This window comes from Ascaphus truei, chromosome 1, assembly GCF_040206685.1.
Source record: "Ascaphus truei isolate aAscTru1 chromosome 1, aAscTru1.hap1, whole genome shotgun sequence".
Taxonomy (NCBI): domain Eukaryota; kingdom Metazoa; phylum Chordata; class Amphibia; order Anura; family Ascaphidae; genus Ascaphus; species Ascaphus truei.
In genome coordinates this window covers 8,663,103-8,735,191 of record NC_134483.1, presented here as the reverse complement: position 1 = coordinate 8,735,191, position 72,089 = coordinate 8,663,103, and the positions used below count along the sequence as shown (strand labels likewise).

The following is a 72,089-nucleotide window of genomic DNA, read 5'->3' as shown; positions in this document are numbered from 1 at the left end:
TCTGGAAGCTGCCCTCTCTTATGGTGGCCTCTCTTTCTCCCACACTCCGCGCACTGATGGCAGGGGTGGAGGCGTGGGGCTCCTCCTCTCCTCTCTCTGCCGTTACCGTACCCTTCCTATTCCTCCCTCTCTTGCTTTTCCCTCCTTTGAGGCTCACTCTGTCCAGATCGTCTCTCCTTTCCCTCTCCACGTGGCGGTCATTTAATCGCCCACCTACCTCTACTCATCCCCCTTCTGCCTTTCTCTCTCACTTTGAACCCTGGCTCTTTCTTTCTCTCCTCAGACTCCCGTTCTTCTCCTTGGGGACTTCAACTGCCACATTGATGACCCCCTCTCTCCCTTGGGCTTCCCGCTTCTCTCTCTAACCTCTTCATTTGGCCTTCAACAGTGGACTGCAGCCAGCACCCACAAGGATGGCCACTACCTAGACCTGGTTTTCACTAAAAATGTTTCTCTCTCGGATTTCTCCATTTCCCCCTTTTCTCTCTCTGACCATCACCTCATCTCATTTTCTCTCTCTCGCTTCTCCCCTTCTCCATCTCCATCTACCCCTCATTTCTGCAGAAACCTGCGCTCTATTAACCTACCATCTTTTGATTCCACTTTACACTCCTCCCTCTCCCCTCTGCTCCAGACCCTGACAACCTGGTCAGGAACTACAACTCTGCCCTGTCCTCCTCTCTTGATCTAAATGCCCCACTTTCTCTCTGCTGTTCTCACCCATCTAACCCCAGACCCTGGCTAAATTCCCATACACGCATGCTACGTTCCTGCACTCATTCCTCTGAATGCCTCTGGAGGAAATCTCACTCTCGAAGACTTCCTTCACTACAAATTTATGCTGTCCTGTTTCAATTCTGCCCTCTCTGAAGCTAAACAAACCTACTTTTCTTCACTAATCAACACGCACAAGTGTAACCCACGCCGACTTTTCTCTGTCTTTGACACCCAACTCAGACCACCCCCAGCTGCCTCTTCTTCTTCCTCCATCTCACCTCAGGACTTTGCCGACTATTTCAAGGAAAAGGTGGAATCCATACGTCAGAACATCCCCTCTGTTTCCTCCTCCCACCCTACACTGCTTCCTAACTCTCCTCCTGCCTTCCTTGAATATTTTTCTGCTGTCACAGAGGAGGATGTGTCGCTGTTGATCTCCTCTTCTCCCTCTATCATTTGCCCTCTTGACCCCATTCCCTCCCATCTCCTAAAACCTCTTGCTCCTACTATAATCCCTATGCTCAAACAGATTTTTAACTCCTCCCTCTACTCTGGTACCTTTCCCTCCTTCAAACATGCAACAGTCATACTAAAAAACAGCCAGCTTGACCCTACCTGTCTTTCTAACTATCGACCTGTCTCCCTCCTGCCTTTTGCCTCTAAACTCCTTGAACATCTTGTATTCTCTCGTCTGCTCCATTTTCTCACCACCTATTCTCTCCTAGACCCTCTACAATCTGGCTTCCGCACTGCTCACTCCACTGAAACAGTCCTCACTAAAATAACTAATGACCTCCATGCTGCCAAAGAAGAGGTCATTACATTCTGCTCATATTACTCGACCTTTCTGCAGCATTTGATACCGTGGATCACCCTCTCCTCCTTCACATTCTCCATACTCTTGGTATTCGTAACAAAGCTCTATTCTGGATCTCCTCTTACCTCTCCCATCGTACTTTCAGTGTCTCTTCTGCTAACACCTCCTCCTCCTCTATCGATCTCTCTGTGGGGGTACCCCAGAGCTCTGTCCTGGGACCTCTTCTCTTTTCTCTGTACACACTCTCTCTAGGTGACGTAATCACATCTCTTGGGTTCAAATATCACCTCTATGCTGATGACACATAAATTTACTTTTCAACCCCGACCTTTCACCTGCTGCACAGACCATAGTTTCTGAATGTCTCTCTGCTATATCATCCTGGATGGCCCTCCGCCGCCTTAAACTCAACATGGCTAAAACAGAGCTCCTCATACTTCCTCCCAAACCTGGCCCTACTACCTCCTTCCACATTACTGTTGGAACTACGATCATTCACCCGGTAGCCCAAGCACGCTGCCTAGGGGTCACACTCGACTCCTCTCTCACATTCGCCCCTCACATTCAAAACATTTCTAAAACTTGTCGCTTTTTCCTCCGCAATATAACAAAGATACGCCCTTTCCTCTGCTGCTCGACTGCTAAAACTCTGACTCAGGCCCTCCTTCTCTCCCGTCTTGATTACTGTAACCTCCTGCTGTCCGGCCTTCCTGCCTCTCACCTGTCTCCCCTACAATCTATCCTAAATGTTGCTGCCATAATCACTCTACTCTTTCCTAGATCTGTCTCAGCATCTCCCCTCATGAAATCCCTCTCCTGGCTTCCGATCAAATCCCGCATCTCACACTCCATTCTTCTCCTCACTTTTAAAGCTTTACACTCTTCTGCCCCTCCTTACATCTCTGCCCTAATTTCTCGTTATGCACCATCCAGACTCTTGCGTTCTTCTCAAGGATGTCTTCTTTTTACCCCCTTTGTATCTAAAGCCCTCTCCCGCCTTAAACCTTTTTCACTGACTGCCCCACACCTCTGGAATACCCTTCCCCTCAGTACCCGACTTGCACCCTCTCTATCCACCTTTAAGACCCACCTTAAGACACACTTGCTTAAAGAAGCATATGAGTAGCACTGTGGATATTCTGAACACATGATACATAAAGCTTGGCCCCCTGCAGACGCACTTACCAGAACTCCCTCCTACTGTCTCTGTACGTTCTCCCTACCTACCAATTAGACTGTAAGCTCCTCGGGGCAGGGACTCCTCTTCCTTAATGTTACTTTTATGTCTAAAGCACTTATTCCCATGATCTGTTATTTATATTATCTGTTATTTATTTGATTACCACATGTATTACTACTGTGAAGCGCTATGTACATTAATAGCGCTATATAAATAAACCAGTTAATAGAGAGAAGTGCTGCACACCTCAAAATAGAAAAAATTGATACAGTTACCGGTGCTCCAGTGTTAGAACGAAAGCCTGCAGTATAAATAAAGACATACAATACAAAAACAATGTTATGTATACTGTATACGGCTCATACAGAATCTCTGTGCTATAGGGTGCACATGTAATGTATTGTATGTCTTTATTTATATAGCGCCAAAAGTGTACTCAGCGGTTCACAAAGAATACAGTACGGGAAATTATAATAATACAATAAGAGCAGCAAAATCAGACAATAGGAAAGGAAATTCCTGCCCCGAAGAGCTTACAATCTAAGTGGTATGATGGGGAACTTACAGAGACAGTAGGTGAGGGAATAAGTGCTGCAGATGGCAGTGCTTGGTCACAATGGGTGGTAGGAGTGACTGAGTGTGGGACAGTAACCATGAGTGCAGGATATTGGGATGCTTGATTTGTGGGGCAAGTTTTAAGGTTAGTCAAATAACTTAAGGGTTAACACACTTTACAGGGGAAGAGATGGCAGGGAGGCGTGGGTGAGATCAGGTGTGTGTCTGGATTCAGGCCTAGGGGAGAACCCCAGCAGCAGGAAGGAGTAGATAGAGGGTGTGAATAGAGGATTTGTGTGGGTGTTTTTTATTGAGGGGTAAAGAAGTTGTTGGGAGAGAGGTGTATAAATAATGGTGCAGTGTGGAGTGGAGAAGTTGGAGAGAACAGAGACATTCACAAAGGAGTGAGGAAACAGTAAACAGAAAAGGCAATAGGGAGGGCATAATGAGATGCAGGAGGAGAGACTGGCCAGTTATTGGAGGATAGGAAGAGTACAAAGAATCACAGCTTTTCGAATGTTAAGTTCTCACAGTTGCAAAACTGTTGTGCAGAGTCCCGATCTTCCTCCAATCTTCACCTCCAATTTCAACTCCAAAATTAACTCTGCCACACACTTTAACTGGGACACTAAAGATGGGACACACAGCCAAGACAGTCTGTCTTAAGTACTGTGGTCACATGCAATTGAATAACAATTAAGGGAGGGGGTTTGTCTATTCTGCAAAAGGAAACATACCCCAATAGTCAATTAAATCTTGTGTAGCCCTGATTTCCCCTGAACACAGGACCTACGCGTACTGCCTTTATACCTCTTGGCTCACAGGAGCCTAAGCCTCAGCCACGGAGAGCCTGGGGTGATACACTTCCTAATTTGGTGCAGCGCCTCCACCTGGGAGGGATCCCAGCAGAGTGGGAGGAGCCCCTCACAGGACACAATCACAGTGATCACACACTTGCATAAAACAGAAAGGTCTTTACTGAACATATATTTATCTCTTACCACTCTATAATGAATAAGAACATCATACCCACGCCCCGCCAAGGCGTACCCCACAACGTGTCCCCACACCGTGTCCACAGTAAGATATAAGTCCCTTTGGTCACTTATTCCAATAGTGTCCCTGTAGGAGGACATGTGCAGAGGTACACAATGGAGACTGTTTTAAGGTGAAATTAAAACAAGGCTTTATTGTGCCTGTCGCTTTAAACACAGCAAAAATCAACATAGGAGACATAGTGAGCCAAATAAAACCTGCTCCACTTTGGCAAATATGTATCCTTATATTCCAGCCCCTTTTAACTGGGTGGGTACCCAAGCTATTCATCAGCCCAAGTCATATATATATATATATATATATATATATATATATATATATATATATATATATATATATATATATATATATATATATATATATATATATATATATATATATACAACAGTTATTTGGAAAATAACTGCTTATCTGGTTGCTGCCTTTTCTCCGGATAATCAGCATCCAGGTTTAGAAGTCTTATCCCCTTTGTCTTGTGGTCAGCTTGCCGCTCAAGACATCTGTCCTTCCTTGGTTCAGCCCAGTTGTGGACTAAGGAATCTCTGCTCTGTCTCCTAGTTCAGCTCAGGTGTGAGCTAAGGAGTCTCTCTTCCTGTCTCAGAGGTAGGCTTTTTCTACCACCTGTAATCAGCCAGGTGGTGTTAGTTAATTGCCTACCAGCAGTTAACCACCACACTGCTGGATTAAAGGCACATTTGTGAACAGGGATAAGTCCCCTGTTACATACCTCCCCTGTTTGTGGGAAGCTCGGGCTTACCACGGCCAAAGCCCATCCTTCCACTCTTATTCGAGATCTTTCTGTGACTTGAATGAGAGTGGATGGAGGAAGAGAACCCTCTGTCCCGCTGGGATTGGAGCCCTTTCTCCAGTTTATTTTTGTCTCCTCCCAAAGGTGCTTGAGATCAGCACTCCTCAGTCGCTCGAGGAGGACTTTTTCCAAGTAAAGTCTTTTTACCGAGTGCGCGGTCATGAGATTTCCGTTGCGTCGGGCACTTCTCTTTTTGTAGACAAACTGTATGGCAACAGTTGTAGAGCAGTTAGGACTAGCCCTTAGAGTTTTCTGCTCTTGAAGCGGTCTTTCTGCACCTCCTCAACACAACGGAGTCGCCAGTTCAGCTTCTTTGGGACTGAGTTGCACCTCCACCTCCCTTTCCAGAGAACGTCCTATCTTTTCAGCTTCCTCAGCTAAGGATTCTTCTGGCTTTGATTCTGCACTCCTACCTCTGTTTGTTGCCTGTTGGGCAGCTGCAGGTTTGGCTAGTGCTTTCTTAGGTGGCTCAAACGTCGTAATCTTGTTTTGAAGGTGCGTTTAGTCCCCAACTCTCACTGTACCCTTGTCCTCACAGGCATTAGTTACTGTGGGATACCGGTGCTTGGGCAGAGCCAATACCTTTTCCCGTATTGGAGGAATCTGTAAGTTACTGGTCTGCAGGGTCTCACTCTGTTTGAGTGCGTCTTGCAAGTCTCTTCTCAGGGAATTTATCTGCGCACTTTGCTTTCTCTGAGTCTGTATCAGTGTCTCCATATTCTGTAGCTCTGTAATTTTTGTCGTCAAGGTTGCCGCTGCGTCTGTTTTCTCCTTGGTGTACTGACTCAAGGGAATGGAACAGTCTCTCTGTCTCTCCAGTTCTTGCTCCAGTTTCTGGGCCTTCTCCTGCTCCCTCTCATACAGAGTCACCTGGTATCGAAGCTCCGCCTCCAATGATGCTCTGGTGACATGCAGCGTGGCCTTTAGCTCCTCATACTGCTCTGTGGGGACGTACTGGTTATTCAGACGTTCCTGCAGCGCTTGTACCTTTTTAGCAGCCTGCAGCTTTTCTTCCTGCTTCTCCTCTGCATACTGGAGGTGTGTACGCAGACCTTGCAGTTGGTTCTGCAGTCGGTGCTCTGCTTCAAACTTTTCATCTTCCAAAAGTTTATTTATTTCTTTAAGCTCGTGCAGCTTTTCATTCTTTCCCTTGACGTATTCTGTCAACTCAGAATTTTCTTTTTTTAATCTTAAATGTTCTCTTTTTTCAGTCTCTGTACTATTCAGGGCCTCCTTGCAGTCCACCTTCCATTTTTGCACATTTGCATGGAGGCGGGCTGTCTCCTGGCGTGAGACTTCCATCTCCAGGTTGAGGGTCTGAAGCTCTTTCTTAGAGCCTTTGAGATTTAAATTAAGATGTAGGATAGTTTTCTTTGAACTGTCCAGCTCCTCCGCGAGACTGTGAAGTTCCTTTCTGGAGACTTCCAGTTTTGTGTGGGCCGCTGTTGATCTCATGCTGTGAGGCATCCAGTGCTGCACGAAAATTGTGAACATCTTGCTGAAAGACTGTAATCTCCATCAGTGCCTCCTCATAATTCCGCTTCAGCTTAGCCATCATTTTATCAGATTGGCTAAGATTTCCGCCATGGTGGCATTATTAGTGTTTGCAGCATTTAGCTCGGACTTGAGATTGTCCAATTCTGTTCCTGATTCAGAGTACATTGCGAGCACCGTCTTCTGTAACTCAGCATTATCTTCCCTCTCAAGTTTCAATTGTTCCCGGAGCAGATCACAGTCACGCCTGGCAATTTCCAGGGCATCTTCAGGGCTGGTCAAGGGATCGTCACTCACTGGTTCCGGCTCCGCTTCCCTGGGATGGTTGGTTGAGGGTTCCTCACTGTTGGCACCAGACAGACACTTCTTTGGGTTACCCGATTTCTGCCTTGGGCCCTCTGGATATTCGGTCATCTGCATGACGCATCCTCCATTTTCCCTAGGATGCAGGACCTCTCGGTCCCCCTTTTTCTCTGCAGGATCTGCGGACGTGTCTGTTCCTTCCACGGTATGTGAAGAACCGCTTTTCTTTTTCTTTTTTCGCCTTTTTGTTTTGGACGACGCCGTCCCCTCAGGGATACTGGGGTCTCTGTCTTCATTTGAAATGTTAGCAGCTTCACTGGATCCACCCGGCTTTTCTTGCAACTGTATTAGCTGATGGAAATATTCGGTGATCCGCTGCTCCCGCTCTTTCTCCTGCCGATCATATTCGTCATCACAGGGAGCGGTCTTTTCGGTTCGTACCGAGTTCAGGCACCCCCACCATTCTTGGGGTGTTTTGTGGGTGTGACTCGGTTCGGTTCCCCGTAAGAGATGTCTTCCTCTTTATTGGACTGGAAGGGCCACTCTTCCGTTGGGTAGGGTTCATTCCAGGAACGCTGCATCTTTTCCTCCATTTTGGGGCTATCAGGAGTATTTTTCTTCCTGATCTCTGGAGGCGCTATTGCAGCTTTTGCCAGTGTATTTGCTAGAACCCCAAATGGTTGTAGTCCTACAGGTGGGCATATTTTGCTTGTAGAGGTCTTGGGTAAGTTTTACAACATTAGCATTACTGTGCATGCATTCACTCTCATCGTCTGAATAAGGCCTGAAGGGACACTGCTCCGTGTGGTGGGGTTCTTTATACCAGGAACAAATTTTCTTCCTTATTTTTACAGTGTCTGTATTTGACTTCAGCTGGGTGGCCATTTTAAATTCCCAGGGTTCTATTTCTTTAAATACAATGCTTGCTAGCTGCCCATTTTCTGGCTTCAGCAAAGGCATTTGCTTTACACCATTTACTTGCTATGTACAATCCCTCCGCTTCAGCAACAGAATTTGGTTTTCTGCTTGAGTTCAGTAATTTTCAGTCTCATCTTTGGGTATTATGGCATTCACTCTTCACACTTTGGGTGCCTGTTTTACTCCCAAGATACATAGGCAGACTTTACTTGCAGAAAAAAAATATTCTTTCCTATGGAATATTTCTTTCACTCCCGGCAGGGTGACTTAACACTCAGCAATTGGCTTTGGGGTACCTTTTACACAGTTCAGCAATCCCTTTTCCCCCAGTAGGGCAATTTTACACTCAGCATTTGTTTGCTGAAAATTCCCCTGCTTCAGCACAGTCTTGCATCAATGTTCACACTTTTCTGCATATACTCCATTCACAGCTGGTAGTCCTATGCGGTGTGGCAGTCTTTACTTCCAGAATCAGTACCACTCGTGGGTCACTGTCTGTATTCACTGCTTCAGCGCAATTTTTTTTTTTAAACGAAAACAATAAAGCCTAGCTCCTCTGGAGCGCTAACTCACTTCTTGCACCCTGACTACTGCTGGAAGGCAAAGCCCCTTCATCAACAACCATAATGTATTACACATCATTGTGATAGGCAAGTAAGGTTTACCTGCTTCAGCAGTCTCTCTCTCTCCTCTTGGGATTGGGGAAAAGAGTCCATCTGTGGTGTTGTGGCTTTCTTCAGTGCAGTGTAGATTTCCTGCCTGGATGTGTATCCCTTTAATTCTGATCTCTGCTGCAGGTGAATCTTTGTTTTTGTTGCTCAGGTTTGTTTGCTAGACTGTATGCAGGCAAAAAGCACAAAAAAAAATTCACAGGCACTCTCCGGGTCCTTCTAACTTCAAAGACCACCTCTCATCCCAAACTTCTGACACCATATGTAGGAGGACATGTGCAGAGGTACACAATGGAGACTGTTTTAAGGTGAAATTAAAACAAGGCTTTATTGTGCCTGTCGCTTTAAACACAGCAAAAAATCAACATAGGAGAAATAGTGAGCCAAATAAAACCTGCTTCACTTTGGCATATATGTATCCTTATATTCCAGCCCCTTTTAACTGGGTGGCTACCCAAGCTATTCATCAGCCCAAGTCATATAGAGATATATATATATATAGACAACAGTCATTTGGAAAATAAAGTCTTATCTGTTTGCTGGGTTGCTGCCTTTTCTCCGGATAATCAGCATCCAGGTTTAGAAGTCTTATCCCCTTTGTCTTGTGGTCAGCTTGCCGCTCAAGACATCTGTCCTTCCTTGGTTCAGCCCAGTTGTGGACTAAGGAATCTCTGCTCTATCTCCTAGTTCAGCTCAGGTGTGAGCTAAGGAGTCTCTCTTCCTGTCTCAGAGGTAGGCTTTTTCTACCACCTGTAATCAGCCAAGTGGTGTTAGTTAATTGCCTACCAGCAGTTAACCCCCACACTGCTGGATTAAAGGCACATTTGTGAACAGGGATAAGTCCCCTGTTACAGTCCCCAAAGAACCCACCCCTATAGGCATGATCAGCACCTTCTATGAACCGGTATGTTGGTGCACTTAGTAACAATACCTGCCGGGCGCTCCAGCACCCGGGCCCGCAGATACTTCGAAAAGGATCCGCCGATCCACGATGTCCTCAGCGACGTCCCTCAAGGGTGGATCAACCCAGGTAATGTCTCTCTCTCTCTGGTAAGGCCTGGTCCCAGACCTCTCTTTAGGGAATGCTGCATCTGCTGTGTCCCTCACTCTCACTATGGTGCTAAAGGGGTATGGTCATTACCCTAGGGCCAGTCCCTAAAGCAGCCACAAACTGATAGTGTCTCAGGGCCTATCTGGGGCCTTGGGGGTTCTCTGGCCTAGTGCAGAGGCTCCTTGCCTCTCTGCACAGACACCTCTGTTCCCTATCCCTTCCTGTCACACACTGACTAAACGTGCCCTCAGTGAATGACTATATCCTGTCATGCCAGAGAATCCTAGAAGCCCTATTGGCTAATGAGCACAGGTGACCGCTCCTGAGGCCCCATGGGACTTGTAGTCCCCGCCAAGAGCCTTATCTGATAGGTCGGGCTTCGCGAGCTTTGCCACAGCGCATGCGTAACATGTATTGGCCGCCGTTGCTCACCTGCGCAGGTGCGAGCTGCCCAAAGATGGTGCCGTCCTTTCCAAGAGCTGCCAGGGCCCCCGGCGACCCACTCGCCATCCCGACCACCAACGGATCCTCTCCTGCCTCCCCTCCGCCGGCACCAATGCTCCCCGCGCTCCCGCCAGCCACAGAGCAGCCATACCCCCCACCCCCTCCCCCCTTCCCGCAGCAAGGTAAGGCACCCAGGGGGCTTGGCTACATCTGTAATGTTATATATACTGTATACGGCTCATACAGAATCTCTGTGCTATAGGGTGCACATGTTATATTAATGTAGCCCTCTTTCCCCCTAGGGTAAAGAGTCTACGGGTGCTGGCTTTACCTGTTGGCTCATGGAGATCCCAAACATCCGCCACGGGGAGCCCAGGGTGATACAACAATACAACTCTATACAGCGCCTCCACCTGGGAGGGATCCCAACGTAGTGGGAGTAGCCCCTCACAGGAACCACAACACTGATACACACACAGTATGTGATAAGAAGAACCTTTACTTAAGAACATGCAGATAGACAATGAGAACCGGATACTGGTTACAGCTACCCCTTCGCCTCGCAGGGCCTTATCCCACCACCGTGTAACCCACACCATGTCCACTGTACCTGAGGGGCCCTCGAGCACCCAACCACCCTGGTGTCCACGAGAATGCCAACCCCACCCTTGTGTGTGGTCAGCGCTGCCACTATGGTGTGTGTACTTGTTGGTGCACTTAAAGATATGGGTACATGCCGGGTGCTCCGACTGAGGAACAATGGAATCCGCCGAGCCAGCGATGTCCTCCGCGACGAGTCCGCCTCCGCGTGGGGTGGTATCCCGCTGTATGGTCCCACACGACGATAGTCTCTTACTCCAGTTCGGGTGATCTGGTCCCAGGCCACCGCTCTCCAGTGCTGTGCAACGTCGCAACTGTGTCCCTGGCATAAACAGCTAATGGGGCAGTGTCCCTACCTAAGGGCCTGTCCCTGTCGCTGCCACACTCTTACTAGGGGAGTCGGGGCCTAGTTGGGGCCTAGGGGGATGTCTGGCCTAGTGCAGGAGTCACAGACCCCTGTACACCTACACACTCCCTCTTCTGTGTCCCAGCTCCGACTGCATAACGTGGCTGCAGCGCGCGAAAATGTATCTAATCCCTCTAGGGAGCATACTGCAGCCCTATTGGCTCTCGCGCGACATGTGGCCTGCAGTCCCAATGGCTGTTGGGGTTTGTAGTCCCCACAGAGCACTCTCCTACCTCTTTGCCTCGCGCGCCTAACACACTGCGCACGCAACTCCCGGCACTAACCTGCGCATACGCAACTATGCGCAAGATGCCGGCGCCCTGCCGAGAGAGCCACCGGAGCCTCTGGCTATCCCGTCGCCAGCTGATACCTTCCTGCACTACCCCAGCTGTTACGGAGGGTAAGGGGAAAGCAGCAGAACCGGGGGGACCTGGCTACATCATATATACTGTATACAGCTCATACAGAATCTCTGTGCTATAGGGTGCACGTGTAATATTATATATACTGTATACGGCTCATACAGAATCTCTGTGCTATAGGGTGCACGTGTAATATTATATATACTGTATACGGCTCATACAGAATCTCTGTGCTATTTCTCACCCCTGAAAATCCCAGCCCGCAGGGTGATTGCAGAAATAATGCCGGTGATTACCTAAAAAAGAACCACAGAGCCCAAACCCTAAGAAAGGTTTAGTAACTTCTTCATTCTTGTCCAATGTTGGAAAAGAAACGCTATTGACACTTGGGGAACCCTAGCCCCCAATGCATTTCACAACGGGGTGCAGAATGAAGCCCCCGCTGAGACTGGGGAGATTAACTCCTCAGCTGCCAGAGATGTCAGCCCCTGTGGGCTCATCTCCTGCCACAGCTCTAGGCCATGTTACATCCTCTCCCTCTCATCCAATCAGGCAAGAGGATGTTGGCGTTTTGTTCCTATATAACGGACGAGGTCGGTGGCCGTTCTGTATTCTGATTGGAAGACCTTTGTGTCAGTGTGTAGTGAACACGTTGTGACTGTGCCTGTCATTCTGGTTAAAGACACAATGGGCTCACATGGTGCCACGATTACGGACACGTGTGGCTTCAAGGGAGTCAATATGTTACAGGAACAAAAGGTTAACCCCTTGGCGTCCAGGGCAGACAGCAATGTTTCCCTGCAATGCGTTGACGTCTCTCTATGCTAGCAGCTGATTCTCTTCCGTGTCACTTTGCACATTCACTAACACACACTGATATACACACAGTACACAAGCACACACAGTCACTGATACACACGCAACACACTGATATACACACAGTATACAAGCACACACAGTCACTGATACACACGCAACACACTGATATACACACAGTATACAAGCACACACAGTCACTGATACACACGCAACACACTGATATACACACAGTATACAAGCACACACAGTCACTGATACACACGCAACACACTGATATACACACAGTACACAAGCACACACAGTCACTGATACACACGCAACACACTGATATACACACAGTATACAAGCACACACAGTCACTGATACACACGCAACACACTGATATACACACAGTATACAAGCACACACAGTCACTGATACACACACAACACACTGATATACACACAGTATACAAGCACACACAGTCACTGATACACACGCAACACACTGATATACACACAGTATACAAGCACACACAGTCACTGATACACACGCAACACACTGATATACACACAGTATACAAGCACACACAGTCACTGATACACACGCAACACACTGATATACACACAGTATACAAGCACACACAGTCACTGATACACACGCAACACACTGATATACACACAGTATACAAGCACACACAGTCACTGATACACACACAACACACTGATGCACAAATTAGCACACTGATACACACAATCACTGATTAACACACTGACACACATGGATGCACACACACATTAGCCCACTGATACACACAATCACTGATACACAGAGAGCCCACACTCGTTAACACACAAAGACACATGGAGGCACACAGACATATTAGCACATTGATACACACAATCACTGCTACATACACAGCCTACACTCATTAACACACAGACACACTAAGACACACGGATGAACACACTGTCCACACACATTAGGACATTCATACACAAAGGCACTGATACACACACACAGTAATGCCGGGTGCAGTACTAGTACAGAGGAGGCAAACCTGGCTGGGAGCTGGAGCCAGAATTTACCTGTGTCTGTCAAAGGGCCACAATAAAACATAAAAGGAATCAAATGAACAGTGACTAATAGTTATATATGATCATTAACATACAGTCCGACTAACTTACATCCGTCAGGATTAGAGAGAGGAGAGAGCACATGGGGGAATAAAATCCCGCATCTCACAATAAATCACTTTATTTCGTTTTTCCAGTGTTATTCTGTGCAGGACAGGTTACGCTGTGTGTCATTTCCACTCGGGCAACAAACGCAAAATAAATCAAAATATGCTTAGTCCTGCGTATTTATTTACTCTCCCTCCACCCTCTTCCCTCCTCTCTCACTCTCTTCTCACTCCCCCCTCCTCTTCTCACTCTCCCCCCTCCTCTCACTCTCTCCCTCCACCCCCTTCCCGCCCTCACTCTCATCTCACTCCCCCCTCCTCCTCTCACTCCCCCCCTCCTCTCACTCTCCCCTCTCCTCTCACTCTCCCCTCTCTCTCCTACCTCTCACTCCCCCCCCTCTCCTACCTCTCTCACTATCTCCCTTTCCTCCTCACCCCCCACTCTCTCCTCTCACTCTCCCCCCCCCCCCTCACTCTCTCCACCGCCCTTCTCTCACTCTCTCCCCCACCCTTCTCACTCTCTCCCCTTCTCACCCCGACCCTTCTCTCACTCTCTCCCCCTCTCCCTTCCCTCTCCCCCTCCCTTCCCTCTTCCCCTCCCTCCCCTCTCCCCCTCCCTCACTCTCTCCCCCGCCCTACACTCACTCTCTCCCCTATCCCTTCTCTCTCCTCTTTTGTCACTCCCCCCTCTCCCTCCCATTCAACTCTTCCCCCACACAGACACACTCAATTCTTCCCCCACACACCCTCAATACTCCCCCCCCCCCCAACTTCCAATAGCCCCTTCACCTCCCACCCAATACGCAATATATAGTAGGCGTGCGTGCGACGGAGCGCATGGCATCATGCGCGCCTCCTGCACAGGCGATCCGTGGCCTAGGGCATCTGGAGGACGGGACGCGACAGGGGGGGGGGTGTGAGAGGTGTGTCAGAGGTGTGCCCGTGATTTCACATCAGCGGTTCACCTTTATTGGCTGAACCGCGCAAGGGACCCGGCCGTCACGCGACAAAATCAAATTATTTTGTCTGCTCGGCAACCGCGCGCTCCGTTGCGCTAAGTATGGATGCGGCCGGACAGGCGGGGGAGGGAGGCGGAATGCGGACGTGGTGTCGGCACTGAAAGAGCCGCGGGCCGCACGGGAAACACTGAAGGGGTACGTGCGGCCGGCGGGTTGGCCACCCCTGCACTAATGTATACCTGTTATACACCGATTTGCACACGTACTGTCACATGTGTACGATGCTATACACAAACCCAAACATGCTTACAGCGTGACATTGTAAGCCTGGGCTTGCAGTGGGTTGCCGACTCCTGTGGGACGTTGGGGGGCACGGGGGGCTCCCTCCTGTTACTATCACATCCTCTGGCACACACACACACACGGAGACCGCAGGACGTTCCGGCGTTCAGACTGAGGACTGTCTGTACCCACCGCTCACACCGCCTGTCGCCATGGCAACACATCCGCAGCCGGCACACATTCTAATGAGATGTGAGAGAAAGGCGGAAGGATGAATGAGTGAGGGGAAGGTGGGAGGTATACACTGAGTGTGTAGGAAGAGGCTCAGACCTCGCAGACACATACAAGACCGAGTGAGTGAAAGCTAGTGGGCCATATTTACTAAACAGTGCTAATCCAGAGCAGCCAACATGTTGCACATACAATAGGCACCACTGTAGTTGCTCTACTTGGAGGCAATTCTAAGTCCTTCCTATGGCAGTCCCACAGCCTGCGCAGCTTACCACACACACACTATGTGTAATAGGTACAGCTCGCCTTGTATGGCCCAAAACACGTCGTGTATCAGCCATGCATGTGTGTATATGTCTTTATTTATATAGTGCCCAGAGTGTACTCAGCACTTTGCAAAAGAGGCAGCACAGGGAATTATAATGCAATAAGTACAACAAGCAAAGTGAGACAATAGCGGAGGAAATCCCTGCCCCGCAGAGCTTACACTCTCAGGGGGTAAGGTGTCCCGCAGCTTCGCATCGCTTAGGTACAACGCCCCGCGGTCTCCCCGAGTAGGAAGGGAACCGGCGTGGTTACGACACTGGAGTGTGCAGTGAAAGATCGAGGGCCACTCCATCAAAACCTCTCCTGAGCACAAACTATTTAACATATCACAGAGCGTGGGGTTAAGGGTGGCGTTCTGTAACCAGAGATTGCAAGCTCTTGGGACAAGGATTACAAGACTAAGATCTACTACTGCTGAGTGTAGTCATGTGGAAGCAAAGGTGAGTATGGCCGGGAATCCCAATGATGTCAGTGGTGTTTTTCCCACAGGATTTCTGAGTGTGAGTGAAGGGACATATACCCCCCCTGAGTGTGAATGAAGGGACACATACCCCCCTGAGTGTGAGTGAAGGGACACATACCCCCCCTGAGTGTGAATGAAGGGACACATACCCCCCTGAGTGTGAGTGAAGGGACACATATCCCCCCTTGAGTGTGAGTGAAGGGAGATATATGCCCTTGGTGTGCATGAAGGAGGCTATGCCGCTGAGTGTGAGTGACTGGAAAAGTGCGTAACAAGACACCTCTCTCCTGCACTTCCAATCCACTCTTTTGCACACATTAGTGCCGGGCGCCAGGGACGGCCTCAGGGCGAGACCCGTGCCTTCGGGGGGGGGGGGGGGCTGCGCTCCCTCCCTCTCTCCTACTGTTGGTGCCGGGATCCAACCTCCACCCGACCAGAGGAGGGATCTGGGGAGGGACCGGTGCAGGTCCGCTCCTCACCCCAAGGTAAGGGTCTCACCCCAGGGTGAGAGTATGTGTGTGTGGGGAGAGGGGGATCTTATCTTCTCCGGAGCGGCCCTCTTCCTACAGCGTCGTGTTGTCACGGCGACCCGACGTCACATGGTGATCTGTTGCCATGACAACACGGCGTCGCATGCCGCCGTGATGTCATGACACCGTGACGCTTGCAGGAGGGCCGCTCTTCAAGGTAAGTACTCCGACTACTTTCAATATTTTAACTGGCAGCGCCTCCACTTGCCCAGGACCATCAAAGTGTGAGATTCCCCTGAACAAGAACAGTAACCATAGCTCACAGATTATAATGATAACCTTTCCTGTATATGTTACACAAATAAACATAGATAACCTTTTGATACCAGTGGCCCCGGCCACACTTCACCGTACGTACAGGCTTTGCCGGACCACCGGGTTTTTCCCACACTGTGTCCAACGTAACGGACCAGTCCCTTGGTCACTTAACCCCCGAGTGTCCCTAAGAAACCCACCCCCAAGGTGGGATCAGCGCCTATAAGGTACCGGTATGTTGGTGCACTTATGGAAATACCTGCCGGGCGCTCCAGCACCCGGGCTGCTGACTCTTCAGAAAGGATCCAGCGCAGTCTCTCACGATGAGTTCCCACCGCAGGGGATGTCTCCGACGTGCCTTGACTCCGCAGCGTAGTCTGGTCCCAAACTACAAGTAACAGGATCCTCCGCGTAGTACTGTACTTATATATAAATATAACTCGATTTTACTATAACAATAGATAAAGAGGTAATAGAACGAGCACTGCGATTACTATACCAATACATAGCATATGCCACACTCAATACAAGGCAGAAATAATACAATGCAATAGCACAATACCCTGAGTGGTTCCCCCAAAGTACTGAGGGTACCTTGGGCACCTATAACCCCGGTGTCCGCACAAGCAATCCCACCCAGGTGTGAGGTAGCGCTACCCCCCTGTGATGTGTAGGTGCACGGTGGTACCTTCCTGGTCACAAGCCCGACCAGGGAATAATGAGAGGAGGATGCTGGATCAGGTCCCACGCAGCGGGGCCTCAAACACAACTCCCCTAACACCTTATCCAGGGCGCGGTCCGCGGTGCAATCTCCAGCTGGAGGGTTCCACCTCTCTGCTGCCACGTGCAGCTCTTGTCCAAGGCCACAGGTCGCCGCATGGACATCCGTCCACCAGCGCAGTAATGCGTTGTAGTTTTAAGGGGAAGGGCCCCTATCTGGGGCCTTCCTTACAATACTTAACTATGGCTGGCGCAGGGCCTAACTGGGGCCTAGGGGGCAAGGTCTGGCCTAGTCCAGGAAGTTGACTGCTCCCTGGACACTACCTTCCTCCATGCTCCTCCGTCGGAACTGACTAAAGTCACCTTGTTTCCCGCAGAGGATATCCTGCTTCACCAGGGCTGCATCTCATCCCATTAGCTGGGACAGCCCATGTGTTCTATCCCACCCCCAGGGGATTCTGGGACTTGTAGCTCCCCCTTTGTGCATGCAGAGCCATTCATAGTTGGTGTGATTGTGTTATTACTGATTGTATTGGGTCCTATGAGGAGTAATCCCACCAACGCTAGGATCCCTCATGGGTGGAGGCGCCGCACTAAGAGACAGAGAGCTCATCCCAGGCTCCCAGAAGCAGAGGCTCGGGCCTCTTGTGAGCGTACAGGTACTAGCAGCATGCGTAATCGCCCGCAGTTTCCCTTAGGCGTAGGAAAAGGGGGTTACATAAGTATTAAAGTTCATTTCTAAACACTTACAAAACAGCTTACCTGCCAGAAACTCCTGTGCTACTGTTCAGTGAGCGTCGCTGGCAGGACAGGGGGTATTAATTCCCCGCTCATGGAACCTGCAATACATTGATGTGCGGACCCTGGCGGCAGTAAAGAGGTGAGCTATGGTACGTGGCACACAGGAGGGTTTCATATACAGCATTAAAGGTTTTCTACAGCAGCTGGAATCTCCAGATATATGTCTTTATTTATATAGCGCCATTAATGCACACAGCACTGCACAGCAGTAATACACGTGACCATAATAAATAACACATAAAGGGGAAAAGTGCTTCAGACATAAAAGTAACATTTAGGAAAAGGAGTCCCTGCTCCGAGGAGCTTACAATCTAATTGGTAGGTAGGGAGAACGTACAGAGACAGTAGGAGGGCATTCTGGTAAGTGCGTCTGCAAGGGGCCAAGGTTAATGTATGAGGTGTATAGTATCAGCCACGGTGCTACACATATGCTTTCTGAAGCAGGTGTGTTTTAAGGTGGGTCTTAAAGGTGGATAGAGAGGGTGCTAGTCGGGTACTGAGGGGAAGGGCATTCCAGAGGTGAGGGGCAGTCAGTGAGAAAGGTTTAAGGCGGGAGAGGGCTTTAGATACAAAGGGGGTAGAGAGAAGACATCCTTGAGCAGAACGCAAGAGTCGGGATGGTGCATAGCGAGAAATTAGGGCTGAGATGAAAGGAGGGGCAGAAGAGGGTAACGCTTTAAAAGTGAGGAGGAGAATTGAGTGCGAGATGCGGGATTTGATAGGAAGCCAGGAGAGGGATTTCAGGAGGGGGGACATGGAGACAGATTTAGGAAAGAGTAATTCAGGCAGCAATAGATAAACGTTGGACTGAAATACGTCAAAGTTTCACTATAAGGGCAGTCCGCTCGCTGCTAGAAGGACCTGGAACACATTGCAGAGCCCAGCAAATAGTGAGCAATGAAAGATATCGTACCACAGAGTAAATTGTGTGCATGTATTTTAATATTTCCATCACTGGCAAAACATAATCGTGGCTGAAATGCTTTCCCAAGACGCTGCTTCTGCCTTCCACAGTTGTCATGGAAACACTCACCGCGTATCCCCACATAGGGGACAAAACATGATCGGTTCACCCTCCGCCCGCCCGACCGCTCAGCTCACACTCGTTTCAGACACTCATTATCGCCCTTTCTAATTTTTATACCAAGATTGTTTTTAACTCGTTAATAATATCAGGGGCGCCCACTTATTACCTCCCACTTGTGGGGGGGAGGCTTCGTAATAACAGATCATCACTAGATGACATCATGTTCCTTTCAATAAGTCCTATATTATCTATAGACGCACGACGGAATACACCGACGGTGCAGCAATGAGAATAAGGTGTAACTGCATTAACCCCTGCGCTGCTGGCAGGCTCCTATGGGTTAACTCCCCTGATGGAAGTGGCTCAGTTGGGATACGGTTAGATCTAATTAATTCTACATTTATTACACATTTTGGGGCTAAGCTCTTTTAAAAAAATGATGTATACAAAATTCACAAAGCAGACATGGAAAGACGCTGTGTATACCTCTTCAATGATAAAGAAAGTGGAACGGTGTGTACATAAAAACACTGTGGGACGCTGGGTTTTTAAATAAATAAGTCGGTGTTTCCTGGCTCCAAACTCTGATGAACCTATAGAGTTAGTCCTAGCTTGGGTTGGGCGATGACTAGGAAAACTCGCCACGATAACGGTGTTAAGTAATTTATCGCTGTGATGGAAAGGGGCCCAGTGACCAGTATAAGGCTGAGGCCCCAGTACCTCCGCTGCACGCGCGCCCGCGAGACTGGCGGCGCGTGCAGCCGATTCCCCGAGCTGCAGACCAAAAGACCGGGGGGGGGGGGGGAGTGGCGAGGGAGTGACGGGGGCGCGGCCATGACGTCACCTGGCAGGTTCGCCCTAATTGGCTGAACCGCCGGGGGGCGTGGCTTAGAGCTCCATAGCGAGTCCTGCTCTCAATTCTATTGAGAGCAGGAGCAACTCGCGTCACAGCGCTGCAGCCTCCCCCTCGCAGCGGGCCCGGCGCCATTGAGGGGAGGGCTCTCGTCCCTGCAGCGTCCGCCACCGCGGGCGCTGCAGTAGCCAGCGGGGACCAGCCCTAATAAAGGTTAAGCCCGGTCACTGGCCCCTGCTCGTCCTTCCGTGGGGCTCCTCTGTCCACCAGACCCCAGAGTTACCCCATTTTTATATGCCTGGTAGCCCATTGCTTACCCTGTAACTGTGAGTCTTTATTCCTGAGTGTATCAACTGTGCTGAAGCGTGAAAATGTGTTTGTGCCCACAGATGTGTTGGCCGTTCCCCCAGATATCGCGGCGCCAGCCCAGCAGGGGATATCCTGCAGCCGGAGAAGTCGTTACGGAGCCCCCGCTGGTAGGGCTGCTCCCATTGGCCCGTTTGTATTTCACTCCAAAGTCATTTTAACTCCCTTCGACCCCACCTCCATCCCTGATTGGCCAATACAGGCGACCCTCGTTTCCCGATTGGTTCCTGTGCAGCATCCGCACTGTGATTGGTCGCCAGCTCATCTACCATGACTTCCTATGGCAGCGGGGAATCTATGTAAGGAGAGCCCGATGAGTGCTCCGGGGCTGATTCTGGTCCTGTCACGGAGGTGAACTAAGCGGGGCGCTCCGAGGCTGTGCTGGAGACACTTGCAAACGAGGCTTGGAGCCTAACTGAGCGGGAGATTTCAAACTGTTTTTGTGCTATGGGACTTTGAATTGCCAGAGAAGCGGAGAGCAGGACTTTGAGCGGGGAGTTTGAAAGTGCTCAACCGCGAAGTGCATGAGAGGCCTGGACGGTCCCTATCCCTATTGGGTGTAGAAGCAACCCCTGGGTAACCCTTCAATATGGTGCCCAGCACCTTGTCAGCTAGGATTTCCCCAATACGCCCGTGTTTTATTTTAGTCAGTATAGCTCTGATCTGTCTTTTGTGTTGTGCTTGCTGGCTCAGGCAGGAATAAATACTTTTTATTGAACTGCTTTATCCTGTCTGGTGCCTTGATCGTGGTGTTAAGTTCTGGTCTTCCGTGACAGACTTTTCTGGTGGCAGCGGTGGGGTCGCCATGCTCAGGGTCAGAATACTCATAGGTATTCCGGACTAAGTGGGGTTTGAACCTCAAGACAGCGAACAAGGCAATCCAGGCATTCCGTTCACAGTCAGAGCTCATCTCACCTCCCCAAGTAAACAACGATTGACCCCAGCTGGATCGTAGCGACCTACTAAAAGGCCTGGCCAAAGGACCAAGTCCGGATCCGCTGTGAGGAGCAGGGATTGGAGACAGAGTCCCAAAGTAAAAAGACATGGTCAAGGACCTCATCCGCCGGATAGTCCCACCACTGGAGGCCCCCACCGATCCTGGAGAAGGGACCAGTGAGAGGTCCCCCCCCCCCCCCAGCTAGGTGATCTGAGTCTTCCTCTTGCAGCTTAGAGATAGTGCTGGCTGATCCCGCTGGCCAGATCACCGCCGCATTGGCTGCTCTCGGGGACGCGGCTGCACCGAAGCTCTGACGGCCCTCCAGTATCTGACCACCCAGGTGACTCCTCATGCCCGGGCAGGTCATGACTGAGCCACTGATTGAGCCACCTGTGCTGAAGCAGGGATATCCTGAAAACCTGGCCTGTTGGTGGCCACCTCTGACATAGTATGATCCAAATGTACCAAACTCCTTATAAATGGTATTGCGAGACAAAAAGTGAAAGATTAGGCTCGTAAATAAAAAGCAGGAGCGCGGTGTACCATTGATTTTGTTCATTCCTGGGGTGTTTTGAATCTAGATTTTAAGACTGCACCCCGGGGCCGTAACAGGCGAGGTCTCAGTTGGGTTTTTCTAAAAAAAAATATTTTAAATTGTTCTGTAACAGACAGTGCTGTTTTTTTCTGGAGAGATATCTCCGCTGTAAGACAAACCGGACATTCACAGGTTCAAATCCCCGCCAGGTTGGATGTGTCTTTCTTCCGTCTGGGGTAGATAAAATGGGTGCTTACTGTTACAGAGTAATAATGACGGCCAATCTTGCATGTGCAATGTGCCTTGGATAAAAGATCTATGAGAGGAACAAAGGGACATGTTTTACTGCACAGAGAGGTTGGTACTGATGCACTGCACGTGTACTGTATAATTGTATACCTGTGCTTATAACAAATCGTGCTCACCCTGTGGTCCCTGATGACGGGATGTGCACTTGGAATTAATTTCAGGGCGTTCAGTATGTTCAGGTCACTGCTGAGGGCTGGTTTGGGACATGCTGCTTTTCCCGATATTCACGTTGAGATATCATTTGTATTTATTCACATACTGTACATAACACGGAATTGGGTCACGAAGCAGTAAAAATCTCTGGGTCAGGCGAAATAGATCAGTGTTCTGCGGTGTGTTAGACTGTCGCATCAGTGTGTAGGTGTGTGTAGTGTGTTATTGTGTAGTGCCGGGGTCTGCAACCTCTCAAGGAAGAAGTGACATTTTATAAAAAATGTCTTTCTCCAAAATATTCCAAGAGCCGCAACACATGCATGAATATTACACCCCCACACACACACGTACTGTACACACACACTAATAGGTATATACTGTATAAGCATTAACATACAGCACATGCATGAATATTACACCCCCATAACCACATACATGTACTGTTCATGCACTAATAGGTATATAATTCTTAGAATGTAAGCTCTTCGGGGGAGAGGGATTTCCTTTCTTATTGTCTGATTTTGCTGCACTTATTGTATTATAATTCCCTGTACTGTATCCTTTGTGAAGCGCCGAGTACACTTTTGGCGCTATATAAAGCCATACAATAAGCATTAACATACAACCCCCCCACACACACACATACATATACTGTACTATACACTGATAGGTATATACTGTATAAGCAGGGGAGTCGGGCCTAACAGGGGATCTCTAGCCTAGTGCAGGTGTCACTGAGACCTACACAACCTACCCTACTGGCGTCCCAGCTCCAACTGGCCTGGTCTCAGGTGCGCCAAATGTATAAATTTCCTACTACGAGGAATACTGGTGCCCTATTGACTCTGTCGCACCATGTGTCTATATCAGCCCCGGTGCACTATGGGGCTTGTAGTTCCCCTGCGGACCTGTAGTGGTAATGGCCGCTGCTCGGTATCTACTGCGCATGCGCCCGTATCTGTGTAATGGCCGCCGCACTCAGGACTCCTCTGCGCATGCGCGACTATTATCAATATGGTGGTGCCCTGCCAAGGGAGCCGCCGGGAACCTCCGGCGATGCAGTCAAAAGCCAGGCTGCCCGCACCGCTCAATAACCTCCCCCGCTCTAGCGGAGGGGGATCCCGTTATATATATATGTCAGACACAGGGCACGCACAAAACAAAAAATAAGGGTAAAGGAAGGGTGCATACTGTCCAAAAAGATTCAGAAAAAGGTAAAAAGGGACAGGCACTCCTATATGCAAAAAAGTGACATTTATTAACTCAACGTTTTGGTCCCAACTGGGACAATCTCAAGAGCAAATAAACAAATAACAATCAAACCCAGATATACACTACACCACACCCAGTGTGAAAACAATTGCAGCCAAAAACCTAAGTGACACCCGAAGTGATGTCACAGGAGTGACAGAGCAGAGAGGAGGAGCCTAAGGGTTCAAAGTGTTAAGTGGAGGGAATCCTAAGCCAGGTAAGCTCTGCTGTTAGTAGTACACCATAGAAGTTGGTGAACACATCAGACACACTTAATAAGGGAACAATGTGTCACAAATATATCATCTAGTGTAGTGATAATTGTCTACACTACAACCACAGAGGATCATAAGTGCAACTATAACGTAAACATAAGCGCTAGATGGGGCAGGGGATCAGAACCGTGGCAGGGGGGGGGGAGGGGCATCAATAGTGGCAGAGCAACCACAGGTCATAAACAAAGTCAAAATATGCAGCACATATAAGCTGATAATAAATCTGTCCTCGTTATAGAAGTCTGTGAGATACATACATACAGTATATACCGGGAGGTAACCCGCAGCTTTCTATGACCCCGCTGAAACATTTGTAGGGGGGGGGGGGGGTTTGGTACCAGTTACCGGCATAAAAACCAGAAAAATCTCCGTGCTCGGGAGGACAGCAATATAAAAGGAATAATATTTATAGGGGGAGGGAGGTTGCTGCCTTAGTGTTAGTTGTGTCCCTTAGGCCTTGCCCCCGCTGCATGCTACAGCTCACCAGAGCCCTCCCCGCAACGGCGCCGGGCCCGCTGCGAGGGGGGGCCGCAGGAACTCGCGTCGAGCGGCTAGGCACGCCCCCCGGCGGTTCAGCCAATGAGGGCGAACCTGCCAGGTGACGTCATGGCCACGCCCCCGTCACTCCTCCGGCACGCCCCCCCCCGGTCTCTGCTCCTGCAGTGAGCTGCAGACCGGGGAATCGCCGGAACGCGCAGCCAAAAGCGCGGGCGCGCATTAGAGCGCCGTGACCGGGGCCTTAGCCTTATGTTGCCTTAAAGCTGCAGACCAAGCAATATCCTCCTACATGTGGATTTTTGTTTTTAATAAATCAGTTCTGTACTGAGAAAATAATTGTTGCATTTTTTTAAAAAAAAACAACTCTGCATGACATGTTTAATGTATTGTAATGTAACAAGCATTTTTTATTTCTATAGCAACCATTTACAAAGTCACATCTCCTTCCTCTTCTGAAACAGCACACCCCTTTTTGAGCCCTGCCCTCTCTAGCAGTGCCCCAATTGTATCTAGTGACTGCCTGGTCACATGATCTTCCCCACAGAACTTTGCATCTTTGGTCCTCTTCTGCTGCACTGACAGCCATTTAGTGAATCCCCGAGCCGAATCTTCGCCGATCGATCACAGGAGAACGGATCGATCAGCAACTTAGCTAATTATTTATCATTGTGTGGATTGTACTGATGCACATATTAACGGGGGAATTTAAAAAAAACAAACATTTTTTAAAACCCGGCAGCTTGGCCCGCTGCTGTAATACAAAGGCCCGCCGCGTTATCATCAGCGTCCCGCGTTATCATCAGCGTCCCGCGCAGATCAAACCCGGGAGAAAGAACCCATCCCAGGAAGAGCAAAATAACATTAACCCCTCTGCTGAGACCGAGGAGCTCGCGATCGAAGGCCCGGCGCCCGAACAAATGTGCGCCGAATCCCATGCTGGGTCATATACCGGCCTCTCCCTCTTCAAAGGCCAACATTCCCACCTATATTCTTCCCTAACTGGCAGTGAGCGCCCTGTGACCCCAGCTCTTGGGGTCCTGATGCTATTTATGGGTGATTTCGTGGTGGAGAGGGTAACAAGTTGATGATGGCGTCATCAGCGTGATGTCATAGCCCTCTACCCGCAGCTCTAACTGAGAGTGGCGAGGAGGATGTTATTCCGCGGCGGGCGACGTCACGGGAAGTGGGCGGAGTCTGCATGCCCAAGTCTGTCTCGCGCTATCCGGTGACGGCAGCACGATTCCAGAACGTTCTCCACAGGGATTCCATTCCCAAAACCCCGCCCTCTCTCCCCCTGCGCGGTCGGCCCTATAAGGGGGCAGGGCGGGCTGTCTGTCAGACGCGCCGCAGCCAATAGAAAAAGCGACAGGGCAGGGCCAAGGGGGGGGTGGAGCCAATAAATGAACCAATAGGTACGCAGAGAGATATTTTGGCCAATCAGGAGCGAGTAATGAAGGGGGGGGAAAAGTAACTGCTAAAGTACCACCCACCGAGAGGGGGGAGGTGAACACGCGCTGGCGTGCGGCCAATGGGAAGCACGATAGACGAGAATGGGCGGAGTTGGGGGAGGCTGGCATAGAGCGGCTGCGTGGGCGGGATCCCCGTGACGTCACGGGCGGCTAGGAGCCGGCTCCCGCTCTGCGCTCTCCTTCACTTTGGTGCTGAAGAGGAAAGAGGGAGGCAGACTGGTAAGGAGAGCGGCGTGCAGCCGGGTGCCGCGCATGCGCGGTCATGTGTTTCGCTGTGACAGCTGCTGGTTCTGCTACTGCGGGGTGCGCACGCGCCTCCTGCTCCCCGGCGCAAGACGATTTTCCCCAGTGTCCTCGCGCCCGCTGCTCTCTCCCCGGGCGGCCGTGTCCTCGCGCCGCGACCGTTACAGCCGTTAGAGAAAGGGCGGGAAATCGTCGTCGGCGGCTCGTGATCCCGCAGTTATCTCCCATGGGGGGGCGTGTCGCCCGGTTATGTGGATACCCTGCCCGCCCTCACCCGCCTCCATCATTTCTTATTCATTCTTTCCATTCGTTGCTTGTGTATGTTGTCCTGACTTGTTTTTGTATTGGGGAGGTAATATATGTGTAATAGGGTAATGGGGAGGATATACATAGGGGGGAGAGTTAGTGGTTAGCTATGGGGGGTGAGTGGTTGGATGGGGGGGAATGAGTGGTTGGATGGGGGGGGGGGATGAGTGGTTGGATGGGGGGGGGGAATGAGTGGTTGGATGGGGGGGGGAATGAGTGGTTGGATGGGGGGGGGGTGAGTGGTTGGATGGGGGGGGAATGAGTGGTTGGATGGGGGGGGAATGAGTGGTTGGATGGGGGGGGAATGAGTGGTTGGATGGGGGGGAATGAGTGGTTGGATGGGGGGGAATGAGTGGTTGGATGGGGGGGAATGAGTGGTTGGATGGGGGGGGAATGAGTGGTTGGATGGGGGGGGGAATGAGTGGTTGGATGGGGGGAATGAGTGGTTGGATGGGGGGGAATAAGTGGTTGGATGGGGGGGAATGAGTGGTTGGATGGGGGGGGAATGAGTGGTTGGATGGGGGGGGAATGAGTGGTTGGATGGGGGGGGGAATGAGTGGTTGGATGGGGGGAGTGAGTGGATGGTTGGATGGGGGGAGTGAGTGGATGGCTGGATGGGGGGTGTGAGTGGGTGGCTGGATGGGGGTGAGTGAGTGGCTGGGTGGGGAGAGTGAGGGGTTGGGGGGGTGAGGGTTTGACTGGATATGGGGGAGGTGATGGGTTGGCTGGATATGGGGGGTGTGAGGGGTTGGTTGGATGGGGTGAGGGTTTGACTGGATATGGGGGGGTGATGGGTTGGCTGGATATGGGGGGGTGGGGTGAGGGGTTGGCTGGATATGGGGGGGGGTGGGGGTGAGGGGTTGGCTGGATGTGGGGGGTGTAAGACGTGATACGGAGGCTCAGGTTGTATGTCAAAGATGTGACAGGAGAGAAGCTGTATAATGGGGTCTCTGAAAAATGGGTTAAAACTCAAGTGGGGTAACTTATCACGGAGGGAGTAATTGATGTGCTCAAATGAGGCTATTAATCTGTAATTGGGGCAAGTGAAAAGGGGTATCATTGGGTGGATAACTTGATTGAAAGGGGGTTACAACGATGTAATGGGGTTAATGCATATATGATGGCAGTATAGCTTGGTGGGGACAATAGTGCTGGGTGACGGGGTTATGAGGGTACTAGTCACTAGTCCATTAATGCAGAGGCCTCTGGCAGTGAAGGGGTTAACGGGCATCGCAACCTAGAAAGTATTTGACCCTTTATGGTGACTAGTGCCGTATCCTGAAGGGACTGCGTCTATCCCTCCCTGACCTTCCTTTACCACGGCGGCGGTGCCGCTGGGGTATTAGGCAAGATTTGCCAACCCCTGTGTTGAGGTTTGGTTGGGTTAACGTTTTTGTTACATACTCTAGGATTTAAAAAAAAAATGGAGATGCTTCAGGTGTCGGCGATAACGCTCTCTGCCCTTAAATATGGGTCATTTGGTGGCAAAACATTTATTTTGTGTGTATACTTATTTATAAAAAAAAATATTGTGTGTGTGTGTATACAACACACACACACACACACTTTTATTGTATTTGGAAAATGGGATTTTATTATTTTGTATTGTAATAACAAGCAATGGTTAAAAATAATAATGTGAGCCCAATAGCTGCCGCCGGAGCAGTCGGTGACCGTGCTCCTGTCCCCGCTGGTAATGGTTTTTTACATTGACGCGAGGTAATGCTGCTGCAGGCTTTTTAGTCCCGGAGACGCTTCTCTCTCCGCGGCAGTAATGTCCTCACCACAGAGTTCACACCTCGCAATGTGATTGGGCTTTAAAAAGCCGGCATCGGCTTCATTAAGAAATCTAGGATAGTAACGCGCGCTGCCATGTTACCGATCAGGCAGAAATCACCCACTTCTCTCGCTGGCTGATCATCAGAAGACCTTTAATTGGGGTGGGGGGATCCCCATAATCCCCCAGCCACCCGCCTGACCGATGTATGTTAATAGAGAGAGGGACAAAGCAAAGACACTGCCTGAGAGAGAGGGGATAATGAGAAGGATTGTAGAGATGGTAATGTTTGTGTGAGGGTGGGTGTTCAGGTAACCCTTTCAGTGACTGAGAGTAATGTAGTTTGTTTCACAATGTGCACGACAGTAGAAACTGGTATTTCTTGTGGCTGAGATATAAAGTGTCCTGTGCCACCCTCGCACTCCAGTCTTATGTATGAAGGTTTCAGAGAAGACAATGTTTGGGAGGTGCCAATGAAGACGAGTGGTTTAGCAGTTGGGAAAGATGAGCAGGAAGTTAGTGTCCTTTCCAGGCCTGACAGCTGAGCCAGACTTGTTGTCAAGGGATGGACTGTTTGTGTAGGGGAGTGTGCCGGGATTCATCCCTTTTGGATGGGTTAACTCCATAATGTTGGAATGCAAAGGGGGAGGGAGCATGCCTTTCTGGCCAAGCATTGCTGCCTAGTCAGGTGGCTCAAAATCAATGGAAAAGAGGTTATTCACATGGTAACAAATGGTCATTACAAAAAAGAACGGGCTCTGACTTCCGGTCCAAGTTGTCTGCTGTCCAGCTGGAACACAGGTGGTGCTCGGTGGTAATTCTGGTGTTCGATGTATCTGCCAGAGCAATCCAGATTGTAGGTGGCATGTGGCACCCACAAAGGCCAATTTGGTCTGGCACTGATTGTGCCTTTCATGAGTTGTGCTGGAAACGTTCCTGTGTTTGTGAGTGTCATTTGCTGGCACGTTAGTGTAATTAATTCCCAGAATGAATGCATGGAGTACTCTTGTACAGTTATACAGAAGAAAGCAGACCAGGAATATTTGTGAATTAAAAAAACTAGGTAATGATTTTGGATCCCTATTTCTACTTGGTTACTGTTCTCTGTCCTATTTCTAATGTTCGAGTTTCCTTGAACATTGTGCCTCCCCGTTATACATCTTCATTTACACACTTCAAATAGCATAGCTTGCTCTGTAACAACTGTAGATGGGTTTCTTGTGTAAGCTAAACTTTGATTCATTTAAAATATTATCTTTAGCACTACCACCACATATTGCTCTACCTTTGTTTCACACACTAAAACCACGTGATAATTAATATTCCCATTGGCAATAGGAATATTTGGATCACATGGCACCCCACTTGCGAAACACTAGTTTACTTTTAATATACATTTTCGGTTGTGACAGTATAATGAAGTTTACAGTACTCTAAGCCATGCATGGCACAATTGTGTTACTATTTGTAGAACTGCTGTAGGCTAAGATGGCAATATCACCACAGCTATGCACTCCTTGGGGAATGACTCACTAAATGCCGATGTGGGGTATCGCACCGATCCGGTGTTTACTGTCATTCAAGTCAAAAGCCGTTTAAGCCGCAGAACAGGCTGCCTTGCTTTTTAAAAATGTGTTTCTTTTTTTAAATTCCAGATTTGAAGCAGGGGGTCTCTGGAGACCTGCTTCAGAGATACCTCCATAGGGGGTGTCCCTGTGACGTTTAAATGTCCTGTTCACGCTGGCCAGTATGAAGCTGCAACAGATGACATCACGGCTTCCTGTTTGTCCGCGGGACACTTAAAGCCTCCATTATGTTAGTCACACAGTTTATTATCAGTTCATCTATCGCAGTTTATCTGGCTGAAAACATACCAGCACCCCCTACGGAGGTGTCATTGGAAGCAGGGGGTCCCAGGAACTGAAATTAACACAGTTTAGCTCTGGAGACCCCCTGCTTCAAACCTGTAATTAACGCAATGCAGCCTGTTCTGCTGCTTTAACGCCTGATCAGGGTACTATACTGTGCTTTGCCACTTTGTGAGCCCCCCCCCTGGTTTCCACAAAGTGCTGTAAGCAGCCAGTCACAACAGTCTTCAGGTGGGACACAAAATTGAGCCTTACGGGTAACTGACATGATATAACAGGAAACTGATAATGTGTTATGGGGTAAAATTGTTAAGGCCAACTGACATGGACAGTTTTATACTATGTGATTAACGCGTGTGTTTGTTAGGACACTTGTGGTGAGACAAAACTGGGGAATGTGGATTGCTATTTTGTAATGGGGAATGTGCGATCAGTAAGGCATTGACCAACTAGCTGAGGAGAGGTCCCCTTGCAATGTTGGCTGGTTAATATGGGCCTTTGGTTCTGGAGATGTGTTTAGGTGGTTCTTCAATAAATACAGCCATGTGCTGCTACCAATTTACATGATTAAACCGGACTACTCAGAAATCTGAGTAACCTTCACGGCAACTTTAAATTCTCTGCCACAATGTTGTCTTGTGTTCCCATGTCCGGTTATAGAATGAAAGTATAAAATATTCTGGTAAAACTCCCAAGTCCCCTTATTTATTAATCAGCCGCTCAACACATTGTAATATTTGCATTAGTGTTGATACCCTTTCAATCGTAGACAGGCAGAATAGCAAATCAAAGGATGACTAATACCCCCTCATTAGGTATACCGAGATAATGTCATACTTTTCCTTGTAACAGTTGGACTGATGTCCTTGCTCTTCCTGTTTCTCCTTTTTGAGACCCCTTCAGAGCTTCTCACATTAAATTAGCTTCTTGGATTTAAAAATGTTTAGATTGTTTTCATTAGCATTGTAAACCACGTGAATAAGAAACACAAGTTTAGTCTGTGAGGTGCCCATCTGATCAGATACAGTGATAGCACAGAATGAGCAAAGTGATATCTGTATAAATTGTCTCATGGCTTTAAAGGTCAAATGTGGAAGGGCTAGTGGAAAAATAGTCTACCCGATGATCCCTGAGGTGTCTATAGATAGGACTTGAAGGTCAGGAAGGTTTGCGTGCGGGGAATGGAAAGGTAAGAGGGGGGAAATGCTCTGAGCAAGGTGAAAGAAACCAACATGCTAATATTGGGATGTGGTGCTCAAGAAGATCTAGGACAGGACTGCATCCCTCCCTGGAAATAAAGAGCCTAGTTGTATACATGAGGCAATTTTAAGGGCAATTGGGAACTGTTGTCCTGGTGATTAACAATAAAAACTCTGCTAGTCTGGATAAAACATATACATTATGTTCAACAACTGTTTGCCTAATCATCAGTAATATAATTGTCAAACATAAGGGGAAAAGGAATGTAATAGAAGAGGTAGATTAGAGCATTTATGTGTATGATTTCTTAAGTCACGAATCACAGCTGCACAGCTGATTCAAGCTTCTAATAATAGTTGTTCTTAGATAGATCAGTGCTGGCATCCTCTGTGACAAGTACATCCAGCTATTCATTGCATGTAAACCCAGTGGATGTGATATAAGCACTGAGGGTTGCAACCATTTCAAAAGAAATGTCCTTGCACCCTCCCTCTTTTTCACTGGAATTAAAGCTTCAGATTCTATGAATAGTTGCCCAAAATGAATAATAGAAAGTTACATACAGACTTTTCTTGAGCCAATTACATATAGAGCAGGAGGCTTCCCAGCTGGGTGACAAATGGTATGAAATTCCTGGAATTGCCTAAGACATTGTATTCGTTCCCTTGCCAGCAGTGGGTGGGGGCTGGAGTTGGGTTCTATAATTCTGACTACTGTAAGACACACATTCTTGTGTTCGGCAATTTTGCAGTTTAATGAATACCTCTCAATGTCTCTGATATGAGGCTGATGCCCAAAGAACTGAAAGTGCTCTCGCTGTGAGTTTAAACAAGACTCTTCAGCCACCCACACAGTTGACTGCTACTAGCACACAATGTTTTCAGCACAAGGACACGGAGATAATGAGACTTCTCTAGGATCACATGGAGCTGACACTCATGTTTAACGGTGTAGTCCCCCTCTAGTTTTAAACAGTGAGGTTTTCCCACGGGCATCTCTAGAAGGTTCCGTGCAGTTTTCAGGTCATTTTAAAATTGTACCAAATACAGAAGGATTTAGGCTACAATGCATCTGATCTCAGCCACGCTATTAGAGAGGGTTGGGGTTCCTTACAATGCATCTGATATCAGACGCGCTATTAGAGAGGGTTGGGGTTTCTTACAATGCATCTGATCTCAGCCACGCTATTAGAGAGGGTTGGGGTTCCTTACAATGCATCTGATCTCAGACGCGCTATTAGAGAGGATTAGGGTGTCACGGGAGACCAGGTTTATTAACACCTTTTTATATCGGGATCATTGATTGAGCAAAGCAAGGAGGTAAAATAAATTGTAATTTATTTCAGGAAAAGACATACACACAATGTAACACAATTTACAGGGTTAACACACTTACTGGGAACGGGGCTAACGAATAAATCTATCCTCTAAACGAAATTCACAAAAATGGCCTCTGTAGGAGCCCTTTTCCTTGACCGGTAGGTACTCACGAAAGTCCTGGAACTGATTTCGGCATGCAATGCCAGACGCGACCGCTACTGTACGTTCTCAAAAGCAAGACTTAGAAACTGAGGTGAAAATCTTTGAAGCCTGTTCGCATCTATTCAGTACAGAACATTTTTGAATTTGCCGCTGTTGGTTTGGCTCTTAGAATCTGTGCCCCTGATTGGCTGCAAGTCCCCTTATGTGTTTCAGTGTCTCTTTCACTAACATCTACAGCTTATCAGAGCGTGGGAATGTCCCTGCCAGCCAATCACCGATTTGCCGGTATTGTAAAGCCGGGCGGGCACCTTTTCTCAGGTTGTAAAGGTGCATGCGCCAACCTGGCACCTCTGCCTCTTTGCATACTGAGCCCACCCGCTGTCCAGGCTCCACAGAGTCTGGGTTCTGGCAAATGGTGGCCGGATAGCCCTGTGTTAGCCCAGGATGTGGGTACTCAAGCAGAACTGCAGGACCCCTCCTGTTCTAACACCTTGGCATCCATGAGGCTTTAAAGTCCTGACTTCTCACAGACCCATAGGCACCAAGCTTGGTAGCCATCTGGGCTGCTTGGAATTCATGACTTGGAAATCCCACAGGTTACTAGTACATATACCTATTAAATATAATCCTTTAATAAAATATACTGTGTCCTGTCTTATGTGTGGTAAAATATATAAATACCTGTTCTGGTGTCAGGGATAGTGAGTGTACATATTACCTACATTCACTAGCCTCATACTTTCACACTTTAGAAAAATAACTTTTAAAACTTTTACAGACACGACCCACTCTCAGCTTTATCACTGAGCTGGTGTGCACCCTGAACCCCTATACTAGGTGCAGGGTATCTGGGTAACACTCTTTTTACTCAGAACTCCTCTGTCTACTAGGGACCCCATGGGTGATCGCAGGTATACATTAACCCCTTCATTCCCATTTACCTTGTATGGAAGATGCTGCAGCAGGAATCCTGGCGGTGAGTCGTAATAGCGTTTTCAGAGTCAGTTTGCCCGGAGAAATGTGCATGGCTGGATCCGAGAATCTCACTCGATTCCCGGATCCAATTCCTGGGGTATCTCATAACTCTGGAACCCTGATACATAGCCACATTCTGTAAAGACTTTCTCCAGCAAACCCACTCTGAACCTTACAGCCTAGAAATCTCCCAGTCCCCGCATTCCAGGAAAGGCAAAACACACAAGTTGCACACAGTCACAGTAATGGATTTATGACCTCTGGGTCCAAGAGCTGAAACTCGGGGCCCTCAACACACGGATCAGGGGTAACCAAGTGGGCTGAACCTTTATTAGTGAGCCTGGTTAACCCCTTCATCGTTACATGGGGTTCCTTACAATGCATCTGATCTCAGACGCGCTATTAGAGAGGGTTGGGGTTCCGCAGAATTTCACTATAGGTTAGGGTTTCTTAACCAAAACAATGTTGGAAGCCACTGTCCTGAGCTATAGCACTGCATAGATAACTTACATTGTCCTGTTGTTTAGCAAGTTTTACAATTGCTCCCTGTTCCTGATTCCCGTCTTAGATGTAATGAGGGCCGTATTTTCTGAACTTGGGAAGCAAAAAGCATAATTATGTATAGAGTGTGTTCCTTATTTTACACTTTGAGTATAGATTATAATTGAGCTTTAAAAGTGTAGACCCAAAGTAGTTTAAAATTAGAGTGGTGCTATGTATGCTCACTGTGGAGCTTAATAAAGTTTTTTGAATTTTCCAAGCGTTGGTTGTGTGGAGTGCTGTGACCGCGGTTTCCAGATCCTCCCTCTAGTTTAAAATAAGTGTTACAAAAGACATAGAAAATACATCCTTTCCACGCTCCCTTAGTATTACGGTATGTTTTGTCTGCCTGTGATGATTAAGGTCTTTTATGCATTTGGGGAGACGGGCAGCTGCTTTTTGGGAGGTTATATTTTCCTCTTAAGTGACTTATTTGCCTGTAAATGAGGCCGTATAACAACTCAAAGCTTTAGAATCTATAATTTACTTATTGAGCATGTAAAAGAAATGTTGCCAAACGTGCCTGTGCAGCTATACACATCCAGCTTGTTTAATCCAAGTTATTTCTGCTTTGCGCAGTGTAGCAGTGTTAAAACAGACAGGTACGTTTTATATGGAGGGTTTAAAGCGGCAAACCCCTCTTTATTTGCTCTACATATTTCCCAGTGTAGGATTGCAGCCGATTTACAACCTATAAGTCTCGCAGTTCTGGAGACCTGTTTAAGAAAATGACTTTGCTTTCATTCGATGTGGCTCCTGCACAAGTTCCTACCGGTCAGCCAATACACACATGAATGTGCACTCACAGGTTTTCTGCAAAAGGTAAGTGATTCATTGTTCACAGATCAGAGCGATCTCTCTGAACAACAAATCTCTTCCCTTTCTGAAGAAGCCCTGTGAGTGCACAGTTCTTCTACCATATATCCATATTTACTGTCCAACTTTGCGCACAGAGGCAGCAGATTGAGGTTTTTGTGGGTGTCCTTTTTAAAACACACATGAGAAAACGTCAATCTCCGGTCGCAATCCCCTAACGCCATAAGGCTCCTAAGGCCGAGTCCATAGAAGGACAGGCCGCGCTGAGCCGTGCGGACGCTCAGCGCTGAGCCCCTGCATCCTCAATGAGGATGCCTTGAGAGGGGGCTCATGCGAGCGTGCGGAGGCGCTGGAATTTTCAGCCGACAGCCAAGCTGTGTTTCAGCGCGCTGTCGGCTGAAAACATCCAATCAGCCTGAAGCAGCGTCAACGTCACGGCGCCATGACGTTGACGTCAGTGCGTCGCGGGCGATTGGCCCAGCGACGTCACTGCCCCGCCTCCAACCACCTCCCCCCCGGCTCCCTTCACGCTCGTCTGCAAGTCCGTGGAATCGCGCAGATTTCAGCAGGCGAGCCTCAGCGTCAGCGCGGCTCGGAACTCCTCACCCCTCTATGGCCCCAGCCTAAGGTGCCACTTAATTATGTTGTCTCAACATAATGTGGCACTCAAGGGGTTAAACCTGTTTGATGCCCGGAATTGCCATAGAACTCACAAGATAGTGAGCCCATCCAATCGCGTGGGCAGCAATCACTTGACTGGCATGTCACTTGATACTGCGATGAACGCTACCCAAGAAAACGAGCAAAAATGGCTCTCAGGGAACGCTATTTAAATGTGGGTTTGGTTCTATGTTTTTCCATAGCAATTTTGCTTGAGAAATCCCATTATTAGTGCGGGAATATATGTAGTAATTTTGACTTTGCTTTTCTACATTTAGACCATGAACTGACATTGTAGTGAGCCAAAGGTGTCGTCAAACTTCAGATTCACATTCCTGGGCTGTACGGTGCATTCTGGCATAACTGCACCACTTTGCAAATATCGACCGTAATCTCTCCCGTCTGAAATGTCTTCTAGATCAGATTGTGTATGAGACCCGTACAGTCACACTCAGCAGAAGTGGAATTGCAATGAAGTCAAAACAGCATTCATCCGTGTAAAATCATTCCTACTCATACGTGACTGAAATGATTATGCTGAAATGATTCCCCCTTAGTAACGATTAGAGTAAAATGATAGGTGTGAAGATGCATGTGGGAGCAAAATAAACACCCGCCAACACTGCTCCTGTTAAAGCAGCGGAGTACCACGGCATACATTGACAACTTGTTGCATCCAACGATCTGCACCTGATAGCAGTTTGCCTTTCCCCCCCTCCCATAAAAAGGGTGCTTTGCAGGACAGAACATCGGCTTTTCCTGACACAATAAAACCCCTGTGTGCTGAGCTTGTTAGTTCCATTTAGTTTGGTAGCCTCTTGTTTGTACACCATGTGCTGCCTGCACAAATTGGTTTCTTCTGGATAAAGTAGAACGTTCCTGATCAGTCTCTGGTCCACAGACCTTGAAATCTAGTTTTTCCTGGATGAATGGAATGGCGTTTTCTGGAAAGGTGCAAATGTCCCGTAACGAGGGTGAGGCCAGAATGAAATGTTTTAGTACTTGCAATAACACTGCCCCCGAACACAAATTACAATGCGTCAGTCACAGGACCTTCTCCTGTTTGGTGTCACGTCGCTTCCTTGTGCGGGAGAAGATTTTAGTTGCATTCATTTGAACAGAAATGTGTTCCTGTTCAGTACAGGGAAGCAGCTTCCGAGCATATTGAATATGAGCCAATGTTGCACTATTAAAGATGGTGGTATGCTGGGAAAGAGGGAGCCAACCGGTACCAACAACGAAGTTCCTAGCTTACTGGGGGACACCATGTTCTAATACTGTGAGGAACATTCATTATAATCAACATTCTTTCTTAATACCCTGTGAGCTACTTCATCCTTCAATCACTTTCATGGGGTTGGTTACTATCGGTGTTCGGGATTACTTTGCGGTTCTTTGTATTGCCTCATATGGTTTTACCCAAACCGGTCATGTCAAATCTTGCCCCAAATGTTTCTTCCAGGAGTAAAAGTGTGTTTTGTTTTCCGCCCAAAACACAAGTTTTGTTGTTTCTATATTTGTTGCTGGATTTGTCTTCCTTTCTTGGACTCATTCACAAAATGCCTTGCAGCTTCTCCACACTTCATTGTGTTCATTCCACCCAGTACCGGGCGTGATCCGTTACCCTCCACTTTCACCTGTTTGAGAACATGCCACCTTCACTACTTTCACCATCAAACCAATGTTGTGGTGAGGATTTTAGAAGTTCACACTGTGATGTTAGTCTGTGGTTGCAGGTGCTTTAAATACTTTAGTATAATGTGGCCCCTTTTTATTCTAGTGTGATATTACCCAATGATTCTGCCCTAATTGGGGCGTCTAAACCGCAGTACTTCCATTAACGTAAATAGCTTTAGCATGAGCTAGTGTGGTGAATAAAGTCCTTATTGTTGTCCTTCTGCCCCCCCACCCCACACCCAAAACCTGAATCCAAAATATTTTTGATCTTTGACTTATTTACAAAATCATCTTTCATGGGTGATTTTAGTTACTATGAAATAATTTCTTGCACTATTATTGCTCTCTACCACAAGCTCTTTGAATCATTTTTACCATAGCTCGTTATATATAATGCCATCATAGATGTCCAGAGGTCTCCAATTCTCCTGGCCATTGAAAGACTCTTAACATGTAATGATGCTCCTCCAAAACATAGCTCTAATTTGGCTTTTTGCCCCTAAACACACCTGATGGGATGTGAGAGTAATAGCATCACAGAAGTCTGAAAACCTTTGACTTGAGGGCGGAAGATCTTCACCTTCGGTCACCTACAATTGGTGGGTTGAATATTACTTGGCCAGCTATGAATGTACGAACTAGAACACTGTGTGAACTTGTGAAGTCTTGGATGCTCGTTGAGAGGGGAAAAAATCATTTCATCAAACGGGATTGTTTTCGTGGCACCCGCCCCGGAAGCCATTGCGCTCTGCTCCGTTTCCCCGGAACAAAAGGTATAAGAAGTGGACTCATCCAGCCTGGGTTGTTGTCTTGTTTTGCTTCCTTTTCATTAGATGTCTGATTAAAAGTTAGGCGGAAGGCCCAGTTGTACCTCTCCGGTGGGAACGCCCAGCCCGCAACACTGAGCCTGCTGGCCGCAAGTCATGTTTAAGTGTGAACCCAGGCAAAGAGTTGGCAGCGATTTTATCAAGTCTATTGGTGACGGTGCTGCAGAAAAGCGCAGGACCACGTTTTTCAGAGTGGGCATCACCTTAGGGATACTATCTGCTCATTTTGGGGGTAGGTATATTTCTGGGGTTCTGTGATTGGGGGGAGGGGGTAAAAATGTTCCCCGTTATGCATGCACTGTTTGTAATTTGACATTTCACGTTTTGCGTTCCTTGGTGCTAGCCACTTCTTAAGGCTTGATCTTTGAGAGCCAGGCTTCTGCAGTGCCAAACTTAGGATAAAATTAGGTGTTATGGGGTTGACTATGTGTACACGATTTGAGTTGTCTTATCTGTAAAATATCATGGTTTCGTGAAACTGATTGCCAGGGAGCAAAATTTCTACCAGTCGGCAGTGACCTTTTACCAATGGTGACACTAGAAGTTATTTATCAAAGTCTACCAGTTTGAAAATTAGGGTAACCCTGGAGATGGGAAGGGAACAGGACCATAGTTTTTAAAATGTTAATCCCATGATTCCCACACTCCTCCCATCGCTAATTCCATTTTATTTGGGGTCTGAGTCACGGACTCTGTAACACGGTGACAAGCCTACGTTGGGTAACACCCCTCCACAGTTCTAGGACTGTTTGCATTTTTTGAGAAGATGGCTTTTGACCCTTTTTCCAAGATGGGTACTTGGTATCTGCCTACCTGTAAGCCAATTGGTAATGGGGATGCTATAGGCCACTTCCTGACTGACTCGCCAGTAGTTTTCTGACATTGACCACACTTTACCTTCCTGAAAATGCTGGCACTTTAAGGATCAACATTTCCAGAAGTGGGTGTATCCTGGTGGTAAGAGTGATAGTCCAACACCAGGACATCTTTGCTAATTCGGGTCTGAATGCCATCTTCAAGTACAACTAATATCTTGCATAAAAATGAGAAAGTATATGTATATATATGTACCAAGAAATTGGGCCCGTATCCCTACACTACAGTAACTAAAACATGTCAGCTTTGTGGTTATACGTTGGTAACACAGGTTACGTAGTTCTGTGGTAATTCTAACGTTTGTTTGAACGTAGCACACAAATATTCAGGTATAATTAGTGCCTGAGGCACATAGAGATGAGGTCACTTTCCCAGGGGCAGCCACCCCCACTCATGTATTCTGGGCAAACGCCTTACCCCTGCATTACTGTTCTATTGTCAGGTGAGATGTGGTTTAAATGCCCATTGCATGCTGTTTGTGTTTGATTACTGTTGTGCATCTTTCCACCCTCTATTAAGTTTATTGTATGATGTTTGTGGAGCGCATTCTAGCTTCGTAAAAATAATTGCGCATCTTGCTTGGGCAAGTCCATTATTTTCCTTTATACTCCAACCCAGACAGTGACCTGCGACTAAACATTTGAGCACACAGTCATAAAAATACATATTACATTTACTCTGCATCAATGCGCATTACATCCCTTTAGCTGGTATATGATGAACAGCAGAGTAATGTTATAATATGCCCCACCCCCCCTAGGTCAAGAGGGGGTTGGTACAATATGGCTCCTACTCACTGAGTTATGTGCCCAGTGCGTAGGAATTTTTTTATTCTCATTCATTTGAATGGAGCTAAAAATATTCCTGAGGATGGGGAAGATCCCATCAAAGCATATAGGAAAGGGGCCTATTGAGTGTTTTATGGAGCCAAAACTGCCCGTCCTACTCCCAACCTAGTAAATTACTCAAGTGCCAATTGAGTGCGTGCTGAGGCAGTACATAAGGACATTATTTCACATCATAGGAACATTCAGCCTATGACCAAGCTGCCATATTCTCCCGCCAAGTTTGAAAGCCCAGACCAATAGCAGCTGAGCCAAAAGGTGCCTCTGTTCAACAAGCCCCTTTGCTGGCAAGCAACTCATGGAAGGGTCTTGAATCCCACGACTCCAACACCGTTGCCAAAGGGTGTCAGATAAAATAAGGTTTCAATGACCATTGCACACCAGCCCTCGGTGTTGTCTTACCTGCAAAGAAGCATCTCTCTCCACGATCCAGATTAGTCTAATTGTTTAAGTTTTGTTAAGGCACTTTCTAAACTGACTCTCTTAGCCTCTCCGACCAACCGGTTGTTTTACAATGGTCCTCTGGCAAAAGGGGTTATCTGATAAGCCAGTTTAATTGGATGGTGGTTTATGATTGATAATGTATGACATTTTTGTTAGCTTCAGGCTCCTTTCTTTAACCCCTTAGCAGCCAGACTGGGCATTCTGGAAACAGAGGTGAACGGCCAAGCTGTGCGCATACCCACTTAATGTCTTATTCTCTCTCTCCCAGGGGCAAGAATTCTTGATCAGAAGCCGAACACGTTGGACATGGGGAAGGATTACTACAAGATCCTGGGCATCCCAAACGGAGCCAATGAGGACGAGATCAAGAAGGCCTACCGCAAAATGGCACTCAAATACCACCCCGATAAAAACAAGGATGCCAATGCAGAAGACAAGTTCAAGGAGATCGCAGAGGCCTACGACGTCCTGAGCGACCCCAAGAAAAGAGCCGTGTATGACCAGTATGGGGAGGAAGGTGAGGAGAGGGGAGCAGGGAAACCGCTGGAACATGGTGCCGTCACGTAGTCACGCCCAAAAGGCTTACAAACACTTGTAGCACCTTATTGATCTTGCACAATATATAACTGGGTCTTCTAGCACAAGTTAATGAAACTTGGATATGCTCCATAGCTGGGTCAATAGTGCAGCTCTCTGGGGTACTCAGAGGAATTTGGTTACCACCAAATATTATTAGCAGGCATAGTGTTTTGTGTTTATTATAGCCAGATATGCGCCAAGACCGGTATTTTTTGATGGTTTTAAATCTCCTTTTGTGCTTCATTTCACTCTCGGTATATGGGTGGGTCTGGTGGCTATCTGCCTGGTGGACTTGGTTCTTTGATAATACCCAGTTCATTGCCCACTCCAATATTGTTATGTTGGGTAATTTATTTTCTAGAAGCATGAAACTGTATGCCTAAAAGTGGGGGAAAACAAAACGAGACGCTGCCAGTACTATCCTATACAATCATACTTCATCCACAAGTCTTACGTTTCTTACATAGCAAGGGCCCCAAAAGAAGATTGGCAGCTATAATTATTGGAAGGAATCAATCTCCCTACCAGTACCTGATGCTTCACTGGGGTAACTGTTGTAAGGAATCAGGCAGACTGGGAGTAATAATAAAGTTTTATCTGAGATTAATATGCTGTCAGTGTGCTACCAGCTGTACACGTAGAACCATAAACATTGACAGCAGATAAAGTCACAGGCAGACTAGGTATGTCAAGTGGTTTTTAAGATGTTCCCCTGTCCAGAAGGCCCCAGCACTGAAGGGGTGACGCTGGTCCTCCTCTTAAGTTATAAATAACCTGCCAGTCTCTTCTAAACTGGATCACCAAGGACTTATTTGTACAAAATGTCCGTGTTGTTTATACCGGGGGGAGGTGGGGGGAAGCTGAGCCAGGAGTCTGTCTTTGCAGTGCACAATGTAGAAAACACATGTGCCGCAGGCCCAGGGATTGTGACAGGGACAGAGTGGTCTATCAACCTCTTAATTGCTGGAGAAGCTGGCAACACGCGGCTTTAAATGGTGCTGGCCCCTATAATAGCTAAGACTTGGAATCTGACACTAGGATGAGGTGCAGGTAAATGTTAATCTGGGAGCAGCTTAAACATCTGATCTTGACGGGATTCCATCTGTTATCAAGGGCAAAGGTTGCACTTTCATGTCCCATTCTGTGAACACGGGTACTTATTCTATCATCTCACAATACATCTATATACACAGAGCGCACGTTCTTGGCAATGAGTCTCTTATATTTTTTTTTAGACCGTTTCCCTGTTGTAATAAATGTCCGCTTTAAAATCTTGACCAATATTTCACGTGGCTGACACTAGCCGCTCAATGACTTCCTTTTAAGGAGACTGGTTTTAATGAGTCCCGTTGTTGATCCCGGGGGTGCAAACATCAATTTGATGCCTTCACACCTCCGTGGATACGTAATCTAATTAACAGAGTATCCCCAGTTGGCTTATTTAATCAAAGTGATTGCCTGATTGTAACCCAATTCCTGTCATTTTCCAGGCTCCACGTCGTGTAAGGCTTAATGTGCAGTCCAACTTCTAGTGCCCCCCCCAAAAATAATATATATATATTTATTATTTTACATTTTAATTCTCACTACTTGCATTTAGATTTCCTTCTATATATCATCATTTAACAAAATAATTTCATGTAGATTCTGTGCTATTTGTTGCCGATTACGTTGGGAACACTAACCTCGTCAGGATGAATCAGGCTGGGACACTGTTGTGAGGCTCTTCCAGCATTAAAGGGGATAGTATAAGTGGAATGGACCTTTAAACTCCTCTCTCTCTCTCTCCCCAGGTCTGAAGACAGGTGGTGGATCTTCTGGTAACACTGGCAGCTCTTTCCACTACACCTTCCACGGGGACCCCCATGCCACTTTTGCCTCATTCTTCGGGGGCTCCAACCCCTTCGACATCTTCTTCGGCTCCAGCCGCTCCCGGATGTCCAACGGCTTTGACCACGAGGACATGGACATTGAAGAGGATGACGACGACCCCTTCGGGGGCTTTGGGCGCTTCGGCATAAATGGGTTCCACCGGCGGCACCCGGAGCCGCTGCACTCCCGCCGCAAAGTGCAGGACCCACCTGTGGTACACGAGCTGAAGGTGTCGCTGGAGGAGATTTACCACGGCTGCACCAAGCGCATGAAGATCACACGGCGGCGGCTGAACCCGGACGGGCGCACGCTGAGAACCGAGGACAAGATCCTCAACGTGGTCATCAAGAGGGGCTGGAAGGAAGGGACCAAAATCACCTTCCCCAAGGAGGGAGACTCCACATCCGAAAACATCCCCGCAGACATTGTGTTTGTATTGAAGGACAAGACCCACGCGCACTTCAAGAGGGACTCGTCCAATGTGGTGTACACGGCCAAGATCACGCTGAAGGAGGTGAGCAGGGGCACAGCATTGGGCCCGCCCAGTCTGCCCACTTACCTATCTGTTGCGAAACCCCCGTTCCTATTTCCTACTCTTTGGTTCCTTTCATGTTTGGGCCTCCCGCGTGTCTGTGAATAACACACACAGGATGCGGCGCTTCTCCTCCTATAAGCCACGTTTAGAATACCTAACGTTGCCAGCTCCATGTGTTTCTTTATTGGGAGGAACACGTGATTTCGGGGAGCACTGAGCCTTCTGTCAGGTTTGCATGTTCTGTTCTGCCGGTCCTCACAATAACAATGTAAGGATGCTGATGGTACCGACTTGAAGCTGCTGATTGAAGAGTTTTAAACGTGGGTTTTAGGAGGAGTGACTCATGCCTTGTTCTTTGTAGTGTATGCTTTTAGCAATGTGAACCCCTTTGGTTGAGTAAGCACCCTCTACTTTTGAATTACTTGTGCGTGTTCCTGCCTATTCAAATTGGTATTGTGTCTATCCAAAGCATTTTTGGTCACCCTTACTGTATTAGCTTCTCCTGCCTCTGCTGGGAGGCTGTTCCATGAACTCAGCACCCTTTCTGTGACGGCCTTCCTGTTTGAGAACATCTTGATGTAGCATTTTTCTTTCTATGAAATATACTTCCTTCCTTGTACCTTGGAAATAAATTCCTGCCTCTATCGCCCCTCGCCTCCCACCTACCGCGCCTCTGCCTCCCCCGCCCCCCCCTCTACCGCGCCTAGCCTCCCCCACCGCTCCCCTCTACCGCGCCTCTGCCTCCCCTCCCCCCCCTCTACCGCGCCTCTGCCTCCCCCGCCGCTCTCCTCTACCGCGCCTCGCCTCCCCCGCCCCTATCCTCTACCACGCTTCGCCCCTCTACCTCGCCTCCCTCTTCCCTTCCATCTACCACCTTTCCCCTTCCCTCTACCGCGCCTCTCTCCTCTACCGCGCCTCTCCCCTCAACCACGTATCGCCTCTCCCCTCTACCGTGCCTCACCTCCCTCGCCCTGCGCCTCTCCCCTCCACAGCCACTCCCCTCTACCGCCCATCGCCTCTCCCCTCTACCGTGCCGCGCTTCGCCTCCGCTGCCTCTCCCCTCCAGGTCTGCCCCATAGAGGGCTGTGGTGTGTGGCGCGCACGCCCTAGCACCCGCCGCAGCGGCCACTGGGGACCTAGCCTAATGGTTCATGCCTGAGGCACAAGGAGCCCAGACTGGGGATTGAACAATGGTTACCAGCTGGGAATGCAGAGGTGTTACCACTAGGCTCCTCCTTTAAAATAACTGTGGAGACTCTTCGTGTGTGATAAGAGGGCAGCGTGAGCGAGGCCACTTATCATATCAGGTACGGCCCGTTAGAAACCTAAGAGACACAATGGCCCATATTTACTGAGCAGGCCCCTACCATAAAACACCTTCTGGCGCTGGGAGACCTTCTGGCGCTGGGAGACCTTCTGGCGCTGGGAGACCTTCTGGCGCTGGGAGACCTTCTGGCGCTGGGAGACCTTCTGGCGCTGGGAGATCTTCTGGCGCTGGGAGACCTTCTAGCGCTGGGAGACCTTCTTCTAGCGCTGGGAGACCTTCTTCTGGCGCTGGGAGACCTTCTTCTGGCGCTGGGAGACCTTCTTCTGGCGCTGGGAGACCTTCTTCTGGCGCTGGGAGACCTTCTGGCGCTGGGAGATGCCTTTACAGACCATTGATTTGAATGGACTAGAAGGTGCCTCGTGGCAGACGACCCGGTGCATGTGCTTGACATTAAAAAGCAAAGTCAATATGTCTCAGCATTACCGGCATTGTAGGTTACATCTGGGGGGCGCAAGATTTTCTAGGAGGGCGTGGCTGTTTTGAGGCCCCACGCCCTTCTCCAGGGCATTTAAAATAAGTGCCGGGGGAGGCGTGAGGCCTCTATAACATCCCTTACCTGCTGCCAGCCGGGTCTTCGGCGTAGCCATGGCAACACGGCGTCGTGTGCCGTGAAGCGTCGCCATGAGCACGCGCATCACATGACTCGCGGCGTCGTAGGGGAGAGGAGGTGCGAACGCTGGGGCTATGAGGCGGGGGGGGGGGGTGCAGGTCAAAAACTTTGCGCCCCCCTGGGTTACATAGTAGATGAGGTTGAAAAAAAGACATACGTCCCTCAATGCAAACTACGCTAAATTTAGACGACAGATACTCTCCTATATCCGTACTTACAGTATATTGATCCAAAGGAGGGCAAACAGAAACCCCAGTGACACATCATTTAATTATATCTCATAAGGGGAAAATAAATTCCTTCCCGACTCCAAGAATTGTTTTTTTGAACAGATCTATTGTATCTGCCGTCACCGTCTCCATGGGTAATGAGTTCCACACTGTAACTGCCCTTACTGTACAGATCCCTTTCCTTTGTTGCTGCTGAAATCTCCTTTGCTCCAGTCTCGGAGGGATCGGATCGTGCAGTTTTATAATTCAGGGGCGCTGATCTCCCCCAGGAATTGTGGATATTGGGGACATTGTAAGGCTAAGTCCAGAGTGCAGCCGCGCGCGGTGGAGCGCATGGTGTCACGCACGCCTGCTGTAGAGGCGATCTGTGGCATTGCTATGATGCGGGAGACGTGGCCATGATGTTGCGAGGCCAGTTCGCCCTCGTGCTGAACCGCCCACGTGACGCGGCCGCCACCCCAAAAGACAAAAATCCTTGCTTCCATCCCGCGCACTATGGACAGCCTCACAGAGGAGCCGTCTCTTGCTCGCTCCGCGGTCGCTATGGACAAGGCCTAATAGTTGGGTGATGATGAGGCGGCCGGTTGCAGGATAATAACCTGTGACTTGCAGACAGTAAGTGTCTCAACGGAGAGAGGACTCCCTATTTGGGAGCAAAGTATACACTGTAACTAAACCTCTCCCAAATCCCTCACGTTCCCGCCCGCTTTCACAGAGCAGTGAGGGATCCTGGTCCATATCCCACACGTATTCAGCCCACGGAGCATATTATTGCCAGCGGCTCACTTGTGTAGAACACGATGATAAGGGCGGGATGCTCGGCTCGGCCCGCAAGGCTCCCCCAACAGGTCAGGTGGCCCCGTCAGACTGAGCCTCTGATTGAGCCACCTGTGCTGAAGCAGGGATATCCTGAAACCCTGACCTGCTTGGGGGGGGGGGGGGGGGGGGGGGGAGGGGGCTGGAGGATTGGAGTTGAGCGCCCCTGTACCAAGCTATTTCAAGGAAGTGGCGCACACACCCTCCACTGCACAGATTAAAAAACAAACCTTCTTTACCCCAAGCTTTGCTTTAATAGCGGTGTAAAATAGTAGACATTGGGATCCATGTTAAAATGGATAAGGTGCAAAAAAAAAAAACCGGACTGCTCATTTGCATGTCATTACCCAGAATCCCTGGCTGCAGTGTACACACTGTATGTTAAGAGATAATGGGGAGTGGCAGGGCTGTGGACCCGCCTGAGACACGTGACTGTGCCCACACGCGGGATTTGTATTTTGAAACTCTTACCTATCTTATTTAGATGAGCGAGAAATGAGATTAAACTTGTGTTCCCAGCACCAATAGCCTGGTGGGGGGGGGGGGATGGCGGGGGGGTAGTAAGTGGTAGCAGGGCCTGATCTCGGACAGGAGAAGGGGTATGAATGTGTCTGTCCCAGGGTCCTGGCCTCCTCTCTCTGTGGCATTCATAGAACCATACAAACATGCCACGGCCCCATTGCCCTGCCGTGTGAGACCATCTAACGAGTAACCTGCGGGGACACTTGTTCTCAGGACGATGATCTTACCTCCCTGTTACTTTGCCCAGCTGATCCTTAGTCATATTAATAACGTGTTCCCTTCAGCACCTTAAAAGCTGCCACGCCAGCCAGGAGCACCCGATATAGAGGGTGGTCAACCTTCCACCCCAGGGGGCACGGCATGCATATGCCTCCCGATGTCCAGTGATACCGCACTCTAGGACTGAAAGCATATGTAATGTACAAGTTACTGGGTTTATACAACTTCTGTCTGCATCCCTCTCCTTACTGACGTGTGGGATGTTGTATACACAGCACTGCACAGCGCCTGCTGCTTTTTCTCTCCTCCTCCTCCCCCTCGCCTCTCTCCCTCCTCTCTCCCCCTTCTCTCCCCCCTCTCTTCCACCTGGTAGATAGTGCGAGAATTTCCACCGGAGCTATTTAGAGCCGTGTGTATTTTTACCCGGAGCTGCTGAGGGATTCGCACAGGAGTGATAGCTACACACAGCCGCAGCTACACACAGCCGCAGCTCCGCACCGCCGCAGCTACGCACGGCCGCAGCTACGCACAGCCGCAGCTACACACCCATCTGCAAAGTGTGCTGCACGGTTTTATCTCTCCCAATATCCCGATACACACCCATCTGCAAAGTGTGCTGCACGGTTTTATCTCTCCGTATATCCCGATACACACCCATCTGCTAAGTGTGCTGCACGGTTTTATCTCTCCCAATATCCCGATACACACCCATCTGCAAAGTGTGCTGCACGGTTTTATCGCTCCGTATATCCCGATACACACCCATCTGCAAAGTGTGCTGCACGGTTTTATCGCTCCCAATATCCCGATACACACCCATCTGCAAAGTGTGCTGCACGGTTTTATCGCTCCGTATATCCCGATACACACCCATCTGCAAAGTGTGCTGCACGGTTTTATCGCTCCGTATATCCCGATACACACCCATCTGCAAAGTGTGCTGCACGGTTTTATCGCTCCGTATATCCCGATACACATCCTTCTGCAAAGTGTGCTGCACGGTTTTATCGCTCCGTATATCCCGATACACATCCATCTGCAAAGTGTGCTGCACGGTTTTATCGCTCCGTATATCCCGATACACACCCATCTGCAAAGTGTGCTGCACGGTTTTATCGCTCCGTATATCCCGATACACACCCATCTGCTAAGTGTGCTGCACGGTTTTATCTCTCCCAATATCCCGATACACACCCATCTGCAAAGTGTGCTGCACGGTTTTATCTCTCCCAATATCCCGATACACACCCATCTGCAAAGTGTGCTGCACGGTTTTATCTCTCCGTATATCCCGATACACACCCATCTGCTAAGTGTGCTGCACGGTTTTATCTCTCCCAATATCCCGATACACACCCATCTGCAAAGTGTGCTGCACGGTTTTATCGCTCCGTATATCCCGATACACACCCATCTGCAAAGTGTGCTGCACGGTTTTATCGCTCCCAATATCCCGATACACACCCATCTGCAAAGTGTGCTGCACGGTTTTATCGCTCCGTATATCCCGATACACACCCATCTGCAAAGTGTGCTGCACGGTTTTATCGCTCCGTATATCCCGATACACACCCATCTGCAAAGTGTGCTGCACGGTTTTATCGCTCCGTATATCCCGATACACATCCTTCTGCAAAGTGTGCTGCACGGTTTTATCGCTCCGTATATCCCGATACACATCCATCTGCAAAGTGTGCTGCACGGTTTTATCGCTCCGTATATCCCGATACACACCCATCTGCAAAGTGTGCTGCACGGTTTTATCGCTCCGTATATCCCGATACACACCCATCTGCTAAGTGTGCTGCACGGTTTTATCTCTCCCAATATCCCGATACACACCCATCTGCAAAGTGTGCTGCACGGTTTTATCTCTCCCAATATCCCGATACACACCCATCTGCAAAGTGTGCTGCACGGTTTTATCGCTCCGTATATCCCGATACACATTCATCTGCAAAGTGTGCTGCACGGTTTTATCGCTCCGTATATCCCGATACACACCCATCTGCTAAGTGTGCTGCACGGTTTTAATCGCTCCGTATATCCCGATACACATCCTTCTGCAAAGTGTGCTGCACGGTTTTATCGCTCCGTATATCCCGATACACATCCATCTGCAAAGTGTGCTGCACGGTTTTATCGCTCCGTATATCCCGATACACATCCTTCTGCAAAGTGTGCTGCACGGTTTTATCGCTCCGTATATCCCGATACACATCCATCTGCAAAGTGTGCTGCACGGTTTTATCGCTCCGTATATCCCGATACACACCCATCTGCAAAGTGTGCTGCACGGTTTTATCGCTCCGTATATCCCGATACACACCCATCTGCTAAGTGTGCTGCACGGTTTTATCTCTCCCAATATCCCGATACACACCCATCTGCAAAGTGTGCTGCACGGTTTTATCTCTCCCAATATCCCGATACACACCCATCTGCAAAGTGTGCTGCACGGTTTTATCTCTCCCAATATCCCGATACACACCCATCTGCAAAGTGTGCTGCACGGTTTTATCTCTCCCAATATCCCGATACACATCCATCTGCAAAGTGTGCTGCACGGTTTTATCTCTCCCAATATCCCGATACACACCCATCTGCAAAGTGTGCTGCACGGTTTTATCTCTCCCAATATCCCGATACACACCCATCTGCAAAGTGTGCTGCACGGTTTTATCGCTCCGTATATCCCGATACACATTCATCTGCAAAGTGTGCTGCACGGTTTTATCGCTCCGTATATCCCGATACACACCCATCTGCAAAGTGTGCTGCACGGTTTTATCTCTCCCAATATCCCGATACACACCCATCTGCAAAGTGTGCTGCACGGTTTTATCGCTCCGTATATCCCGATACACACCCATCTGCAAAGTGTGCTGCACGGTTTTATCTCTCCCAATATCCCGATACACACCCATCTGCTAAGTGTGCTGCACGGTTTTATCTCTCCCAATATCCCGATACACACCCATCTGCAAAGTGTGCTGCACGGTTTTATCTCTCCCAATATCCCGATACACATTCATCTGCAAAGTGTGCTGCACGGTTTTATCGCTCCGTATATCCCGATACACACCCATCTGCAAAGTGTGCTGCACGGTTTTATCGCTCCGTATATCCCGATACACATTCATCTGCAAAGTGTGCTGCACGGTTTTATCGCTCCGTATATCCCGATACACACCCATCTGCTAAGTGTGCTGCACGGTTTTATCTCTCCCAATATCCCGATACACACCCATCTGCAAAGTGTGCTGCACGGTTTTATCTCTCCCAATATCCCGATACACACCCATCTGCAAAGTGTGCTGCACGGTTTTATCTCTCCGTATATCCCGATACACACCCATCTGCAAAGTGTGCTGCACGGTTTTATCTCTCCGTATATCCCGATACACACCCATCTGCAAAGTGTGCTGCACGGTTTTATCTCTCCCAATATCCCGATACACACCCAGGCTTCCTCTTCCGATCCGTTTCAGCATTTTGTAAGTGGGAGTTTCCATAGGATTCAGTGGCAGCGATAATGAAGAATGTCACCGAATCTCTCACTGGGACACGTGCAGCTTAGAGGTGGGGAGGAGGGGGGTAACTTCAGAGAGGAAGGCAGGAATAAGAGGCCGTGCTCGGGAGGTGGGAGACAGGGGAAATGGGAACAGCCTCTTCACTGAAAGCATGGTGGATTCGTGGCATAGTCTCCCAACTTGTGCTAGGGCAGAATACAGTAAGCGAGTTCAAAGCTGCTTGGGGTAGACCAGGGTGGGCCAACTCCAGCCTTCAAGTGCCGCCAACAGGTCAGAATATCCCTGCTTCAGCACAGGTGGCTCAGTCGAAGACACCAACGGTGGCTTTTCAGCACTGGTAGCTGTCTTTGACTGAGCCACCTGCGCTGAAGCAGGGATATTCTGAAAGCCTGACCTGTTGGTGGCCCTTTAAGACTGGCGTAAGGGACCTAAGGCTAAGTATGAAAGCCAGAAATCCCAGCCGCTCCGGGGGTTTCCAGCGGATAGGAATATGGGCCCGGTGTGTGTTTCTGTTCATGTAACGATCACAAGAAAAGGTAGCATGTGTTAAATAAGTATATAGACAGCCACCGCATGAAAAAGATACGTATATTATACATTTGTAGCAGTATACCAGATACATAGAAGCTTCCACTATCGCTACAATATGATACGATATAAAAGAGAAGTGTTTGCCAAGCGATGTGTTGCAGGCCCCTGTGGCTGCCAAGGGGTTAACGTGAGGATATTTTGCGTGGCCTAATGCTGCAGAAATATACATTGGACCGGCTGTAAAAATAGTCGGATGGTGCAAGGGCTCAAGTTAAAACATCCTGTTGCTCCTCAGAATAGATTTCCCAGAGCAGACCCTACTAATTAGATCTGTAACCCAATCCCCAGAATAACAAGCTGCGGGGTTTCTGTACGACCCATACAGGAGGCCGAACTTAACCTGTTATTTGCTGTCTCCCGCTCAGAACTGTGCACGTCTTTGTAGGGTGGAGGCTTTTTACATAAACTATTTTTTTTTTCTAGATTAAAAACCTGGGCAGAGACGTTCTACTTCAGGGGCGCACTTCTCCCCCCCCCCCCCCCCCCAACAGGTCAGGTTTTCAGGATAACCCAGCTTCAGCAAAGGCGGTGAGCCACCTGTGCTGAAGCTGGGATATCCTGAAAACCTGACCCATTGGGGGGGCTTGAGGACAGGAGTTGAACACCCCTGTTCTCGAATCTCAGCAGGCAGAGGGGAGGCAATGTATTGTATATATGTATGTATGTCTTTATTTATATAGCGCCATTTGTGTACATAGCGCTTCACAGCAGTAATACACGTGACAATCATATATAAATAACAGATAATATAAATAACATGTCATGGGAATAAGTGCTTGAGATAAAAGTAACATTTCAAAAAGGAGTCCCTGCTCCGAAGAGCTTACAATCTAATTGGTAGGTAGGAGGAACATGCAGAGACAGTAGGAGGGCATTTTGGTAAGTGCGTCTGCAAGGGGCCAAGCTTTAAGCATCATATGTATAGTATTAGCCACGGTGCTACTCGTGCTTCTTTAAGCAAGTGTGTCTTAAGGTCGGTCTTAAAGGTGGATAGGGAGGGTGCTAGTCGGGTACTGAGGAGAAGGGCATTCCAGAGGTGTGGGGCAATCGGTGAGAAAGGTTTAAGGCGGGAGAGGGCTTTAGATACAAAGGGAGTAGAGAGAAGACATCCTTGAGCAGAACGCAAGAGTCGGGATGGTGCATAACGAGAAATTAGGGCTGAGATGTAAGGAGGGGCAGAAGAGTGTAAAGCTTTAAAAGTGAGGAGGAGAATTGAGTGTGAGATGCGGGATTTGATAGGAAGCAAGGAGAGTGATTTCAGGAGGGGAGACGCGGAGACAGATTTAGGAAAGAGTAGAGTGATTCTGGCAGCAGCGTTTAGGATAGATTGTAGGGGAGACAGGTGAGAGGCAGGAAGGCCGGACAGCAGGAGGTTACAGTAATTGAGACGGGAGAGAATGAGGGCCTGAGTCAGAGTTTTAGCAGTCGAGCAACAGAGGAAATGGCGTGTCTTTGTTATATTGCAGAGGAAAAAGCAATAGGTTTTAGAAACGTTTTGAATGTGAGAGAGGAGTTGATTGTGACCCCTAGGCAGAGTGCTTGGGCTACTGGGTGAATGATCGTACTTCCAACAGTATGTGGAAGGAGGTAGTAGGGCCAAGTTTGGGAGGAAGTATGAGGAGCTCTGTTTTTGCCATGTTGAGTTTAAAGCGGCGGAGGGCCAACCAGGATGATATCGCAGAGAGACATTCAGAAACTTTGGTCTGTATAGCAGGTGTAAGGTCAGGGGTAGAAAAGTACATTTGTGTCATCAGCATAGAGGTTATATTTAAACCAAAGAGATGTGATTAGGTCACCTAGAGAGAGTGTGTAAAGAGAAAAGAGAAGAGGTCCCAGGACAGAGACCTGGGGTACCCCCACAGAGAGATCGATGGAGGAGGTGTTTACAGAGGAGAAACTGAAAGTACAATGGGAGAGGTAAGAGGAGATTCAGGATAGAGCTTTGTTACGAATACCAAGAGTATGGAGAATGTGAAGGAGAAGAGGGTGGTCCACGGTGTCAAATGCTGCAGAGAGGTCGAGTAATATGAGCAGAGTGTAATGACCTCTGTCTTTGGCAGCATGGAGGTCATTAGTTATTTTAGTGAGGGCTGTATCAGTCGAGTGAGCAGTGCGGAAGCCATATTGTATTGGGTCTAGGAGAGAATAGGTGTTGAGAAAGTTGAGCAAGCGAGAGAATACAAGACGTTCAAGGAGTTTAGAGGCAAAATGCAGGAGGGAGACAGGTTGATAGTTAGAAAGACAGGTAGGGTCAAGCTTGCTGTTTTTGAGTAATGGTAGAACTGTTGCATGTTTGAAGGAGATGTTTGAAGGAGAAGGGAAAGGTACCAGAGTAGAGGGAGGAGTTAAAAATGTGTGTGAGTGTAGGGATTATAGTAGGAGCCAGAGGTTTTAAGAGATGGGAGGGAATGGGGTGAAGAGGGCAAGTGGTAGAGGGAGAAGAGATCAGCAGTGACGCATCCTCTGAGACAGCGGAAAAAGAGTCGTGGAAGGCAGTAGGAGAGTTGGGAAGCGGTCTAGGATGAGAAGAGGAAACAGAGGGGATGTTCTGACGTATGGATTCCACCTTTTCCTTAAAATAGTCAGCAAAGTCCTGAGGTGAGATGGAGGAAGAAGAAGCAGCTGCAGGTGGTTTTAGTAGAGAGTCAAAGACAGGGAAGAGTCGTTGTCGTGGGTTAGATTTGTGCGTGTTGATTAGTGAAGAAAAGTAGGTTTGTTTAGCTTGAGAGGGCAGAGTTGAAACAGGACAGCATAAATTTGTAGTGAAGGAAATCTTCGAGAGTGTGAGATTTCCTCCAGAGGCATTCAGAGGAACGAGTGGAGGAACGTAGCATGCGCATGTGGGAATTTAGCCAGGGTCTGGGGTTATAAGGGCGAGGATAGCAGAGAGAAAGCGGGGCATGAAGATCGAGAGAGGAGGATAAGGCAGAGTTGTAGTTCCTGACCAATTTGTCAGGGTCTGGATTAGAACTGAGAGAGGAGAGAGAGGAACGTAAAGTGTAATCAAAGGATGGTAGATTAATAAAGTGCAGGTTTCTGCAGAAACAACGGGGAGATGGAGAAGGGAGAGAGAGAAAAAGAGATGAGGTGATGGTCAGAGAGAGGAAAAGGGGAAATGGAGAAATCAGAGTGAGAAAAGTTTAGTGAAAACCAGATCTAGCTAGTGGCCATCCTTGTGTGTGCTGGCTGCAGTCCACTGTTGAAGGCCAAAAGAAGGTTGGAGAGAGAAAGCGAGCAGCCCAAGGTAGAGAGGGTTCATCAATGTGGCAGTCTCCAAGGAGAAGAACAGGGGAGTCGGAGGAGAGAAAGAAAGAGAGCCAAGATTCAAAGTGAGAGAGAAAGGCAGAGGGGGGATGAGTAGAGGTAGGTGGGTGATAGATAACCGCCACATGACCAGGGAGAGGAGAGAATATCTGGACAGTGTGAGCCTCCAAGGAGGGAAAAGCAAGCAAGAAAGGGAGGAATAGAAAGGGTTCGGTAACGGCAGATAGAGGAGAGCAGGAGCCCCATGCCCCCACCCCTGCCATCAGGGCGCAGAGTGTGGGAGAGAGGGCAGCTTCCAGAGCAGAGTCAGACTGAGTGAGCCAGGTCTCAGTTATGGCAAATAGGAGCAGGGAGTGAGAGAGAAAGAAGTCATGCACAGAGAGGCACTTGTTAGAGAGGGAGCGAGCATTCCAAAGGGCACAGGAGAAAGGGAGAGAGGAGGGAGGGTGGCAGGGGATGGGTATGAGGTTAGAGGGGTTGACACCAGAAGGAGTAGAAGTTGCATGTGGGAGGCGAGGACGAGAGCATGTAGAAATAAGGCAGGGACCAGGATTGGGAGAGATATCCCCAGAAGCAAGGAGGATACGCAGGGATAGAAAGAGGATGTGTGAGGATGATTTATAGGGGTGTGTTTTAGTGCAGGGGGTATAGCTGTGTAGTGACAGAGGGCGCAGGTAAGAGAGGAGTTCATGTGAACTGAGAAGTGGTGAAGGAAGGAGAGATGGAGATATATGAATAGAGTTGGAGACATAATGAGCCTGGTAGAAAGAAGTGCAGAATTTGAAAAGAAGTGAGGTCACAGCAAATATAAATAGTAAAGTGCTGAGATGTGCAGTCTGGGATGGATGATATCCTCCTTTGCAGCGTAGATCAAATTCAGGAATCAGGGCCAATAGGTGTTGTCCACTTGTCCACTTGTCCAGTCCTTTTGAACTCCCTTTTAAACTCTAGCATTAACATTCTACTTCAAACATGGCTGCTGTGTGCTTACTTATATACTTCTAAAATGTAATTAGCACATGTGAGCGACATTAAAACAGATGGTTTTTCTAAGCAGGGTGTTGTCCTGTCTAAGTGACAAAGCTGAATTTAATTACGAGACTTCAAGGGGTGATTTGGAGACAAACAATTCAAATAGGGTTTTACCTAGAAACAACTAAAATAGACACAGCCGGGGATTATAGTCCCTTTTTACGAGCTGAAAGAAGTTTGGCAATTTCTTGAGATTTTCAATAGGATGTGCCATGTTGGTGCAAAAAAATGCCACACTTAGTCATTGTATTTGCCAAGGAGGATAACCGGTTTGTGCCATACAGTATTCAATGACCCGACCGTGACGCCTGTGTTTTATTTAAAGGCCCAATCCTGTCTGTACTGGGTGTATTCTTTGCTAATTTGCCAAGAGACACCCAGAGAGATCAATATGTCAAACTGGAGCGAGGGAGCAGTGCTGGTGTCACTGCCGGTGTCTGCTGCTCGTGACTGCTCTCTCTCTGCCTGAGGGAACGCGGTCAGGGTGTAATCTCCTCGGGGAACGCGGTCAGGGTGTAATCTCCTCGGGGAACGCGGTCAGGGTGTAATCTCCTCGGGGAACGCGGTCAGGGTGTAATCTCCTCGGGGAACGCGGTCAGGGTGTAATCTCCTCGGGGAACGCGGTCAGGGTGTAATCTCCTCGGGGAACGCGGTCAGGGTGTAATCTCCTCGGGGAACGCGGTCAGGGTGTAATCTCCTCGGGGAACGCGGTCAGGGTGTAATCTCCTCGGGGAACGCGGTCAGAGTGTAATCTCCTCGGGAAACGCGGTCAGGGTGTAATCTCCTCGGGGAACGCGGTCAGGGTGTAATCTCCTCGGGGAACGCGGTCAGGGTGTAATCTCAGGGAACGCGGTCAGGGTGTAATCTCCTCGGGGAACGCGGTCAGGGTGTAATCTCCTCGGGGAACGCGGTCAGGGGGTAATCTCCTCGGGGAACGCGGTCAGGGTGTAATCTCGGGGAACGCGGTCAGGTTGTAATCTCCTCGGGGAACGCGGTCAGGGTGTAATCTCCTCGGGGAACGCGGTCAGGGTGTAATCTCCTCGGGGAACGCGGTCAGGGTGTAATCTCTTCGGGGAACGCGGTCAGGGTGTAATCTCTTCGGGGAACGCGGTCAGGGTGTAATCTCGGGGAACGCGGTCAGGTTGTAATCTCCTCGGGGAACGCGGTCAGGGTGTAATCTCCTCGGGGAACGCGGTCAGGGTGTAATCTCCTCGGGGAACGCGGTCAGGGTGTAATCTCGGGGAACGCGGTCAGGGTGTAATCTCGGGGAACGCGGTCAGGGTGTAATCTCCTCGGGGAACGCGGTCAGGGTGTAATCTCGGGGAACGCGGTCAGGGTGTAATCTCCTCGGGGAACGCGGTCAGGGTGTAATCTCCTCGGGGAACGCGGTCAGGGTGTAATCTCCTCGGGGAACGCGGTCAGGGTGTAATCTCCTCGGGGAACGCGGTCAGGGTGTAATCTCCTCGGGGAACGCGGTCAGGGTGTAATCTCCTCGGGGAACGCGGTCAGGGTGTAATCTCCTCGGGGAACGCGGTCAGGGTGTAATCTCCTCGGGGAACGCGGTCAGGGTGTAATCTCCTCGGGGAACGCGGTCAGGGTGTAATCTCCTCGGGGAACGCGGTCAGGTCTGTATTAAAGTATTGAAATAAGTATTCTAAAAATAAGGCTTCCTATAAAAGTGTATTTGTTGAGGAATAATCGGCTTGGCCCCTGGGAATGATTCTGGCCATTAAGAATCGTGCGGTGACCCAAACGGGTGACCACACGCACGCTGACCATCTTGACTGGCAACTTTTGAGGAGGGATCAGCAGGAAATGTGCATCTTTTTCACCAATGTTAAACAATGAGTTAAGGCAGGGGGGCTCCAGGCCTCAAGCCCCCCCAACAGGTCAGGTTTTCAGGATATTCCAGTTTCAGCACAGATGGCTCAGTCGAAGGCTGAGCCTCTGAGCTACCTGGGCTGAAGCAGGGACTGATTGAGCCACCTGTGCTGAAGCAGAGAGATCCTGAAAACTTGACCTGTTGGGGGGGCTTGAGGCCTGGATTTGAGCCCCCCTCAGTTATGGTTACAGTGGGCTGCACTGTGAGGGTGTAGACCTGATGAAAAAGCAGTGATTCTCCGCACCATCACAATGTACCGGGGGTGGTGGTCCTCTCCACCATCACAATGTAACGGGGGTGGTGGTCTCCACCATCACAATGTAGCGGGGGTGGTGGTCTGCACCATCACAATGTAACGGGGTTGGTCCTCTCCACCATCACAATGTACCGGGGGTGGTGGTCTGCACCATCACAATGTAACGGGGGTGGTGGTCCTCTCCACCATCACAATGTACCGGGGGTGGTCTGCACCATCACAATGTAACGGGGGTGGTCCTCCACCATCACAATGTACCGGGGGGGGTGGTCCTCTCCACCATCACAATGTAACGGGGGTGGTGGTCTGCACCATCACAATGTAACGGGGGTGGTGGTCTGCACCATCACAATGTACCGGGGGTGGTGGTCCTCTCCACCATCACAATGTACCGGGGGTGGTGGTCCTCTCCACCATCACAATGTAACGGGGGTGGTGGTCTGCACCATCACAATGTACCGGGGGTGGTGGTCTGCACCATCACAATGTACCGGGGGTGGTGGGCCTCTCCACCAGCACAATGTAACGGGGGTGGTGGTCTGCACCATCACAATGTACCGGGGGTGGTCTGCACCATCACAATGTACCGGGGGTGGTGGTCTGCACCATCACAATGTACCGGGGGTGGTCTGCACCATCACAATGTACCGGGGGTGGTGGTCTCCACCATCACAATGTACCGGGGGTGGTGGTCCTCTCCACCATCACAATGTAACGGGGGTGGTCCTCTCCACCATCACAATGTACCGGGGATGGTCTGCACCATCACAATGTACCGGGGGTGGTCCTCTCCACCATCACAATGTACCGGGGGTGGTGGTCCTCTCCACCATCACAATGTACCGGGGGGGGTGGTCCTCTCCACCATCACAATGTACCGGGGGTGGTGGTCTGCACCATCACAATGTACCGGGGGTGGTGGTCTGCACCATCATAATGTACCGGGGGTGGTCCTCTCCACCATCACAATGTACCGGGGGTGGTGGTCTCCACCATCACAATGTACTGGGGGTGGTGGTCTGCACCATCACAATGTAACGGGGGTGGTCCTCTCCACCATCACAATGTAACGGGGGTGGTGGTCTGCACCATCACAATGTACCGGGGGTGGTCCTCTCCACCATCACAATGTACCGGGGGTGGTGGTCTGCACCATCACAATGTAACGGGGGTGGTCCTCTCCACCATCACAATGTAACGGGGGTGGTGGTCTGCACCATCACAATGTACCGGGGGTGGTGGGCCTCTCCACCAGCACAATGTAACGGGGGTGGTGGTCTGCACCATCACAATGTACCGGGGGTGGTGGTCTGCACCATCACAATGTACCGGGGGTGGTCTGCACCATCACAATGTACCGGGGGTGGTGGTCTCCACCATCACAATGTACCGGGGGTGGTGGTCCTCTCCACCATCACAATGTAACGGGGGTGGTCCTCTCCACCATCACAATGTACCGGGGATGGTCTGCACCATCACAATGTACCGGGGGTGGTCCTCTCCACCATCACAATGTACCGGGGGTGGTGGTCCTCTCCACCATCACAATGTACCGGGGGGGGTGGTCCTCTCCACCATCACAATGTACCGGGGGTGGTGGTCTGCACCATCACAATGTACCGGGGGTGGTGGTCCTCTCCACCATCGCAATGTACCGGGGGTGGTGGGCCTCTCCACCATCACAATGTACCGGGGGTGGTCCTCTCCACCATCACAATGTACCGGGGGTGGTCCTCTCCACCATCACAATGTACCGGGGGTGGTGGGCCTCTCCACCATCACAATGTACCGGGGGTGGTGGTCTCCACCATCACAATGTAACGGGGGTGGTGGTCTGCACCATCACAATGTACTGGGGGTGGTGGTCCTCTCCACCATCACAATATACCGGGGGTGGTGGTCTGCACCATCACAATGTACTGGGGGTGGTGGTCCTCTCCACCATCACAATGTACCGGGGGGGGGTGGTCCTCTCCACCATCACAATGTACCGGGGGTTGTGGTCCTCTCCACCATCACAATGTAACGGGGGTGGTGGTCCTCTCCACCATCACAATGTAACGGGGGTGGTGGTCCTCTCCACCATCACAATGTAACGGGGGTGGTGGTCTGCACCATCACAATGTACTGGGGGTGGTGGTCCTCTCCACCATCACAATGTACCGGGGGTGGTGGTCCTCTCCACCATCACAATGTACCGGGGGGGGGGGGGTGGTCCTCTCCACCATCACAATGTACCGGAGGTGGTGGTCCTCTCCACCATCACAATGTACCGGGGGGGTGGTCTGCACCATCACAATGTAACGGGGGTGGTCCTCTCCACCATCACAATGTAACGGGGGTGGTCCTCTCCACCATCACAATGTAACGGGGGTGGTGGTCCTCTCCACCATCACAATGTAACGGGGGTGGTGGTCTGCACCATCACAATGTACCGGGGGTGGTGGTCTGCACCATCACAATGTACCGGGGGTGGTGGTCCTCTCCACCATCACAATGTACCGGGGGTGGTGGTCCTCTCCACCATCACAATGTACCGGGGGTGGTCCTCTCCACCATCACAATGTACCGGGGGTGGTCCTCTCCACCATCACAATGTACCGGGGGTGGTCCTCTCCACCATCACAATGTACCGGGGGTGGTGGTCCTCTCCACCATCACAATGTACCGGGGGTGGTGGTCCTCTCCACCATCACAATGTCCCGGGGGTGGTCTGCACCATCACAATGTACCGGGGGTGGTGGTCCTCTCCACCATTACAATGTACCGGGGGTGGTCCTCTCCACCATCACAATGTACCGGGGGTGGTGGTCTCCACCATCACAATGTGCCGGGGGTGGTGGGCCTCTCCACCATCACAATGTCCCGGGGGTGGTCTGCACCATCACAATGTGCCGGGGGTGGTGGGCCTCTCCACCATCACAATGTCCCGGGGGTGGTCTGCACCATCACAATGTACCGGGGGTGGTGGTCCTCTCCACCATCACAATGTACCGGGGGTGGTGGTCCTCTCCACCATTACAATGTACCGGGGGTGGTCCTCTCCACCATCACAATGTACCGGGGGTGGTCCTCTCCACCATCACAATGTACCAGGGGTGGTCCTCTCCACCATCACAATGTACCAGGGGTGGTGGTTCTCTCCACCATCACAATGTCCCGGGGGTGGTCTGCACCATCACAATGTGCCGGGGGTGGTGGGCCTCTCCACCATCACAATGTCCCGGGGGTGGTCTGCACCATCACAATGTACCGGGGGTGGTGGTCCTCTCCACCATCACAATGTACCGGGGGTGGTGGTCCTCTCCACCATTACAATGTACCGGGGGTGGTCCTCTCCACCATCACAATGTACCGGGGGTGGTCCTCTCCACCATCACAATGTACCGGGGGTGGTCCTCTCCACCATCACAATGTACCAGGGGTGGTTGTCTGCACCATCACAATGTACCGGGGGTGGTGGTCCTCTCCACCATCACAATGTACCGGGGGTGGTGGTCCTCTCCACCATCAAAATGTACCGGGGGTGGTGGTCCTCTCCACCATCACAATGTAACGGGGGTGGTGGTCCTCTCCACCATCACAATGTAACGGGGGTGGTCTGCACCATCACAATGTACCGGGGGTGGTGGTCCTCTCCACCATCACAATGTAACGGGGGGGTGGTCCTCTCCACCATCACAATGTACCGGGGGTGGTCCTCTCCACCATCACAATGTACCGGGGGTGGTGGTCTCCACCATCACAATGTACCGGGGGTGGTGGTCCTCTCCACCATCACAATGTACCGGGGGTGGTCCTCTCCACCATCACAATGTAACGGGGGGGGTGGTCCTCTCCACCATCACAATGTACCGGGGGTGGTCCTCTCCACCATCACAATGTACCGGGGGTGGTCCTCTCCACCATCACAATGTAACGGGGGTGGTCCTCTCCACCATCACAATGTAACGGGGGGGTGGTCCTCTCCACCATCACAATGTACCGGGGGTGGTCCTCTCCACCATCACAATGTACCGGGGGTTGTGGTCTCCACCATCACAATGTACCGGAGGTGGTGGTCCTCTCCACCATCACAATGTACCGGGGGTGGTCCTCTCCACCATCACAATGTAACGGGGGGGGTGGTCCTCTCCACCATCACAATGTACCGGGGGTGGTCCTCTCCACCATCACAATGTACCGGGGGTGGTCCTCTCCACCATCACAATGTAACGGGGGTGGTGGTCCTCTCCACCATCACAATGTACCGGGGGTGGTGGTCTCCACCATCACAATGTAACGGGGGTGGTGGTCCTCTCCACCATCACAATGTACCGGGGGTGGTGGTCCTCTCCACCATCACAATATACCGGGGGTGGTAGTCCTCTCCACCATCACAATGTAACGGGGGTGGTGGTCCTCTGCACCATCACAATGTAACGGGGGTGGTGGTCTGCACCATCACAATGTAACGGGGTGGTGGTCCTCTCCACCATCACAATGTAACGGGGGTGGTGGTCCTCTCCACCATCACAATGTAACGGGGGTGGTGGTCTGCACCATCACAATGTAACGGGGGTGGTGGTCTGCACCATCACAATGTACCGGGGGTGGTGGTCTGCACCATCACAATGTACCGGGGGTGGTGGTCTGCACCATCACAATGTACCGGGTGTGGTGGTCTGCACCATCACAATGTAACGGGGGTGGTGGTCCTCTCCACCATCACAATGTCCCGGGGGTGGTCTGCACCATCACAATGTACCGGGGGTGGTGGTCCTCTCCACCATTACAATGTACCGGGGGTGGTCCTCTCCACCATCACAATGTACCGGGGGTGGTGGTCTCCACCATCACAATGTGCCGGGGGTGGTGGGCCTCTCCACCATCACAATGTCCCGGGGGTGGTCTGCACCATCACAATGTACCGGGGGTGGTGGTCCTCTCCACCATCACAATGTACCGGGGGTGGTGGTCCTCTCCACCATTACAATGTACCGGGGGTGGTCCTCTCCACCATCACAATGTACCGGGGGTGGTCCTCTCCACCATCACAATGTACCAGGGGTGGTCCTCTCCACCATCACAATGTACCAGGGGTGGTGGTTCTCTCCACCATCACAATGTCCCGGGGGTGGTCTGCACCATCACAATGTACCGGGGGTGGTGGTCCTCTCCACCATTACAATGTACCGGGGGTGGTCCTCTCCACCATCACAATGTACCGGGGGTGGTGGTCTCCACCATCACAATGTGCCGGGGGTGGTGGGCCTCTCCACCATCACAATGTCCCGGGGGTGGTCTGCACCATCACAATGTGCCGGGGGTGGTGGGCCTCTCCACCATCACAATGTCCCGGGGGTGGTCTGCACCATCACAATGTACCGGGGGTGGTGGTCCTCTCCACCATCACAATGTACCGGGGGTGGTGGTCCTCTCCACCATTACAATGTACCGGGGGTGGTCCTCTCCACCATCACAATGTACCGGGGGTGGTCCTCTCCACAATCACAATGTACCGGGGGTGGTCCTCTCCACCATCACAATGTACCAGGGGTGGTTGTCTGCACCATCACAATGTACCGGGGGTGGTGGTCCTCTCCACCATCAAAATGTACCGGGGGTGGTGGTCCTCTCCACCATCACAATGTAACGGGGGTGGTGGTCCTCTCCACCATCACAATGTAACGGGGGTGGTCTGCACCATCACAATGTACCGGGGGTGGTGGTCCTCTCCACCATCACAATGTAACGGGGGGGTGGTCCTCTCCACCATCACAATGTACCGGGGGTGGTCCTCTCCACCATCACAATGTACCGGGGGTGGTGGTCTCCACCATCACAATGTACCGGGGGTGGTGGTCCTCTCCACCATCACAATGTACCGGGGGTGGTCCTCTCCACCATCACAATGTAACGGGGGGGGTGGTCCTCTCCACCATCACAATGTACCGGGGGTGGTCCTCTCCACCATCACAATGTACCGGGGGTGGTCCTCTCCACCATCACAATGTAACGGGGGTGGTCCTCTCCACCATCACAATGTAACGGGGGGGTGGTCCTCTCCACCATCACAATGTACCGGGGGTGGTCCTCTCCACCATCACAATGTACCGGGGGTTGTGGTCTCCACCATCACAATGTACCGGAGGTGGTGGTCCTCTCCACCATCACAATGTACCGGGGGTGGTCCTCTCCACCATCACATTGTAACGGGGGGGTGGTCCTCTCCACCATCACAATGTACCGGGGGTGGTCCTCTCCACCATCACAATGTACCGGGGGTTGTCCTCTCCACCATCACAATGTAACGGGGGTGGTGGTCCTCTCCACCATCACAATGTACCGGGGGTGGTGGTCTCCACCATCACAATGTAACGGGGGTGGTGGTCCTCTCCACCATCACAATGTACCGGGGGTGGTGGTCCTCTCCACCATCACAATATACCGGGGGTGGTAGTCCTCTCCACCATCACAATGTAACGGGGGTGGTGGTCCTCTGTACCATCACAATGTAACGGGGGTGGTGGTCTGCACCATCACAATGTAACGGGGTGGTGGTCCTCTCCACCATCACAATGTAACGGGGGTGGTGGTCCTCTCCACCATCACAATGTAACGGGGGTGGTGGTCTGCACCATCACAATGTAACGGGGGTGGTGGTCTGCACCATCACAATGTACCGGGGGTGGTGGTCTGCACCATCACAATGTACCGGGGGTGGTGGTCTGCACCATCACAATGTACCGGGTGTGGTGGTCTGCACCATCACAATGTAACGGGGGTGGTGGTCTGCACCATCACTATGTACCGGGTGTGGTGGTCTGCACCATCACAATGTAACGGGGGTGGTCCTCCACCATCACAATGTAACGGGGGTGGTCTGCACCATCACAATGTAACGGGGGTGGTCCTCCACCATCACAATGTAACGGGGATGGTCTGCACCATCACAATGTAACGGGGGTGGTCTCCACCATCACAATGTAACGGGGGTGGGGGTCCTCTCCACCATCACAATATAACGGGGGTGGTGGAGTGTACCATCACAATGACCGGGGGAGGGGGTCTGCACCATCACAATGACCGGGGGAGGGGGTGAAGGTGAACGGTGTCCTGGTTCCTATATTTAGCATCGCAAATCACTTCCAGGAATAGTCCGGCTGTGGCAGGTTCTGTTGAATCCCCTGGGTCTGCAGCAGCAAGTAAAGTGGTACTGAGCGCTAATGAGCATGTGCTCTTGGGGGGTGGGGGGAAAGATGTCCCGATTTCTGTGGTTAACATGTGGGGTAATAACCCTTTGCATGCCAGGTGCCTGCAGGATGCCAGCTTCTGGTTGTATTGTAGACACTGGGACACTGTGACTTGCATTAATAAACACACTATATTTTGTGCGGCCGCTTCTAGGGTTGTATAGTAAATGATTTACCTGGATAATATGAATCCTTGTGTCATACAGTCATCTGGTGACTTTTACTGTAATTGCAATAATGATGTGTTCAGTATGAACGAATCGCTGCCTGTTTTAATGAAAGTTAAATATATATTTTTTTTAAATAATTGGAAGTTGTTTACGTCTAATAATCAGATTTAAATGTATTCCATTCAAAAATAAAAGCACACCCTTTCCCCTCCCTATCCCTGAAAGTCAGAGAAGGTACGAAGTGAGCGTCCGTCTGTGAACCTGCCGCGGCCTAAACTGCGGCAACTACAATCCCCCGTGAGAAGGGGACGTTGTTATATCAGTGTGCACTGTATGTGTATAGGTAGATCTATATAGTGCTGTGTATAGGTAGATCTATATAGCGCTGTGCATAGCAAAATGACACTTTGCAGCCCAGTGACGTAACGAATGTTTGTCTCTCCAGGCCTTGTGCGGCTGCACCGTGAACATTCCCACCATCGACGGCCGCGTCATCCCCCTGCCCTGCAGCGACATCATTAAGCCTGGCACTGTGAAGCGTCTACGGGGCGAGGGTCTGCCCTTCCCCAAAGTCCCCACCCAGCGAGGGGACCTCATCGTGGAGTTCCAAGTGCGCTTCCCAGACAGAATACCACACCCCACGCGGGAAATCCTCAAACAGCACCTGCCCTGCTCTTAGTGACCACCTGGGGGCATGGGACTCCAAGCCCACCCATCCCAGACCTGTGCCAAGACCTCCCGCAGAAAGCCCGCTCTCCACCTGCCACTCCTACACTCTCTCTACTGCTATTCACCTACGCGTAGTGCGTTCTGTATAAAGGCGTCTCCTGTGTATAGCACAAGCCTACATGGGACGTGTGTCACCGTTTGGGTGGTCCATGTAGTCTAGCCTCGCGGATTCGCCGACCCGTTTTCAGGTCTCTTCACCACAAGCACTGAGAGAAAAGGAACGCAGGGCCTGTACCATTCTCCTCTCTCCCGGCTCTGCCGTTATCACCGCCACAGCCACGCGGACATGTTACTCTCTCCACTTCCAGGACACGTGAACTTGCGAGTAAAACGCTTGTGACAACGCCGCTCTGGCAGCGAGGACGGTTACACAAGACACTTTCACGGCATTTTTAACTCCACTTCCAAGCAGATGAACTTGGTCAGAACCAACACAGAACAATCCTTTATTAATAATATTACTTTTTTTTTTAAATAAAAATAATTTGTAAATATAATTTAAAAGGACCGGTGGTTTTAACATTTCTACGCACTGAACATCAATAAAGAGAAGACTTCCTGGATTTTACAATGACTTTCTCCTGTTCCATGTCATTTTTGGTGCCTACTTCGCCCCAGATAAGGCATTCTGGGGCCACCGGAAGGGCTAGGCTTCCTACCTTGTGTGTAAATGTACATACAGTATATAGATTTCTTTTGTATGAGCGAATCATCTGGGTTTTTGCAGCCTACCTCGGAGTGGCCACGTGGTTTTTGATTGTCAAATGCAGACCATGATTATGAAGACGAAGCATATCTGTAAAAATGTCTTCTTATTAAAGGTGCAGTCCCGGACCAAAGTGATATACATGCAGTGGCAGGTTTAATGGGTCCTATCTTGGGGGTCTACAGTAGGCCAGTGGTGCACAACTCCAGTCCTTAACACCCACCCCCCCCAACAGGTGAGGTCTTAGCAATATCCCCGCTTCAGTACAGGTGGCTCAATCAGTCCCTACTTCAGCAAAGGTGGCTTAGTCTTTGACTGATTGAGCCACCTGCACTGAAGCTAGGATATCCTTCTGACCTGGGTGGGGGGGCCTTGGGGACTGGAGTTGACCACTCCTGATCAAGGGCAGAGGGGTCTCCGCTATCTAAAAGGAGCAGTCCCACGCCTCGCATCTGTTTCATTTCTGGTCATACCAAAAACTCTCCATTTCCCAAACTGGGGGGGGGGGGCGGTCTCCAGCGCCAAACTGCATTTAATGCCCGCGGTATCCCGGGAATTGGAGCGCTGGCACTTGACGGCTTTCTATTGGTCCGTGTAATGTGGGAGAATGAAACGGCGGTGTTGTCTCCCCTGGAGGGGACAGTAGCAGCGCTACCTCTCCAGGCAAATATCCCGGGTACCAGAGCTGTGCTCCGGAGACACCCCCAGCCCCCCTACTTCCCAGGGTGGGGAGACTGCTCCTCTACCCCCCAGTAATAAATGTATCTCAGCCTGCTCCCTGCCTCCAAATACTGGGGCAGGGGAATGGAGACGCACACGCATGTAGCGCGTAGGAGTTCAAATCCCGTTTCCGATTTTCACATTGGAATGGATGTTTGTTATTTTCTACGGGTGCTGCATTACCAGAGTTACAATGCGGTTTGCACTGAATGTGTCGCTGCTGTTAGGTTTTGTTTTATATACACTGTAGCACTGCACCTTGAATTCTTTACTGTCAAAGGAGACTGCAATGTGGATCTATACAGGCCAATCCCCCTATTGATCAGTCCCTTTATAGCAGTGCTTTTTCAACAAGGGTTTCCCGGGCATACCTAAAAGGGTTCCCTACAAATTCAGGTCATTTTTAAATTTGTACCAAATTTACAATGCATCTGATCTCAGACGCGCTATTAGAGAGGGTTGGGGTTCCTTACAATGCATCTGATCTCAGACGCGCTATTAGAGAGGGTTGGGGTTCCTTACAATGCATCTGATCTCAGACGCGCTATTAGAGAGGTTTGGGGTTCCTTACAATGCATCTGATCTCAGACGCGCTATTAGGGTTGCGGTTCTGCAGAATTTCACAATATAATTAACAAAAAAGGTTAAACACTGACCTATAACAGAGTATTTCTCTACTTTCCTTACAATGCATGTATAATTCACTTTGCGCGCCTGTAACCTTACACACACTTTTTATAGTCCCCATCGTGCAGGAGATTTGTGTTTGGAGAAATATTTAAGACAATTCTGTAGCTTTTTAACCTGTTGACTGCCAGAGTGATGCGGTGCGTTACTATGCAATACATTGCAGGCCCCTCCGGTAGCAAAAAGGTTAAAAACTTGCAAAGTGGGAATTTGAATTGCACGTGTTTGTTAGAGGTGCAGTCCCCTGCATGCTTACTGAGATATCTCTCTATATATCTGTCCGTATTCTCGTTAGTTTCTTGTCCTGCTCGCTGAGGTTTAAACAGTGAATTTTATTCGTATGAACTGAGCCCAAACCTAAATTATATATTTGCCACTAAATCGCTTCTCCCCCCTAAGTGACATTGGGACCCAGCAAAGAACCTTACCCGAGAAGATTAAGAGTAGACTGCTTTTCAGATAAGACACTCTGTAGTCCGCATGGAAAACCGCTCCGTGATGTGAAAATAAACAGCCGGAGTTGTCACGTGAACACTTTGCTGCAGGCTTGGGGCCTTTATAACTAACCTCGTGAGAAACGGCTCAGACAATAAGATTATGGCTATTAACCTGCTTTAAAGGGCATCGTAAGGAGTGCTCTTTCAAGGCTAAACTGCACTGTTACTTCTGCACAGATCCCTGCAACATTGGAGTCGCTGCTGCATGCGCTGCTCCGTTGGGGGAGAGGGTGATCCCCACACAGTAGGATGTATTGCATATTTGGTGATATTGGTTTGCTGTTTGAAATACGTTTTCTTTTATTTGGCTGGGGGAGAGACTGCAACCTGCATTCGCCACATGTTTAATGCTAAAACATAGCCCGTGTTGTAAGGGCCGTTTTGAATGTGTGGCTCTGTAAGGGACCACGTTTCATTTACCTAATCACTAGACCCAAAAGCACAGGCCGCTCCGTCTCCGCTCCCTGGCAGTGCAGGAAGGAGTATACTGCCAGCTATCCCGCTTTAAAACATTTACATACTAATCAGAAATGTCTGAGACCCTTCGGTGAACATTTGCAGTCAACTCTCCATGTAAATCACTTTTAAATATGGTATCGCAATGTGGCACACCTTTCTGGCAGGGGTGAGGTGAATGGGTAAATATAGGCAACGTTATACTGCGAAACGCGTAGGGAGCAGCATCTCTGCTATGGCATCGGTTTCATTTATAGAATAACTTCAGACGGTGGATGATTTTGAAGATTGATTCATGCTGTTCTCATTAAAGTACAATTAGTTAAAGATTATATTTATTTATTTTTACATTTCAGGGCTGTAGAGTACCCACAGGCTTGGGAGTGTTTTATCAGCTTTACCTTCCTGATCTATTTTTGCGGTAGCCGTTTGCACACTGCTGTAAGTATACAGGCCCGTTGTTGAGCCTGACTTTTTCCCCTATTGAGGTTTGTTTAGCTAATTGTGCAGCATCATTAAAATCAGCAATCTTTCCATGTCCCTGACATCACTGCTGCAACGGGAGGCTTTGCAGCTGTAGGAGGAGCTGGGAGAGTTCCTGGGTGGGGGAGGGGGGGGTGGGTTTCAGAGGTTTTGACATGTTTGCTGCCAGAAGGGTCTGCCATGCCATGACAGCAGTATAAGCATAAGCGACTGCGTCAGTGTACTGGTCATGCTTGGGATTGATGTGGAAAGCCGCAGACCAAGTACGAGCTTTGAATGTTCACGCTGCATTCTGCGTTGGTTGTAACCTTTTGGAGAGTGATTCTTCCCTTACTCGCTGCTGTAGCACTCGTCAGAAATGTGCTTCTATTTCAAGAAACAATGGCAAGGGATAGAATAAAATGGCGGCCGTTTTTTCCCCCCCTCGTTTTCTCTGGACGGCCAATGTGTATAAAATGATTTCTCACGCGTTTCTCTTTGTAAATAATAAACACGGTGCTGACTTTTGCAGAGGACTTCAGCTTTCCTGTGTCTTTTTAGGAGGTTTGGGGCCTTTTAACGTGTTGGCTGCTAGTGAAGGGTTAATAGAGGTTGGTACATCACGTGTGGCCCAGGAACGTGGATATTAAGACGAGACGAGCTCGTGACTCCCGTAACTCATCCTGCGCCTTCACTTAACCCTTTAGTAATCAATTTTAATGGATTGAAATTAACCTCTTCAATGCCAGAGGGGCCTGCAATGCGTTGGCAGTGAAGGGGGTGAGAGGTGTGTCACAGTGAAATGTCAGTAATTAATGTCCTTTCAAAAATAGAAATCAGACAGTTGAGGCGTTTATGTAGTTTTTCAGAATGATCTTGTTCCTGGAGCCTTCAGTAGTTAACGGGTTAATATTGGGGATGTTTTCCTTTCAGCGGCCACGTTTTCTGTGACATGAATATGCTGATAACAATGTCCCCCCCCCCCCCCCCCCACTGCCCCGATCTGATCTCAGACGCGCTATTAGAGAGGGTTGGGGTTCCTTACAATGCATCTGATCTCAGACGCGCTATTAGAGAGGGTTGGGGTTCCTTACAATGCATCTGATCTCAGACGCGCTATTAGAGAGGGCTGGGGTTCCTTACAATGCATCTGATCTCAGACGCGCTATTAGAGGGGGTTTGGGTTCCTTACAATGCATCTGATCTCAGACGCGCTATTAGAGGGGGTTTGGGTTCCTTACAATGCATCTGATCTCAGACGCGCTATATACACGCTATAGAGTTCCTTCGCATGCGCAGTACAGTCGAGTTGCGGCAGCCATTACACAGGCTCCACACACCACATGGGGAGTTAGAGCCAATAGGGTTCATGGATCCACGGAGAGCCACAGAGTTAATTTTGTCGCGCTGAGGACTGCACGCTCAGTCGGAGAGAGGCAGCTGATGGAGCAGGTAGTGCCAGTGGCTCCTGGACTAGGCCTCGAGTTGCCCCGCAGACCCCAGTTAGTCCCCGATCATCTGTAGCTTGTGGTTGCTGTAGGGAAGGCCCAGAGATAGGGACGCTTCCCCACTAGCACCCAGCAGTGTATTATACCGATGACAGGACGCCACGCGGTACGCATGGCCTGCGGTCTGAGACCAGACCACAAGCACATAATCAGAGACATTAAGGGACACCCTCCAGTGGGAGCTCCCTCAAGAGGCGACGCATACGGACAGGAGAGAGGGGATCCAGTAGACCGCGTCGTGGGACCATGTTACGGTTCGGCGGATCCACCATCCAAGTCGGCCTGGTCTGGCCTAAGACCAGGAAGGTTCTCAACGTGCACCGACGGCCACACACAGACAGTAGCGCTACTCCATACACAGGGTGGGCCTGACTGGACACCAGGGCACCCTCAGTGCTTTGGGGGTTCAAGCAGAGAGGTGTTTATGTTCTCCAGTTGGGTCCGGCGAGGGGGGGGTGTAATTATGGTGATCACTAGCCCACGAATACTGAGCGTTTACAACAAATATTAAATATTTTCTTAAGGAACAGGCATTTAATGTTTTTTTTATAGATCTGGTGCAGTATGTTTGCCTGAGTTTTGCAGCTGGGAAACTCGCCCTTATTGTGTCAGTGAGTGGGGGTCTCAGGCCAGCAGAATGGAGACTGACTGCTCATACCACTGTCCTGACTGATCATTGCTCACACTCCACGTATTCGTGGCAGCTCGGCGGCTCCATAACCAGAGAAGGAGTCAGAGGAGCGAGTAGCAGAAACTGGTTTGCTCTGACTTCTTCCCACCTTGTATATGAGGACGTGGTTGGAAGCAGCGTGATTCATAGCAGAGCAATGCACCACAATATCTGGGCAGTGAGGCCTTAGAAGGGAGAGAGCGTGATCGCAGTCCTAAGCAAAGAATAACTTCTATCTAAACTACAATAAGTCATCATGTAGAGCAGGGGTGCTCAACTCCAGCCCCCCAAAAGGTCAGATTTTCAGGATATCCCAGCTTCAGCACAGGTGACTCAGAGGCTCAGTCTTTGAGCCATTGTGCCTGAAGCAGGGCCTGATTGATCCACCTGTGCTGAAGCAGGGATATTCTGAAAACCTGACCGGTGGGGGAGGGCTTGATGACTGGAGTTGAGAACTCTCCCTGGTTTTATTCCAGCCTCATCCCTAAGGACTTCCCCCATCATTACTTCTGCTTTTATTAGACTAAGAGGTGGTGAGCTGGAGAGGGAGGGTGGGAGGATCAGGCTGTGTGAGGAAGAACGTCACGGGAATGGCGGTGAGCGGAGGGTGGCAGGCTCAGTCTGTGTGAGGAGGGACGTCACGGGAACGGCGGTGAGCGGGAGGGTGGCAGGCTCAGGCTGTGTGAGGAGCAACGTCACGGGAACGGCGGTGAGCGGGAGGGTGGCAGGCTCAGGCTGTGTGAGGAAGAACGTCACGGGAACGGCAGTGAGAGGGAGGGTGGGAGGCTCAGGCTGTGTGAGGAGCAACGTCACGGGAACGGCGGTGAGCGGGAGGGTGGCAG

At 49.8% G+C, this 72,089-nt stretch overlaps 1 protein-coding gene across 2 annotated transcripts; it reads left to right on the top strand.

Moving 5' to 3' along the window:
• The first annotated feature begins 25,671 nt into the window (after positions 1-25,671).
• On the top strand, positions 25,672-69,605 carry DNAJB5 (DnaJ heat shock protein family (Hsp40) member B5). Of its 2 annotated transcripts, XM_075580992.1 has the most exons (5): positions 25,733-25,823; positions 37,981-38,206; positions 40,408-40,656; positions 42,512-43,104; positions 65,258-69,605. In XM_075580992.1, the coding sequence occupies exons 2-5, from the start codon at positions 38,071-38,073 to the stop codon at positions 65,489-65,491; spliced, it is 1,212 nt and encodes a 403-aa protein (XP_075437107.1). In that variant the 5' UTR covers positions 25,733-25,823; positions 37,981-38,070; the 3' UTR covers positions 65,492-69,605. The 2 variants fall into 2 exon arrangements, with proteins under 2 accessions (XP_075437155.1, XP_075437107.1); XM_075581040.1 differs by lacking the exon at positions 37,981-38,206 and having other exon boundaries at positions 25,672-25,823.
• The last annotated feature ends 2,484 nt before the right edge of the window (positions 69,606-72,089 follow it).

Excerpts from the sequence above, each read along its gene's own strand:
- DNAJB5 (XM_075580992.1), top strand. The coding sequence starts at position 38,071 with ATGTTTAAGTGTGAACCCAGGCAAAGAGTTGGCAGCGATTTTATCAAG. Across the intron at positions 38,207-40,407 it reads ACTATCTGCTCATTTTGGGG|GGGCAAGAATTCTTGATCAG; the intron begins GTAGGTATATTT and ends TCTCTCTCCCAG. Across the intron at positions 40,657-42,511 it reads TGACCAGTATGGGGAGGAAG|GTCTGAAGACAGGTGGTGGA; the intron begins GTGAGGAGAGGG and ends CTCTCTCCCCAG.